Raw genomic sequence first — 60,948 nt, forward strand, 5'->3', positions numbered from 1 at the left:
AACAGCTGGATGTTTAAATTTCATCTCTAAATTTGCCTTTATGGGTCCAGAATCTCAAGTTTGTTTAGTTGGTTGTAAAGTCGGAGTGGTCGTGACTTTATAACATCGCACCAATGTGCAGGACATCCATAGTTTTGGGCTGGAGTGTTTGTTTATGTACGTGTGTGCGTACATGTGTGTACGGATGACCCTACAATAGGATCTCATGCCTTCGGATTTTTGGGAACTCGGATTTTTCACGCTGGTATTGTTTGCGAACGGTCTGTGCCATGCGAGCCCTAGAACTGGCTGTGACCTCGGCTGTGGGAAGTCCACTTAAATAGCTACTATAACAATATGTGCATGTGTGCACAGTCTCTACTGCAGCTCTCTACCTGAATAATCCACATGAACAATTTCATGCACATCATCGTCATCGTCATCTTCATTGTCTTTCATTATGACAGCGTTGCTTGTGAAGCCCACATGTATTTGCTCTCTGAGTCATTCCTTCTTGCTGCAGTACTTCTTACTATTTCCTTAGAGATGAGTGGGAAAGGGATCATGATTGCCAGAAGCCACTGTTTTCTCGAACGTGGCATGGAGAATGTGTGTGTGTGTGTGTGTGTGTGTGTGTGTGTGTGTGTGTGTGTGTGTGTGTGTGTGTGTGTGTGTGTGTGTGTGTGTGTGTGTGTGTGTGTGTGTGTGTGTGTGTGTGTGTGATAAATGAATCACTCCCTAAGGCAGTCCTCCTGACAACTCTGACCTCAGAAGCATTTTTCTCTTATCCCTTAAAAAATGCTCTTGAAAGGAGAAAATCACACAGTGACACATCAGCACACACCCACCTTAAATCACATCACATCACATCCCCCTCACTCTCACCTGCTCATCACACTGCCAGGCTCTTCCCGCCTGCCACAGAATGTTCCGGAACAAGCCACTGTCGCTGGCAGACTCCTGGCTCCTGAGTGGACTTAGATGAAACAGTCAGGCTTCTCTGCAATGTCACTTAAGTGTCTTTGGCTAACTTTTATTAGTCAGGAGAGGGTAGCCATTCTTACGTATTCCCATTTTCCTCTTTATTAAAAAAGATTTTTAAAAGTCAAATTAAACTGCAGGCCAAGGTTGCAGAAATTTTGCTTTTTACCCCATTTGTAGAGGTTTCTGAGCTGATTACTGGTGTAACAGAGAGAATTTGAGTTTTACATGGAGATGACAAAACAGATGCCTTGACAGGTGCCTGAACTTGGTGCCTCCAATGTATCAAATCGAGCTGCTGCATTCTGGAATCTCCCACCTGCTTAGCATCATAGCATGTTAAAGAGTTGTGTGTGTGTGTGTGTGTGTGTGTGTGTGTGTGTGTGTGTGTGTGTGTGTGTGTGTGTGTGTGTGTGTGTGTGTGTGTGTGTGTGTGTGTGTGTGTGTGTGTGTGTGTGTGTGTGTGTGTGTGTGTGTGTGTGTGCTTGCGTACTTGCGTGCTTGCTTGCTTAAGAGAGTTTATATGTTCTCAATAGCCTTTGTACCATTTCCAGGGCACTGTTTTCTGCCTTCAGGCCATTTCCCAAGCCAAGCATAAGCAAAAAAACATGAATAACACCAAAATACTTCCACCAATGACAATACGAACCATGTACTTCTACAGCAAAAGGAAAATATTTGCAGTTATACACTGAGTAACAGGAAATGCTTTAAGCAGAATACAATTGAATAAGACTCCGTCATGCCTGCTGCACATTTCTGGGTTACAGAGTGACAGGGATTTTGACACTGAATTGTGTCATGGAAGTTCATAGCAACAGGCAATGAAGGGACTGACCTACCATGCCAAATGCTACAGCGTTAGGAGTTTTGTCTCTTGAGTTTTGGCCGACTTGAGCAGGCTTGCATGTGTGTGTGTGTGTGTGTGTGTGTGTGTGTGTGTTGGGGTTGGGGTTGGGGAGGTAGTGTTGGGTTTACTGCCATTATGAAAGAAACTGTTGCCCATCCCTGCAGACACTCTGGCTGGCCATCTTATCGCTGTCAGACTGCTTTCCATCTGTGTTACTGCACACACACACACAGATCATAATAAAAGTGTTTGATTGCAGTGTGCTTAATGCTGCTCTGCACTCATAATTTTTACTACCCTCTGTTATCCCAGCCAACACACACGCAGAGGTATTTCATCCATTGCACAATCCTGGGTGTCATCCCAGCAACAGATTATTTGCCATGTCTCTACTTACCAGATACGGAAATAGCAGTAGTTGGACCATCAGAGTGTTGAGCTGTCTTGAAGCTTACCTTCAGCTGTATCACCTAAGTGACTGGTCATCACTATGGACACAACATCGGCCATGGTAGACACGGTGATCACATACATTTAATGGAAACTGGAGATGGGTTTTCTCCCTTTGCATGAGGATTCCTCTGACAGCCTTTCTTGGTGGACATGCCCTTCTATTAATGTAAAACGTTTTGTGTTCTGAGTCACTAGTGTTTATGGACTGCACCAACTGCTGTTGCATAAAAACACAAACTCGGTAACGATGTCCTAAGGAGAAAGACTGTATTGGCAGTCTTGTTTAGGGGAGCATTTGTAGATCTATGCCATCCAAAGCTCTTTCATTAGAAACTTTTAGTTCTCTCTCTGGCTGAAGATTTAATGTACAAACTTGATTTTGATACCTGTTTGCAAGATGTAAGATGAATGCTCATATAAGCCTCTGAATCTTGCACGGCACCTGGTTTCCGTCTCTACGTCGCTGAGACAGCGTATCCACCCAACTGCTGCGATATACGTATGACTCACTTGGTGCTAGCTGGCATGGGTGAGGTTTTATGTGTGGATTTCCCTGCGAGCTTCTTCTCGGAGTTACGGGACAACCGAGGACTCATTAGTTGCAATTTGATAAGATAAGCAGCACACCCAATACAGCAGTATTATCAAACATGCCTGTAGTGCCAGGGCGCAGGGGATCTCTCCAGATAGAGACGTTTACACACACCTACACAGTAGATTGTCGTTCTGTTTAACTACGTGCTATTAGCGTCCATATTGACAAATTATGATTCACTACGAGGCCCAGAGATTAAAATCACTTGCACGTCCTGCTTGCTAAAGAAATGGCCATTCTTCTTTTTTTTTCAATTTCCAAGTTGCGTTTAAATGCACTTAGTTTGAAGCTGTTGCTTCTGGAATGTTACAGATGTTTTAGACTAAAAAAAGGAAGACAGGTGTGTGGCAGACAGTTTACTGACGAAAGCTGTTGGCTGTTCACAGAACTCTTCCCCTTTTCTCTGTTCTTGGTGTTGTATTGTTTGGATCGATATTGCAGAAATTGGCCCAGGCTGTAGAAGAATTTCCTAACATTAAATGAAATAGCTGAAATGTTTTAGGAAATGTAAACAGTACGGATAGAAAGGCGAGTCTGCCTCCTCCTCGTCACGGCTCCACACAGCTGAATCCCCCATGTTCTAGTCAGAGAGTCCTTTTAACATGGATAGGGTAGCACTTCCCTCTTCTTGGTAGTGTGTGTGTGTGTGTGTGTGTGTGTGTGAGTGTGTGTGTGTGTGTGTGTGTGTGTGTGTGTGTGTGTGAGTGTGTGTGTGTGTGAGTGTGTGTGTGTGTGTGTGTGTGAGTGTGTGTGTGTGTGTGTGTGTGTGTGTGTGTGTGAGTGTGTGTGTGTGTGTGTGAGTGTGTGTGTGTGTGTGTGTGTATGTGTGTGAGTGTGTGTGTGTGTGTGTGAGTGTGTGTGTGTGAGTGTGTGTGTGTGAGTGTGTGTGTGTGTGTGTGTGTGAGTGTGTGAGTGTGTGTGAGTGTGTGTGTGTGTTTGTGTGTGTGTGTGTTTGTGTGTGTGAGTGTGTGTGTGTGTGTGTGTGTGTGTGTGTGTGTGTGAGTGTGTGTGTGTGTGTGTGAGTGTGTGTGTGTGTGTGTGTGTGTATGTGTGTGAGTGTGTGTGTGTGTGTGTGTGTGAGTGCGCTCCATTACACCACAGAAAACTTTGTTTTAGAAACGACAGTTTACTCATGTTTGTCTATTGCAAATCGATGTTAAGGAATTTCTGAGGTGTTTTTCACACATGTTTACAGAGGCTTGTTCGCCCACACATCTCTGGATCTCTAGTGTTACTCACCTCGGAGGTGGGTGTGTCTGATGGACTGATGTGTGGAATATTTTTGCAATGTCACTCCACAGCATAGACAAGTGTGTGTGCGTGTGTGTGTGTGCGCGCGCGCGCGTGTGTGTGTGTGTGTGTGTGTGTGTGTGTGTGTGTTTAATAATTAATAATCTAGTGTGTTTGTGTTTGTGAATAATTTATTTCTTTTCCATGCACAGGTACAGATTTATGCAGTGTTTGTGAAAGTACAAAGAAAGGGTTTGTGTGTGATTGTGTTACACATCTCCCCATCAGAAAGAGACAAATAATATATCCATCACACACCTTCTTAAGCCTCTCAGATTTGATCTACTCATTTGATTCAAAACAAACCAGGATTATTCATTTACTACTGTACCTCCTGCCAGGTCCACAGGTAGCCCCGCTCTTCGAGCTGTAAGCCCCTAGTTAAGGACACCTCCTTCCTCCTCAGCTTCAGGAGCATTCCCGGAGCTCAGCCGTCCCATTGCATCCCAGCAGCATTCCCACTCACCCTCCAGGTTTACAGGAGGACGAGAAGGCCCCTGTAAAACTTTTACTGCAGTTCGAAACAGAGACAGTGTTTTGTATGTGCGTGCGTGTGTGAGGCCATCCTTTGTAATTATTTACCATTTAGCAGTGGAATCAGCTCAGACTGGCTGTCATAAAATAAGACAGAGAAGTGATCTGTGATGTGGGCTGGCGTAGTAAAGTTTAAAGCGGGTTAAACCGAGCAATGTTAGTGGAAGTCCTGGGGTCTTGGGTCACCTGGCCTCAGGGAAAGATCCTGGGAGTTATATTGCTGTTGCTGTGTTGTTTAGGGTCCATGGAAGGTTTATATAGGCCATAGGTGTCTTTTCTGTTGCATAGTCCACTTGATAATGTTGCATGTGGTGCACTTTTGTTCTATAGGAGCGAAAGAGAGGGCGAGAGCATATGATATATGTTAAGCCAAACAGAAGATTAGCCATTACATGAGCTTTGTTAATTGACAGCAGTGGTGATAACAATGGCAATTTGCTAAGCTCAGATATGCCAACACATGCCTGTGTACATGTTTTATACGTGTGAGTGCGTGCGTGCCGTTTCACACCTGTGTTGGGCCAGTCCAACCTGTCAAACACAGCCCATTTGTGGTGAATGGCTGATTGAAATCCATAAGAGTGGAGTGTTTGTTCTTGTTATCGTAATCACCAACAGTGCCACGCTCACACAGAGAGCAAAGAATAGATGGCACTGGGAGACAAAGGTGTGTGTTTGTCCTCTGCCCAGCGTTTATGGGCCACACGCTGGCTGTGGGTGGGTAAGCTGCAGCCCCGGTGGTGTCACAAGGTCTGCCTGGGTCACCCCAGCCGGGCCGGACCCACGGAGATCAGAGTCCACACCACTGCACCACTTTCAGGTGCTCTGAGTCACCCTTCCGGCATGGATAGCGTGCAGACATGGGCCAACATCCGCCCAGGGCATGGATACGCGCCACCCTGGTCAGAGCGGGTCGCGGGTCAGCGCTGGTCCCGGCTGTCTGTTGCAGGAGACTGGACGCGTGCATCGCTGCTGATCTTTGGACACACTTTAGGTTGGTGTGGGCATAGTGCTCTGTTTGATAGACACACAGCAAAAACAAAAAAAAGGACTGACATGTACACACGCCTTGGCCTCGGAGGGCAATGCCTGAGAACTTTGCACCTATTGCCACTCCTTAACACGAAACACAAGTAAAACGAACTCAAACTTCAGACGCACAAGAAAGCATTCCCATCCCTGCTCGTGCAGTCATAAGGAACTAATGACTTCCCTTTACATGCTACTGAAAGCACCACCTGGTATAGCCACTTCAGTTAATCCTCTCACAGTACTTATTTTCCCTGCATCTCTCTCTCTCTCTCTCTCTCTCTCTCTCTCTCTCTCTCTCTCTCTCTCTATCGCTTTGTGTCTCTGTTTCTCTCTGTCTCTCTCTCTCGCTATCTCTCTCCAGGCCGTCCTCTCTGGCATGGCCTCCAGGCACAGACGGGTGTCCTGGGGCACTGCTCTGTGTCCGGAGCCCAGCTCGGAGCACTCCTGCTGGGCTGGGGGCCCGGGACAATGGACCCTGCTCCACCTGGGCCACCAGTGGCAGAAGGAGGCAGGGTCTGAATGAGGAGAAGGTGCGTGTGAAAACAGCCAGACTGAGTCGAGCTCTCTTTACACCCCACACTGGCCCACACCCCCAGGGGGAAGTCCTTATGCACAAAAGAACGACAACACAGAAAACAATAGGGAGGACTCTCTCTCTCTCTCTCTCTCTCTATCCCCCTCATCTCGGATCACACTGCAGGACTGTCTGTCTGTCTCTCTCTTTGTCAAGGAGAGAATGAGGCACCGTTCTCTCTCTCTCTCACCCCCTCCGATACATCATCTCATTGTGCCCTGTTAGACTCATTTTCTCCATCTATTACAGGCCTACACTTTATGCAGCAGTTGCCATTCAGCAGATGTTAAGGTACTGGTTACACAGATTATTGCCTTGCAGAGGTTGATTATAGTCATATGGCTGGAGAGATACATATTAAGGGTTGTTTGGGGGGGGGGGGGGGTGTTTAGGGTTGCGTAGTGTTACTGTAACAACAGGAGTTATACATCTGGCCAGGTCCAGCCAATCTCGCGTCCACAGTGGGCGACAAACCTTCGCCCCCTGACAGCCTTGGTGGCCTCCCACCTTCACTCGCTCCCATGTGGTTAAACATCACACAGGTCTAATGTTTTCCGTCAGGTTTAGACTTACAGGGTTGTTTCGTATCATGGGGGAGTGAGGAGAGAGAGAGAGAGAGAGAGAGAGAGAGAGAGAGAGAGAGACTTAATGCACACTGCTGCCAAAAGCAGTCAACTCTCCCACACGGCTGGGAATTAAACATCGGAAGACCTTTATACCTGCCAAAGAAGGGAGTGAGTAAAATTCCTATGCAAGGAAATAAAGACTCGACTTCCTTAAAAAAATTACACTCTATATCCCATTTTATACATTTATATAACTATTATTACAAGTACATTCATTATTGTAAGAGTTAATTTAAAAGATTTTTTATTAACAAAGATTCAGTTCAGTAACATGAAATAGCAGCCAGAGCCCAAATGCTCAATTTTGCCAAGTCCTGTAAATCTCCGAGCTAAATTTCTTTCTGTAGTCGTGCAGTTCTTATTCATCAAGATACTGCAGGTGGAAACGATACAAAATAAACAGCGGGTCTGTATTTTTCAAACAAAATGACAACTTATGATGTTTGGAATGCGATGTCTTTGGAATCAAGTAGACAGGTTGTGATTTAGTGATCAAATCATTCTGTCTGTTTTACGCTATTTTTCCAAGGAATTCAGAGTCTGGTCCACCCCAATCTGGGTCGTTTTAGGCACTATAATATGCCGCCGTAGGTAGAGAAGAGAAATCTCCGTCTGTCCGGCAACATGCAGAATCACGAGTGTGAAGGAGCGTGGTGGCTGCAACGCTTGCGCGTGCGTGTCATCAGCGAGTGTTCCAAGGAACTGGATGTCCTTTTACATCAGAGGAAAAGCTAGTGGGCTATATGATAGGCGATAAAAGGAGACCACAAGCCCCAAGAGCAATGCTGCTCTCCTGCTTTCCCGTGCTGTGTGTATTTAAAGACCACGCCACCTAGTCACGCTCACTGCTTTATGCTTCCTGGGAATTCCAGCTCAGAACGACATCAGTTGGAAAGAGAAGAGGCAAAAGAATTCCGTTTTCTATATAGGATCAAGCAATGAATAAATGTAAAAAAAATAACATGACATTTACTAAAGGGCTTTCTTTTAAACACAGATTATATCTGGTGTATGTAACAGTTTTATCACCAGGAAAAACTAGCTAAGATAGATTAGGTTCCCCAGTTGTTAAATTAGGACGTGATCAGTGTCAAGCCTTCTTCTTCCAAGTGGTGTTGTCTGTCGTGCTGAAGCATCACAAAGGAGCCGGTCGAAGGGTTCCGTGTTTGTTACGTCTCGAGGCTCCCCAAGCAGTGGCCCTACCCGTGAAATGCGCGGCAAACATGTGCTTCTAGCCTTGACTTGCGCAGCGTCTGCTAGCCGTGTTCCCGCTGAAGCGATCCTGAGAGGACCCAGTGTTTCTCCTCACCGTGGGATTACGCCAGCCCACGCAAAAGGCAGTGTTTAAGCCATGGACGGCACGTGAGGGGCAGATATCCACTGCTCCCATTATCACCAGACTGCATAGAAGCAGGAGATGAGAAAACAATAGAGGTTCTGCATTGTGTTGCATGGGAACGAGGACAGATGGAAATCTATCCTGTACCGAAAGTGCATGCACGTAGACACACGCATACGCGCACACACAAACAGCTGTTTGCCTCATGCTTACGGGAGACAGCTTTTGTTAGGAGAGCGTTGAGCTAAGAACTCGCCCATTAAGCCAGGAAGCCAATTCCGTGCTACCTAATTGATCACAAAAGGCCGAAAGCGTTGACGTCAAAGGTGGGAGACCTCCTGTGTGTTAGGTTCTCCCCCTCAGCTTTCACTCTTTTTACACTTAGAACTTTAGAACAACAGCCTATTCAGAAAGATCTGTAGCATAATCCTCTTATGAAACACAATGCTATAATGTAAGAATGAAGCTGTTATGAGCACGTTATATGCATGCATGACCCAGACATGCCGCAAACTAGTAAATAAACACGTGGTGTTTTGCAGTGTCCGCTGGGGAAGGCTAAGACCCTAATGGGCATCTCAAAGTTGGCCTCTTTGTAGTTATTTCCTATCAGCTGTGAAGTAAATACTTAGTGAATGACTGGCATTCTTTCATTAACAACATTAAACAAACCCAACCGTACCCGACCACAGTAGGCAACTGAACAAAAAAAGACGATGTCAAGCCGCCTACAGGCATTTCTGACGGTTTGAGACCGTCAAGAGTTCAGAGAAGCGCTCTGAGATCATTCCACAAGGGATTAGCAACTGACCTCACAAGCATCTTTTAAAAAAAGTGTTAACATAAACTCCAGCGTCGACATTCTACGAACACCCGTAACAACCCGAACTGTGGAATGCTGGGGAGAAGGTGCGCACTATTTGACTGGTTCACGCCTACATCTGCTTAAAACCTGTTTCCATCTTGTTCGACCTATAACAGAGCCGCTAACCAAGCCCCTAGATGCACCTGGAAACATCGGAGCGCGCTCGTGACAAGCACTCCCTCCATGAGGGTGTAGAGAGACGATGCTTTTAAAAGCATGTTGAGACTGAACACATTTACACCAATAACCCAAACCGGGTAGATACGTGTATTGTTTGAAGTACTATTTCATGAGCTTCTTGGCATGCACAAAAGATGAGACTTCAGGTCATGAGTACACAAGAGCTGACACCTTACGCACCGGGTGAGAACTGTTACTGGTAAAATGATAGCAGTGTGCTTGTAGCGCTCAGGGCAGTGTGTGTTGGAAAAAGCATAAAGCCTTAAAGATCACCATTCTGATCTCACAAAAGCTTATGAATAAATAATGGAAAAGGTGATTTCACTGAATCTCTTGCACACACACACAGAGAGAGAGAGAGAGAGAGAGAGAGAGAGAGAGAGAGAGAGAGAGAGAGAGAGAGAGAGAGAGAGAGAGAGAGAGAGAGAGAAAACAGCTAAGGCAGCTAACCATAGCCTTAACCCTAACCATAGCCATTTACCCCCAGGCCTAACCCTAAGCACTGGAGGTTGTTTCCTGCTACAGTTTGCAATTGCCACGTTTCACTGGTTTTACTGGTATTTGGATGGTGTCATTGGGTTCGTATTGACACCTATTGACATACGCGGTGCCGACCTGCCGGTTTGATCACACACACCATGACGTGACCAAGGCTGGGGTGACCACTGCAGACTGATCTCCTGCTCTGGCCAGTGCTCCAAGGCCCAGAAAGCTCTGTGATCATGAGATGGAACATGAAAACTGTGAGGTGAGGCCTAAAAAGGGTGACTCGGGTGATTAGTGTCCTCTGTGCGTGTGTGTGTGTGTGTGTGTGTGTGTGTGTGTGTGTGTGTGTGTGTGTGTGTGTGTGTGTGTGTGTGTGTGTTGCGCTTGTGCAGGTTAGATGTTATCCAGTCAGTTGGCATTTAGCTGCAAGTACTGTTTGGATGTGATTGAAGCATTATTCTCTTTCTTTTTCTCTCATTACACACATGCACACACAGACTACATGAACACTCTTTCATGTAATGTGTTAAATTTCAGCTTGCTTGCCTCTAAATAATAGGGTTTGCAAAAAAATGTTTTAAAATCCCAGAACCAACCCTGCCCCCAGCCTCACATGTACAGTTCAGGTTATTTGTGTTAATGTGTCTGTATATTATTAAGGCAGGTACAGTATTTTAATGCCGGGTGTTGCCATTCGCCTGGGGCTTGTACATTGTGTAAAATGGACTGCATGTTTATTATGATACATTTATTTCACCTCAAGCGACTTTCCAAGGAAGAGTGGCTGGCACGCATGTGCTCTTCCTTGCGATCTCATCATGTTCGGGAGGAAAATGAGAAAAAGGGGAGTTGTGGGTTCAGCGAGAGAAGGGATCACCCTTCCACTTTCTCCACAAACCTGCATCGACCAGAGCCAAAGATATCTGGAAGTAAAACTGTTTAAATAAAAATGTGGTTGTGTTTAAATAAAAATCACAAATACAATAAAAACAGCTGCGTGCAAGATCCTTCTTCCTTGTTCTCACTTACAGAAGCCTAAGAAGTTGCCGGTTACTAAGAGCTGTGCGTAAATCTAGGGTTAGGGTCTGGGTCAGGTTGCCTTAAGAGTAGGTTAACGCACAAGGTTAATAAGTGTAAGGGCTGAATACTTGGTTGCATCAGTACTGTGTGTGTAATTGTGTGTGTGTGTGTGTGTGTGTGTGTGTGTGTGTGTGTGTGTGTGTGTGTGTGTGTGTAAATATAAAAGTGTTGATGTCTTTCCAGCTTGTTCCCTGCACTCATACTGTAAAGCGCAGTCATGACGCACTCAGTGGTTAACAGTTCTCTGCACCTCCTCATTAAACAACACTCCTTCATTAAAAAAAACTGCACTTGCATTTTCTTTCTTTCCCCCACCCTCTCTCTCTCTCTTCCTCCCTCTCTCTCTCTTATCCCTCTCTCCTGCATTCTCTGTCGAACACTCAAGCGCTTCCTTTAACTTGTACAGTAAGCATTTATTAGGTCTGATCATATAGTAAACTGCACTTATTGGGTCTGATCATACAGTAAGCTGCATTTATTAGGTCTGATCATATAGTAAACTGCACTTATTGGGTCTGATCATACAGTAAGCTGCATTTATTAGGTCTGATCATATAGTAAGCTGCACTTATTAAGTCTGATCATACAGTAAGCTGCACTTATTAGATCTGATCATACAGTAAGCTGCACTTATTAGGTCTGATCATACAGTAAGCTGCATTTATTAAGTCTGATCATACAGTAAGCTGCACTTATTAGGTCTGATCATACAGTAAACTGCATTTATTAAGTCTGATCATACAGTAAGTTGCATTTATTAGATCTGAATGTCCACTCCATTTCCTAGCTTCGAGCTTTTACCAGAAACAATCACATTTAAAACTGACAGGACATTTTTCAGTTCTCTTCCTTCTCACTCACTCACTCACTCACACACTGTCTCTCTCTCTCTCTCTCTCTCTCTCTCTCTCTTTCTCTCTCTCTCTTTCGCTAATTTCTCAGACATACACAGAGAGCAGAGTCGATAAGACAATGTGTTTTTAATCAGATTCTGTGGTTTGGGTTCACATACCCTTGGCCAAAACCAGCTGTGACAATACAACAAGCTGAGGGTTGTTTTTCAGAAGAGTTAATTGCATGTTTAGTTATTTCAGACAGCCCACTTTATACTCCATAAATGCACAAAACCAGGGTGTACAATAAAAGCTTGTGTCGTGACGTGAAAGCAACTTTCAGTGTCTTTGAACTTCGAAATGTGGGATCATGGCATTGCCTGTCAGGTGCTCCTGTAACTTGCTAGTGTGTGTGTGTGTTGTCGGTCAAGCTTAGCTCTCTGTAACACTGGCCTGTCATTAACTTATTTATTTCTCTATATAACTTCATTCAGTGTTATAATGTTAAAAGCACATTTAACTCATTGCACCTGTATCTGTACGAGCATTTCGTGGGTGTCACTTTGAGTGCGTGTGCACTTCCTTTTAGTCTGTGTGCTATGCACGTGTGTTTGAAATGTATTAGTTTTCTGTACACCTGAATTTAGGTGCACTTTGTGAATCTAGAGAGATCATATATACCAAGCATATATATAAAAATGGTCATGATAGCTGTTGCATGTCAGTGGTATAGTAGAGAATGGAGATCACACACTGCACATGCATCATTTTTAAGCAGCTTCACGTGAATCCTGCACACCTAACATGTGCTTAGTACCTTGTTGGGCCTTTGGTAAATATAGCCATATCCAAAACAATGGCTCCTTTATAGAGCTGGTCTGCAGCTCTGATTGTGTGCGTGTGTGTGTTTCCACACACGTGCATGTGTGTGTGTGTTTGTGTGTGTGTGTGGGCACGTGCGCATGTGTGTACATCTGCGCGCGTGTGTGTGTGTGTGTGTGTGTGTCTACACACGTGAGCAAGAGAATGAGTAAGAGAAGCACTGCATGCCCGAACAGGTTCTTCTGTCTAGTACCAGAGCTTAAAATCTCACCATGGTAGAGCCGTCTCGTTCTCTCTCACCTAACTCTTACAGTCTGATAAAAAATGGTTTAAAACTAAAGCTAAAGCTCTTTTTTTTTAACTGATTTTTTTCCAAGATCAATAACCAATGGGCCTAAAAACTGTAGTATTTTCATTCTGTGACTTTCAGACTCATCAAAAACATTTAGATGGCATATCCTATATACTAAATCTGGATACTATGAGTATTAACAATAGAACTGAAATTAAAACATAAAAAAGTAAACTAAAAGCAGATATTTCAAACAAAATTATTTCTGAACTAGCTGGGGAATTAAAGGGCACCTGAATGGGGAAATCAGTTCTTGTTGATATCACGGCCACCTGTGACTATGAGCCTAAAACATTCTGAGTAGCACTGAACAGCTTATTTCTTCTCTGTCTGTCATTCAGAGTGATTCAGAGTGATGCTAGCCAATTGTGAGATTCTGTTAGGTCCCGCCTACAGAACTGAACAGCTCACGCTCTCGTCTGTGAGTGGCAGTTGTAAAAGTGCTGATGGGTGTCCTGGAGGACACGTGTATGTGCTTATGTTCCAAAAAAACCTACATTAAAATTATAGAACCATTCTAACCTAGGCACACACACACACACACACTCTCTCTCACACACACACACACACAGAGTGTACATCTCTGTCTGTGTTTGCATTTCAAGGGGATGACTCAAGTGCATTTTGATCTGAAGGAATCATCTGTCATATGCTAGGCAGAGACAGTGTAAACAACCTACTTCTAACAGGCTTATACACTCACCAGCCACTTTGTTAGAAGCTTATATTTATTGTTGGCATTTTACTGTTACTATGCACAATTTCTGTTAGCTATCCTCCCCTAGTATGCACATCTAAAGCTCAAATCCAGGTTCTAGTTCTAGATATTGTAATCATGGGTCATTCATGAAATATTTTCATTTAACTAACTGCAGTACCTGCAGCTCCATGGCTAGAAATGAATACCTGTGTTGTATGACAAACTAACTAAAATGATTACTTTAAATCAGCCCTCCCGTCCAGTCAGAACAGCTGAAACTGCAGTCCTGGGACACTCATACATGCTCTCCAAATGCGCACAGGCGAAACCCAAACGTTTACAAAATTGAAAAATAAATGCTTTCTGCAGATTGTATAATTACATGGCACAGAACGAAGATACGAATGAGTGGTGTAATGTGATGCTTTGTTTCTGAATGTGTGTGTGTGTGTGTGTGTGTGTGTGTGAATGCGCTGTGTGTGTGCGTGCACTGTGTGTGTGCGTGCACTGTGTGTGTGTGTGCGTGTCCGTGCGCTGTGTGTGTGTGTGTGTGTGCGTGTGTGCGTGCGCTGTGTGTGTGTGTGTGTGTGTGTGTGCGTGTGCGTGCGCTGTGTGTGTGTGTGTGTGTGTGTGCGTGCGCTGTATGTGCGCGTGTGTGTGTGTGTGTGTCCGTGCGCTGTGTGTGTGTGTGTGTGTGTGTGTGTGTGTGCGTGTGTGTGTGCGCTGTGTGTGTGTGTGTGTGTGTGTGTGTGTGCGTGTGCGTGCGCTGTGTGTGTGTGTGTGTGTGTGCGTGCGCTGTGTGTGTTAGTGCGCTGTGTGTGCGTGTGTGTGTGTGTGTGCGTGTGCGTGTGCCTGTGTGTGTGTGTGTGTGTGTGTGTGTGTGTGTGTGTGCGTGTGTGTGTGTGCCTGTGTGTGTGTTTGCGGAGGGTAGAGGTTATGGAGAGGGGAGGGGCTCCTCGGCCCTGCGGCGTGGTTTTTTAGAATTAAAACAGTCTGCCCGCTGCACTTGTTATTGTAGATGCAAACTGAAAGTTAAAGCATTTAAAGGAAGAGAGGAAAATAAACATTTGATCATAAGACTTGGAGAGAAAACCTTCCTTCACACGCTTTTTTTATACATAAGGTTTTTTTTATCTGTAAATAAGAGCAATAGTGTGAACTGGGTGTTGGTTTAAACTCTGTTTCTCAAACTTATTTCTCAGATGTGGTTTGCAATGTTCAGGGCATCCACAATTTCAAACACTTTGTAATCTTAAAATACACCCTAGATTTGTTTTGACTAAGAAAGTGGCAATAGCAGTTTATTATTTAGTTGGTTCATTCATTCATTTATTTAAACTATAGTTCAGTTGGACTAAACTGAATCCTTACTGAAGAAAGGATTCAGTGAGATCCGACTCTGGCCATCAATAAAAGCACAAGGAGCACAGAAACTTGAATTACTCTCCAGTTTGTAGAGGTCTCGCTCACTATAAATCGAGACTTAGTCGAGTTCTCCTGTTTTGCTTCTGCTCTTTTGAATGTCCACTTCCTATGCTCCAAGGAGAACATGGATTCGGCATTTCAGTTATAGCATTTCTAAACGTTATAAGAATCTGTAAGAACTGACTTATGATGTCGGAAAGGTGTATCTGTAAAACGTGTTTCTAAAGATCAAATTTAAGACTATATACAGAACTAGAAATAAAATATTATTTGTGGAGGTATACGACGGAGTAAAAAATGTCCAAAAAAATGTAGCCCTTAATATGGGTTTAAATAAATGTTACCTTAGGCTGTGTGTGTGCGTGTGCGTGTGTAAGCGGTTTCAAGGAAAAGGTTGAGACCCCCTCAGAGACTTTGCTCTGTCATTAACCAAGTTATTTTATTGAAGTGGTGGTGTGTCTGACGCTAAATGAAAGTGGCCGAGGGAGCAGGAGCGTAAAAAGCGCTCATTGAGAGCCCGCGTTTGTTCCTCCGGGCAAATGGTGACGCTGGAACCCCTCTAATCCCGTTTAGGAGTTCCGGCCTTCCGTTTATCTTCGCCCTTATTCGCGCTAGAAGAAATCACTTATGACACGAATCCAGGCTGTCAGATTGGTTTCGGAGCGCTCGAGATGGAGGTTAACGAGGAACGTGTCGTATGTGTGTTCTTCTTTTATTTCAGTTTTCTTTCTGATATGACTAAACGCCTGCGTATAAGACATTTTGGCTGTAACTGTATGTGAAAAGGCCCTAAACATGCTCACCCCGCACAGAAAGCTATCGCAGGGAGGTTCAGCTCTCATCCTCTGAGATAATTCGAGCCCCGAAAGGTTTGCCTGGTTCCGGATGTTTTTGTTTTTTTTTCTGGATCTGATCAAGAGTTCAGTGAAAGGTTAGTTGGGGATTTAATTTTTATGGGCGGTAATTAGGTTTAACACAGTTTTTATTTTATTTTATTTTTTTAAATAGCGGACATCAGAAAGCAGAGAAAGGTCGCAAAATTGCTGGGCGATAAACAAATAAGCTTAATTTCATACAGAAAATTAGAAGAGGTGACTGAGTCATTTTATTGAGTTAAATATAAAATCTGACTGTGCAGAGAGGACAGTTTTGTTTAGACAACAGATAAACCTACAACTAGCGGATCTGATATGTTGGTTGTCGTTATTTCTTCGTTTTCTGGTCAGGACAGGTTGCTGACTAGAAATTAATGATTTTAATCACGAATAAAACCCACAACAATGGAATATGGCTACACGGCACAAATGTTTCAGTATGTTGAAGACCTTTAAAAGTTGTGTCGTCCTGTGGTGAAAGTAAATTCTGAATTTGTAGCATTGTTTACTTAAATGAAGAATATATTAATACAAAGGAACAGTTGTTGTGTCTTAGACATTACTCTCGTGAAGAGTAGGACACTTGAATTGATTCCCTATATTTCTAAGTGCAAGAGTAGAGAGTCAGTGTAGTTTTTGTAGAGAATGAATGTAGTATTAAATGTAAGCCTTAACCACCAGATACTACACACAGATAAACTGAACGAACAGTGGAGTGAGAATACAGTAATGCCTCAATCGATCACATGATCAGGCAATACGACATGCTATAAAACAAGACTTGATGTAGGTCGATGAAGGTCTTAAACTGTGGTCTCAAAACGAAACGAACATGTTGCATCCAAATTCGAAAACACACAAAAAAAGGTCCGCCTGTGGAGGAAAACTTTGGCCCTTCTTACGAGTACTCAGTGTGTCCTTAGACACCGATGCTTTGAAATCCTAGAAACGCTCCAGGCTGTATATTCAAACCAAAAACAGATTCAAAGTAAATGGGCTGTATATCTCATAGCGATGTCTACAGGTGACAGTATGCGTCCGTCAAAGCAAAACAAATGTCTCGTGTTGTTTGTTTGTTTGTTTTTTCTCTGCTAAGAGGATTCCCATTGTGGAAAGGCGTGCCAGGCGTTCCGAACATTCCAGCGCTTTGTGCGTCGTTCCAGCGCAAACCTTTCCTTGTTCTATTCGGCGGTTCCCACGCGTGGGTCGCAAGCTCGGATAGCTACAGGTATGCCGTTTATTTTGGCAGGTGTCACTGGGCGTGACTATCGTGATGAGCCGGCGAGAAACACACCTGTCAACAGCCCAACGCGCCGTAATTCATTCTGGCGCAGCATACAGCCTTTCACGCGCGCATTCCTACACTCACGCAGTTCGTCCTCGAGCCACCTCTCGAGGTGTTCAGCAACATGCGCAACACGCGAGGCCAGCGTGACGCAAGCCTGCCACCCCAGCCAGTTAGGCTTCACGCTCCTGGTCCGATTGTACACGATGGACCCTAAAAATAGACCAGTGGAGACTCATCTGCGGGTACCTTTCTCATTCCGTTCTCAAGCCACCACAGCAAGGCTGCTGTCAGGGTTGATTTTGCCATTACACCCGAGGCTCTGCAACGACGGCTGGCCAAAATAACTCACGAGCACTTAAGATGTTATTCACGCAGGCCAGTTTCTTGAAAAGCCATCAGACAGACTTTCAGTCATGTTTATTCCATTTGCTCTGTGGGTGTACGCTGGAAAACAGAATCAAGTACCAGCCTTTAGTGGGTATAGGGGAGCAATGTTAGCTTGATGTTTCACCATGGGCCGTTTGAACCCAAGAAAAGGATACGATACAACCTGCCTCTGCAAGTAAAATAACTACAGGCATGATTTTATAATGAATGAGATCTTTATTAGTCTTCCAAGGCAATGTCCATACACCCACAAGCCTCTCAATTAAATAGTTTTAAACCTGGGTCACTTTACTAGGTACATGTACATATATATATATATATATATATATATATATATATATATATATATATATATATATATATATATATATATATATATATATATATATATATATATATAGAGAGAGAGAGAGAGAGAGAGAGAGAGAGAGAGAGAGAGAGAGAGAGAGAGAGAGAGAGAGAAAGAGAGAGAGAGAGAGAGAGTAAAATTGCTGTAAAGTACCAAAGGTTTCCAGAGAAACCAGAATCTCTACACATCTTTTACTGCAGTACGCTGCATTATTCAGATATACGTATACAGATAAAATATATCAAAGCCATAAGATGGGTGTAACTAAAAAAATCTTATAGTCATTCCGTCAAAGCAGTACGTGTGACTATGGTTTGAAAATATCAGGCGTGTCCACGTCTCTGATGGGTTGCGAGTAGCCTGAAATGATGCAGCCAGCAATGGTTCTGTCAGAAACAGTTAGAGATTTACCTTTGATGAATGTTTGGACACAGATTTTACGTGATAACAGATGGCCCGTAGTCTTTAACTATACATCTGCAAGATGTTTCTAATAAATAAGTGTTTTGAATAAGGGGAGTGTATATATGGCCGTCAGTGGGAAATGCAGGGGTAACATTCCCGTGTACGCATGTAACGCTGAAATCTTGATTCTGTTCCCCCAAGTCTGTCATATCCAAACGTTGCAATATGCTCTTCTTAGGACTCAGTTGCCTAAAAATGTTTTTTCATGCCTTTGTAATTCAGCATAATAGCTTTCACTCTGGTCATGTACTCTTTGTGATGTTTTGGCCCTGAATGTTATCCTAATTTGCAAACATGCCAATTTGTTCAAGTCTGCTTTTACTGACCAAAATAGTGCACAACACCCTTTGCAGATGGGCAGTTTATACTGGAATACAGCTGCCTTGTTCAAGAAAAGTTAAAATGTAGGCTGAAGACTAAATGTAAGTGCAAATTAGAGCATCTAACCACTGTAGGTGTGTTGTTAGGTGTTTAGATCTTACTGCGGTTGGGGTTTTCTATGAGTCATTCTGAAGGCTTATTAGGCGGTTCCACCACAAAATTTTGACAAAAACATTTTGTGTTTTATAGTCACAAGCCTTACACTGTAAAGTTAGACCTATTTACGCATCAGTCTTGAAACCGGATCAAATACTATAGTGTAAACAAGTCTGTTGTGAATGCCACGTAACAGACTTTTCACTCATTGTCTTAAGCTTGCGGCTTCACTTTGTTCCACATCTTGGTTAAACTTTAGAAACCTAAACCTTGTCGCAGCACATAGTCTCTTGTTGATAACAGACCATCTCTAGAGCTTTCCGCTCCAACCCTGGCCCCTCCTCCAGGTCCACAGTCTTCACAGCGGGTTTTGCTCGCCATTGTTTAGAATGTCCATCAATGTCTAAATCATGTTAATTGTAGGGAGGGGTGGGTCTGCACACTATAATTTAAAAGGAAAATGCGCCATATTTAGACAGAATGGTGGTTAGGGGGCAAATGTACAGGAAAGGCAGAAATTCGAATGCTGATTGGCTGCATTTGTGCGAAGAGCCGGGGCCTTTTCACTGGTTGTGACCGTGGCGTGTGATGTGGCACACCGCGCGAGGCCGATGTGGGCCTGATGACGGGTTCTGATGTGTTCTCTGACCCAGACCATAATGCACGACTTTTGCCCGCCGGAAGAAAATTACAGCCTTCTCCGGAATGTTGCAGTTGTCATTATTTTTCCGTCTTATAAAACAGGGGAGAGATGTCCCTGCAACCCTGGAAAACACGATAGCATTTCAGAGAGTGTCCGTGGGGAATGTTCTCTTGGGAAATGCTGAGGGCATCAAAAAGGCAAACCAGGATGGGCTGGTTTCATCCAGACCGTCTTTAGACGGACTGGCTCCAATTCAGCTGCTACGATTCTTTCGAACGTCCGAAAACATCCAAACCGTGGTCCTGTGACTTACATCATAACTACACATAACAGGCCCAGATTCCACCTGGTCCAACAATGGAGTTCAGATCCTGTGCTGGAGGGCCACAGGTTGTAAAATTCCAGCACACCCGATTTAACTCATGTCAGGGTTGAAAAGATTCGAAATGTTAAACTGCAGTGCTGTGACTCCACAGGGTTGGATTTAGGCAATCCTACTTAAAGGATTTTCAGTTGGGAATTCCCATTGACAGTGTAATTTAGTCCAAAACCAGGCTCAATTTGGTCTGGAAAAGCGTTCAAAGTGTCAAAGGAAATTATCTGAATATTGAATGGCGGTTTGCAGAGAAGAGCCCGAGGATCCCACGGGCATCGCAGAGTAAGGATCAGACAGTCTGTTAGAGGTGGTGCTCAGAGGTAATTTGCTTATGACGATCTTTGCATTACAATAGTGTGGGGAAGCTAGCCAAGACTGGTATCACCTTCAGTTCCAAACCATTCTAACATCAAAGGCAAAGAAGCTGCCACTAAATACCACTGTTAACCTGCTTATCATGAGTTTAAAGGGGAGGAACGTTTGAGCGGTATTTAGTGTGTCGAGGAGTCCATCTTCATGGATTGGCTTTAAAACTGTAGAGGAACTTGCTTTTCGCAGTAGCTTTGATGGGTATTGCGTTCTTAAATAGAGAAAAGGGTGAACAAAACATTGCTGGTCTTCTACAAAGATATACACAAAGTAATCCAAATCCGTTAGGATGACTTCATAAAACCTCTGTATATAATGTCAAACTGCTTGATATTTCTGGACTGGGGAGCTGAGATAAATAAATTTAATAGAGGCCACACCACATGAGCTAAATGTTCTGACCATGAAGGTCGACAGCGAGAGTGAATCTGGTTTGGCTGAGTGAAGCCTCACATCTGGTGAATAACTAAGACCTTACACCATCTCTCTCTCTTTCTCTCTCTCTCTCTCTCTCTCTTTCTCTCTCTCTCTCTCTCTCTCTCTCTCTCTCTCTCTCTCTCTCTCTCTCTCTCTCTCGCTCTCTGTGTGTGTCTCTCTCTGTGGCAGGTGCCTTTGACTAGTTCTCTGGTTCAGTCCAAAGCCGCAGGATCTTGGATCAAGGGAACACCGCAACTCAGATGGTGCATTAGGCGCAGTGTCACTCTGGCCCAGACAGCCACCATGGCCACCAGGAGGCTGTCTGTGGTCTTCCCAGGCTTTAAGGCCCTGATGAGAGATAATGATCAGAGATCTCCTCTGGCTGTCATTGTGTCAGTGCTGGAGGAGGCTTAAGAGGCTGTGAAGTGAAGCCACTGATAGCATCTGATTTACAGGATCAAAGCTGGACCTACAGCCCAGGGGCATGCTGATGACACATCACGCACACACATACACATGAGCACACACACACACACACACAGATGAAAATCTTAAAGGGGTGTTAATGATGTCTGTCAAAGGTCTGCCAAATTCAAGAAAAACAATGGACTTGTGGTGCAGCGTCACTGTAATTACAAAATAATACTATTTGATTAATATTTCATTAACTGATTAGAAAATAATACTGCAATGATTAGATTAGTTCTATGAGATCTTTTATAATCAATGGGTCATTAATTTAGGAGAGACTCAATGTCCTTTTATAGCTACTTCTGTTTTGAAAAGACGTGGGCCTACATATTGGCTAATAATTAAATGGCTATTTAAATGTACTTTGACAGAAAAAAAGTGAAGTAACAGCAGATGTGCATGCAGTTTTGTAACGGTTTATGACAATACAAGTTTTCAATTATTCTTTCTTTTTTTTTTGATGCACTTTCAAGCCATTAGAGAAATCATCACTAACATAATTAACTGTGTGATATAAGGTATTCCATGGAATAAGGTCTGTAGACTGGTAGGTTAAGCCACTGGTGAGCTTGCTTATTGCACAGAAGGATTAACACATTATACACTTTAATTTGCTGATAAGACATAAGCAAAGCACAAGGCATGGCTGCTATATGTAAGCAAATAGCAAATACTCATGTAAATCATTTCAGAGATAATTGTGCAGTTTTAGTATCTCTGGGTAACTTTAGCTTTAACTGTTTTTTTCCCAAACAGAATTAAATGCACTGCTCATCCAATCGGTTGCTACATCAAAACTTTTGCAGTGTTTCGAGAACGATCATGTCATAATTAGCTTCAGCTCTACAAAAAAATTTAAATCAGATAAATAAATAATAATGAGAATAACGTGAATTCAGATTTTACTGGATGTTATTTGTTTGCTACAATGTAATGTTTACAGTCTTTAACCTGGACAAACATGGTCCAGTTTTGACCAACAGCAGGAATTGAAGGCTCGTGTATAGAAGAGGGAACCTGGCCAGCTCCGTGTGTGCTGATTAATAGTGGATCAATATTGACTCTCGCTCTGAGTGAAGGCATCCGCGACTGAGCCTGGCACGCAGGCTCTCTGGCACTTGGTGGAGTACAGCCCACGTTGCACTTACGCAAGCATCCTGTTGCCTGGTATTACCCTTTTCTGTCCCAGCAAGCTCCTCCTGCTGCGCCGCTGGTATAATCTGCCTCATTACCCATCCTCTAAAATGGGGGGGCAGTTTTTCCGAATGTTGACAGCCTTGGCAGTTTTCCAGATATTTAACCAGAACCTTGGCCCATTTCATTTCCATTATAACATGAAGAGGTCAGCATGTAGCGATGCCAAAGGAAAAGTCTGGGAGTTACTCCCAACCCCCTCGTCCGCATATGGCCGCCGTGGCAACCAAGTTGATCAAACACTTACTCAGACTTTAATATCCCACTGTAATGACCAATCTTCTTAGTGCCCCATTTTATTACCCTGGCTATCCACTTCAACTCAAGCAGTCAATTCATCACCCTTAGGCAACAAGTCCTGCCACCTGATTTGCCCCTAAATGGATCTGAATTGTCATTGATGCATCAGACATCTCTGCAGTGAGACAAAATGATCTGTGCATTACGACCACTTATAAGACTTCAAAGGAATAGCTTATCACTGGTTGGAACACCTGTGTGTTCCAGGTGTGTGTGTGTGTGTGTGTGTGTGTGTGTGTGTGTGTGTGTGTGTGTGTGTGTGTATGAGAGAGAGAGAGAGAGAGAGAGAGAGAGAGAGAGAGAGGGAGAGAGGGAGAGAGAGAGAGAGAGAGAGAGAGGGAGAGAGAGAGAGAGAGAGAGAGAGAGAGAGGGAGAGAGGGAGAGAGAGAGAGAGAGAGAGGGAGAGAGAGAGAGAGAGAGAGAGAGAGAGAGAGAGAACAAGTTTGACCCATATTGGAATGGTCACCACCTTTACTCATCAGGTGTCTTTATTATTGTGTGTTTGCTTTACCTTTGCTTCATTTACCTTACACACTAAAATTCTCTTGATCCCAACATTTTAAGCAGTTTCCAGGAATATGGACACAGGGAGCTTCATCACTACCAGTAAAATTCCTTAATTCCCTTTAATCACCTAAGGAGGGAATACGGGTTATGAAATGCTTAAACTGGAAAGAAGGAAATATATAAATAGCGATAAGAGGCAAAGCAATCATTTATGACTTATCACCTTAATCACCTTCATCTTTTATACTAAGCAGAGTCATATGGTTCTTGTTGCGGGCGTTGCTCTTGGTCTACAGGAAATTCTCTGGAACCTGCATGGAGGTTAACACCTTGTGAGATCGGGGACGGGAGAGGCTGTATACTAGTGTCTTTTATCTGGTCTTTTTGATTTGGTTATTAAAACATTCATTCAGGGTTTGATTTTATGTTGAGGAGCGCTGTCCACTTCACCTTCACAATTGGGCATGGGGCGCAATCGCACGGGACTGGGATTTTGGATCTCTGCATTCAGCAGGCGCATCGGAGTAAGAACAGATAAAGAACAGAACATTTATTCTATGAGTAAATGACAAAGCGCTTTTGTAAGTCACTCTGGATAAGAGCGTCTGCTTAATGCCGTAAATGTAAATGTAAATGTAAACAGGATTATCTCTCCTTGTTACCAAAGTGATTAAAAGCAACTGACAGATGAGCCATGCAAATTAGGGTCTCTGGTTTGAATCCCAGGACTGACCAGGTGTCCAAGTTGCTAGGCATGCCCAGCCTGCGGTTACCTGCTTGGGTAAGGCCCCTAGCCCGAGTGCCTTATCCCAGGTGACTGCTCCTGGCATCAGCAGCACTGTGACCAATTCTTTTGATAAAGTAAATCGAGGCAGGGATAATGTAGAACTTGAATTGTGTATTGTGTATTTTTTTTGGCTTTTATGTTCATACAATACAAGTCTGTGATGCAGGATAAGTAAGGTCCTCTGTGCCCGAATTTTCACGCCAAACAGGATTATCCAGGAAATACTTTGGAAAGTCTGTATGATGGAAGAAGAGTTCCATGCAGGGTATTCTTTAAGCACTATACCCTTCCCTCATAAAAGACCATTTTTTCTGCCATGTCGGTAAACCCCAAGATTAGGGTGCCTGATTATAAATAGCCTTTTTGCGGCTCCGTTTGAGGAGATCTTCCTGATGTGGCTTGGATTTTTCTATTTTCGCTTTACCCTTGAATTTTCCCTGACCAGAGAAATATCTGTTACCCCTCCAGCAAGCCTCTCAAACGTAATTACCCCATCCCATGCGAGTCATCTATAGATTGCTACTTTCTTTGTGTATTATCATAACAGTGCCGAATGAGTCGGTAGCATGGGGTGGGGGCATTGGTGGTGTCGGGAGCGATGCCCTTGTTCCTGCCAAAACCCCATCAAACAAGAACCATGTGTCTCGGGGGGTTATTTCTGCCGGGGTTCGGGGGCTCGGTGCACACGGACAGCACGCGGCCACAGAAGCGAGCGGGGGAGGGGGGGCGGCTCTAGTTATGGTGGCAGTACACATGTCGCTCATGAAGTTAACTCCACCGTGCGCTGGGCTCGGGGGAAGACTTCTAAAGGAAAGAGATGGGGAGAGGGGTTGGCGAGGGAGAGAGAGAGAGAGAAAAAACATGCAGGGATACAGACAGAAAAGAGGATTGATAGACATACAGATAGATAGATAGATAGATAGATAGATAGATAGATAGATAGATAGATAGATAGATAGATAGATAGATAGATAGATAGATAGATAGATAGATAGATAGATAGATAGATAGATAGATAGATAGATAGATGAAGATGAAGGCAAAGAAAAATGGAATTAAATTAAAATAGTGTAAGGCTGTAGAGTGTAAGGGTGACTGAAAAATACTGTAAGGGTGAGTGAATTTCAAAAACGTGGTATAAAGAAGGATTGCTTAGTTTTTTGTAGACGCTGCTGTTTTGACCTTTCTCCTAGTGGGTAGCTGAACCATTCTGAAGTATTTTTTAAAACAGGACAGTGCCATTCTGCAATGGTCATTATTCATGCAAGAGTTGATTTAAATCTGTAATTTCGTCATGGTTGGGCTGCTCAGTGCCATTGTCTGAGAAACCAGGTTGGCTTGCTTTATGTGAACTGTAGTGGGCGACATACAACTAGTGGGCTGGCAATCAATTTACATGTGATTTAGTTTTTTTAAAAATCCCAAATGATTGTATATTTAAAATACCAAAGTGTATCAGCAAGGGAAAACACGGTGCGTGTATACAGGCATGGCTAGGCAATGACAAAGTGCAAAGCAATGACTCACACAAGAGAATACATAATACATAAAATACATCAGCAGTATTAAGAGTGTGTCGTGATTTCCCACTAAAAGTTCAAATACAGTCCTGAGAAAGTATTATACTATAAAGTAATAATACTATCCCACAAAAAGTCTAACACGTGGAGTTTGGCTCAGTTACTGGAGCTTCCTACAAAATACTCACGTTTCAGTACAATACATCACTTTTCACCACAGAGGCTTAACAATAGACTTTTTCACGTACTTTCCATCTCACCGATACGCTCCACCTAACTTACTGCAGTTAATTCGGTCAGCTAAACTATCGAATGCCTATTAGATGCAGGAATTTGTTCTGATCGCTGACCTTGGTGTCACTCACACTCTGGGGATGCAGAACCCCCTTGACAACTAATTAGAAAGAGGACAGCACTGTCCGCGTGGGATGCCGAGGTCTTAGGGCCTGCCCGTAGCTAGCGTCCCTGATGTCAAACACATGTGCAGAAACAAACAGGCCTATTTTGAGGCCTGGTTAGTGCGCTGCGTCTCCACACCGCCTGTTTGCAATCTTCCAGCCACAGCGGCTTTCTGCGCCGTCAGTAATTCACGAACGTGGTCAGGCCAGGAATTCAGCCTCTGTGCACCCGTTTTGCTGTTGCTATGCACGTGTGCTAAAATATCACAAAAGCTTGACTTTTTCTTCTTTTCAATTTTTTTTTTTTTTTTTTTTTGTGAAAGGAGACAGAAAAATGAAACAAGATCTGCCATAGAAATCCTGCATCAAGGAAGTGAGCCGAAAGTATTCCAAAAGTATTCAGAAACTATGCCGGAAAGTATCCAAAGTTGATCAGATTTCCCCAGCCCACCCAAAAAAAGGCAGGGAATGGACCCCCCCCCCCCACTACCACTACCACCAAAAAAAAAGATTTTCTGGCCCACTGGAGACGGAATTAGGGGTTTTGACAAGTGACTCCCACAAGCTCAGATGTGGAAGTGCTCAAGGATTCCGGCTAAAGACAGAATCGCTTCTGGATGACCTGAGTGGAAATCGGGGGTGGATGTGTCGCACTCTCTGTTAGCTACTCACACACAAACACAAACAGGCCTTGTCTAGATCATTCCTACCCAGAGTTAAACGTGGGAGATGAGATCTGACATGGTCACGTGACTCTGAAAGGGATCCACCTGTGGAAGAATAAACCAAGACCAGGTGTACAAGGCAAATGCAGTTACAGTTATTTACAGAACACAATAACCTTTAAATCCTAGAGTGTGGTGTGTGTCCATGCTCTGTGTAATGGTGAGAAACCCTGGATTTATCAATAGTGTAACAGAAACCCGTGTCAGGTCATCTTTGGATTAACGACCTGGATTCTGTTTAAGTCCAGGTCAAAGGTCAAGTACTCGGGGAAGCATACAGTGTCTTGTAGACTGTGTCTTTATGTCATTTCATCCATTTGCCATGGGAGCATGTCAAACATTAGCCAAGCACTGATGTGTCCATTACATAACAGTCATAATAGAATCATTATTTTTTCCACAACATTCACACACGGAATGCGTGCAAACATACACAGTGCGTGTTGTAGCACAGCTCACCTAAGAGGCATTTACGTGCATAGAGTACATTTATATGAAAACCTGCCTGACAGCAGTCCAGTCTGAGTCATGCGGCTAGATCTATTAATTATCCAACCTGTTTGGTTACACAGTACATCTGTATTTTCTCAGCGCGTACTGTAAGTATGTCTGTCTGGCATTTCGCCTCTGGCCTGACATTCCTTCTGGTTTACTGCAGTTTTGTTATTGTTTTTTGGTTAGTTTTTTTAAATGAAGAAACCAATGCTGTTTGCATATTAGGCGCACCATTATGCAGCAGGTGGAGAAGAGGAATGCGCTGATGTGAGGACAGCCCTGCACCGGACGCTCCACACGCAGGTGAGGCCCATGCCACACCCCTCCAGGGCCAACATCACACATACCCATAGCCCCTCCTAGCCAGCTGTTGCCATGGCAGTAGCTTGTGAAAACACAAACAGAATGCCTGAATGGTGTACCTGTGTCACAGGTGAACCTCCTACACAGACGCAGTAAATGTGGCAGTTTGTCATTGTGTGCCAACGTGAAGCTGTGTGAAAGGTGTGTGACATGTGGCTCATGCTACTCTGCCTTTGGAACAAGACAGGGCAAAGACTGCAAACAAGGAAAATACATTGTTATATTTATTGATCAAGGATTTCCAAACCATATGGAGCATGTTCATGCTATAGCAGATACACCACTGCATATTATCCTATAGATGTGTCACCGTGCTTAAATAAATACATGTTTCAAAATGATGATTGCTTCAGAGCTTTTACAGGCAGAAAGAAAGAGAATTTGTAAACGTGTAATAAGGATAGAAAAACACCAGCACCTGTATTTCACAACTATTACCCATGTTCTATACAATGAGGTTTATTTTTCCACGCGATATCTCCTAGTGAGACACTTTGAGGACTGTGCACCCATTGTCAGCAGAAACGCTCAACTTTACACCGCAATGCTAGTTGCTCAGATAACATTTTTTCTACATTGCCAGCCTGCTTTCGAAATGACTCATCCACTGTCCATCCTATTCTGCAAACGCAGGTGAAAGAATTCCCTTGGCCCCTGCCACGCTGAGCAAGGGCGCGCCCGGCTCTTGACGTCATCACGCAGCTCACGCTGCTCTCTAGGCCGTCGCGCGACAGGGCTTCCCTCTACGGTTGCTAGGCTCCAGGCATCCAAACAAAAACAGTTGGAGGGGTTTTGCAGCGACGCGGTGGAGCGCCACGTTGGCCAAATATAACGCAGCAGCGTTAATCGGTGTGAGTTTCACAACGTCTGTAATCGGTCAGTAAAACAAGCTCGCACAGCCGCTCGTTACTCTAGGCTTATCGGATGCTTACTGACAAGGCGTATCTGGCAAACATTTTACTACCATACTTAACACAGAGCAAGTGCACACTGAAGGAAATCAAAGCAAACGAAAAGAAAAGGCTACCATAAATGACCGTGTTCCATTGACAAGTGATTTAATACACGCGGGTTTCGACATTTCGTTCGGGTTTCTTGTTTTGTTTTGTTTTGTTTTTTTGTGCTGGTCCTCAAGGCAGACGTTACAAACGGAGTGACCTTTCCCTCTCAGCACGTGCCAAATTCTGCACTTTGCCAAGCATCACAAAAAGCTTTGCCAAGGAAAGTTCCGGTCAGAGCTCCGGTCAGAGCTCCAGTCAGCCCCTATTGCGGGTTACACCAAGCGGTTCAGACAGCAAGGGCTGCATTCTTGCGGTTTTCACTCTCTCTCTTTGTGTGTGTTGGCGGGTATGTGGAGGACGTAGCGAAAGTAATCGTGCTGTACCTAACGTCAGGTTACCTGTGAAACCCAGGTAGTTATCCTTATCTTTCCTTGTCATTTTTCTCACCCACACACTGCCCGCGACGATAATGGGACGAGGCACGGTTTCAGCTGGTTTTCATCACATAACCATAGCAATAAGATGCACTTCATGAATCCTGATTTTAAAAAAATCTGGAGAAATGTATTTCAGGGAAATTCTAGTGGAATCTTTCCCAACCTGCTGTGCCTACCCAGAGTCCTCCTATTTGGTCCACAACAGTAAAAACACATTACTTCTTGGCATTCAGTACCAAAAATACCTCCCAGTTTCATCAGTAAACTGTTAGGATTGTATGACTACATGTTCGACAGGCTGTTAGATATTCTAAGATGTAGGGCCAAAGTTGCTCTATCTGAATGCTAGCATCCTGTACAGCTGTGTTCATCTTTAAAATAACTAGCTACAAAATGCATCATAGTATTTTTTAAATGCTAACTATGTAAACAAACTGAGTAGCAAAAATGGAGAGCCATCTTAAGCTGCGGGATCTAAATACCCTGCAGGACAGTCAAGAACTGCTGTGGCCACCTGTGGCAAAGCGAGATGACTATAAGAGAATGTGTCGGCCTAATTATCCTGTGCATTTTAGTTGTTGTGCTGTACTTGAAGGCTCCTGTTGTCATGGTAATAACCGCTGCCATGCCAGTGGTAGCGACCCCTGACATCACATATGTTCTATCCCTTTTATGGTTTTACTTTCTGAGTAGTATTGTGATTAAACTTTGTGGGATCATGATGGTTATTGGAGCTTACCGTATGAATATGCAAGAGATGTAATTACTCAGTCACTTATGTGGCAAAGGACCCTTCTCTCCTCCCCTAGAAGGATAAAGCGGTAAAAATGGCACAACTGTGATGTGATCTCCTCAAACCTCATGGTCTCCAGGCCAAGAGCAAGGCCTCAATCTAGGAACCTGGAAGGGTGTCACTGGCAAAAAGAGAAAAGGGCAAAATATGGAGTCGAAAGGATAAACGTGACTGGATCCTTCTGCGAGTGGCATGAGTGGCACGTTAATTCATGAGTGACTTGGTTTGGACAGACCCGGATTTGGAAAACCCCAGCCTTCTCTTCCACACTCTCAAGGAGGGTGTCACCACAATTGAGGCTTTAACAGACAAGACAGCACAGGTGTGGGAGAGAGCAGAGAAAAGACCTGGCTTGACTTTTGTTTTATGGTGTCAAAACAAGAGACAGTCCACTATTTGTGGACTGATCAGTTTTTTCTGACACTTGGGATCATGAATGACTGTATTTTTCTTCTTTTTTTCATTTTCTTCATTTAATCACTTTTTGATGCCGGTCATTTAATTTGACTGCATTATAAATTCAGATATTTGTGGATTATTTTCTCTCAAAATAAATCTGACAGAGCTCATTTTTGTGCCTGGACTTATCTAATTTTTGATCCATCAATCTTGACATGGTGAGACAAAAATAACCATCAGACCTCTATAACCTGTCCAGAATGCAACAGCACGACTGGTCTTCAGCCTTCAAGGTTCATGCATCACACTGCTGCGCTCTCTTCATTGGCTACCAGTAGCAGCCCACATCAGATTTAAAACATTGATGCTTGCCTACAAAGCCAAAAATGGACCAGCCCCTTCATACATGATGTCAATGGACAAAACCAGATCCCAACCTCAAGTATGGCTCGGCTTGAAATACCATGCTTCAAGTCTCATGAAAAACAAACATCGAAACTATTCTCTGTCTTATATGGTGGAATGAACTTCCGCTTCCTGTCTGGACAGCAGTCCCTTGCCGTCTTCAAACACAGACTGAAGACCCATGTATTTGTAGAATATTTAAATGACCACTGACCCTGCTCCTAACTCTTGTACTTATTGTTTATAGCACTGATTGTTGTCTGAGATGGGAGTTTATATACTTTGTGCTTCTAGGAATCAGCATTGATCACTGTATTTCAACAGCATTCTAGTTCAATGGTATCTTGGACTCTAACCTACTGTACTAGGTTATTCTATGAGTAAATGACAAAGCACTTTTGCAAGTCACTCTGGATAAGAGCGCTTGCTAAATGCCTTAAATGTAACTTACAGTGGGTTCCAACTGTGAGAACAAAAACACACAATTTTTTTTTTAAATTTATATTAAGATACAGAAAAGCACATAATAGTGACCATTTTAAGAAATCAGGGGACACTGAAACAAATACAAATGAACTTCTGTTTCTTCAGTTTTATGAGAGTATTTCAAAATGCAGATTAAATGTTAGTCACTACCGGCCTCTGATTAGTTTGGTGTGACTACAAGATAAACACAGACAGGCCATTGGTTCCTGATGCCATAGTTAGGCCTACACCATTGTACAGGATGTCAAAAACCGGTCAGAACCTGTTCACTCTTTTAACACAGTATTAACCAGTCTCAGAATCTTTCAGGCTCCTAAAGATATTAGTTTTCTAGATACAAGTTTAGATATGTTTACATTGCTTGTATTTTGCAATGTATACAGGTTCCATCTATGAACATAATGTATGTGTGTGTTTGTATGCTGGCAGTATATTGACCTGACCTCACCTGACCTTACCTCAGGCTTTCAGCCAAAAGGTTTGTGGAAAACAGGTTTCCCTTATGGTACATTTTCACACAAGGCGAAACAATAAAATTTAATTTGCATAGTAGAAATGTAGTTCAGTTATTATCTAGAGCAAAACTGGCTCCCTCATGACAATGAATGCCACTCTAACAAGACAAATTAAGTCCTGTCAGTCACAGAAGATCTAGAATGGGCGTGAAAGCGTGGGCGTAGTAGGAGAGATGTAATTGGTCAGAGGATAATCTGACATCAGTCTAAAAAGACTAAACCCTTTTTGTATTATAACCTGGTTTGATTTAACAAGTCTTCTGCAGTTGTACTTTCTGCACATTACAAACCCAGGGGTCAAACAAAATACAGACACCTGAAAATAAAGTCTCAAGCTGCTCTTGTCCAGTGGCCTTGAAAGGTCCCTAAATGTGCCTTGATGACCTCATGGTAGACACAGGCCCAGCCACGCGTGAACAATTGCCACTCCACAGCAGCACCTAAGAGTTTGTAGCGTGCGTGTCACCCAAGACATTCTCTTAAACTTCCCTTGCCGTTTTACACACTGCACCTCTGAGAGAGGCCACAGGAAATGACATCACTGATCAAGTGTTCGGATAAAGCCAGACATTCCTGGACTCAGACACAACTGTGTCAAATTAAAAGATCCTTAAACATGAAAGTAGTTCCGACAGTCTGCAAATTTTTTTATGTGCAATTTGAGCCTGTAAACACACCAGGAACAAAAACAGATGTGGTCACTTGCAGACAGCGTGAAAAATGCACAGAACATCCACTTCACCGCCTGAGAGCGAAGGTGTGTTTTACATTCATCACTGTAACATTATCCGAATAAGAGCACCTGTGAGGCATGTATTAGGACAAGGGAGTCGCGTGTATTGTGAAAACAGGATCTTTATTTTGCTTTAAGTCTACAGACACCAGTTACAGAGAGACATGAGAAGTTCAGGCAAATGCGTTTATGCGTCCCATTTCAGTTTCACCGCTGAGCACAGAGGGCATGCGCGGTCTCAGTAGCTGTTAAACCGTTTTTCCCCTCATGGATCAGGGATGCTGGGGGCAACTCGAATTCTCAGCGCAGTTGTGCGTGACACCATGGAGACATATACATACATACATACATACATACATACATACATACAAGTCGTGCCAGTAGCCTGTAAGGGAGTGTGTGGGAAACGGCGCTTCGATGGCACTTTCCATCTGATGGGAACAGGCTCCCGTCGAACATTTGATGGCATCTTCGAGCTTAGCCAGAAACACAGCACATGAGAACATACACCAAAACCCTCAGGCCATTACTCCTTCAAGTAATACTGAAAACAAAACAAATACTTGAAAGAAAATTTTTAAAATACCTAATAAACACAGTAAAACCACCACAGACGTATGCAAATATACAATCAGAAAAAAAGAGGCTATTTGAAGATTGACCTGTTTGTGGGTTGGTTTTATTTTCTGTCGGTGTGCAAACAGCTGGCAAGCACATTAGCTGTAACTGGAGAAACCATGATGAATCTTACAACTCCTAAGGCTTAGTGGAGTAACATTACATTGACTTTTACAGGAAGTACTGGTCCTTTGGATTCGACGGCATCCTCGAGATAACACGAAGAGTTAAAATGTGTAGACAAGACAATCCAGGTTCACACTGAGTAGTGCCAAGCAGGTGGATACAAACATATACAGATGTGTACAAAAGCACTGTACACGTACACATGTAAACGAAATATGCAAACCACTTTGACGAGCCCTAACCACTCTTTAGGCTGGTAAGGAGAGTGCCGTGTCTTGTTTGTACTGTTTGTCAGCAACAGCACAGGGGACTGGCTAGAACCTCGCCGCGTCTCAGACAAGTTTGCGCTGAGGACGGCCTCTCTAGCGGTGAACGGAGACGCACGCGGTAACTGCTGACTGTCTCACGCACGCACACAGAGGAACTGACAGCTCTTGGAAAGACAGGCTGTGCCGGAGCAGGCGTGAGATGCTGCAGAGTTTGAGGTTTGAGGGACTTCTGGAAGTAGTTCAGGACTCACACGCACACAATGCATGACCATCACATCGGAGGGGAATGGAGATGAGATGTGTGGAAATCAGCTGCGTTTCCTTCTGCGATTTCAGCCATTTAGTTAGCGAACGCATAAATCTAGTGAGCACATACTTTAAAAGTCCCTTGTTGGACAAAGAGGATTAAAAATAACTAGTTGACTATGAATTTGGCACCTGAATGTGCAACCCCTCCACCTCCAAACACTGCAGAGAAATCACTAGTCCAGATCCAGAGAACAGCACAGAGAGAGAGAGAGAGAGAGAGAGAGAGAGAGAGAGATAGGAAGAGCAAGAGAAAGAGTGAGTGAGCGTGAGTGAGCAAAAAAAAAGACAGAGGGAGAGAGAAAGAGAAAAATGTGAGCGATCCAGGCCCACACCGAGGCCAGGTCGCACCACAGGAGACGGCTGAAGTTCTACTGAGTCCGGAGCTGATAGTCTGCAAAGAAACAAGGAAATGAGCTAGGGTTAATTAAACTGTTCCCAAGAGCAGGAAATTTGGGGGGGGGGTTGTTAGGGTGGGGAGTGGTTTAAAAAGTTAATTGCGACAGCTGAGCTTTCCGCCCCGGCCATCCAAGAACACAATGCAAAATAAGACTGGGTTTGGAGACGCGAGATAACCTGATGATAGTGGCTTAAATGCAGGATATGAGAAGTGTGGAACACAGATGACTTGGAGACAGGATGCATCTGCTCTACAACTATACTGCCAGAAGTCTCAGAAGATTATAAAGACTATAATACAATCTAATAAAAATAAAGGTTAATATACTTTATTATATATAATTCACTGCTAGAGGGTTCAGAATGTATTTTGATAATCCACATATCATTTATCAAATGTGAATAATTAATAATACAAGTCACTTAAAAAGTTGACCTGAGGAACATTATGCAAAAGTGTGGAGCAGGGAAAGTACAGAACGTGCAGTCTTACTCCACTTTCCTAAGGACTCCGGCCATGGCACCTCGACAAGAGGTCAGAATTAGAGCTCCCTCTAACATCCTCTTTCCACAGAAATATTTCATCTCAACTATCTCTCATTTGACTTTTACCAAATTGCTTAATCGTTGCCCAACACCTGCAACACTCTGAAAACAATGACAAATATAGAGGCAGAGAAAGTTGTGTGTGAGAAAACCCGGCATGTGCGGGGACAGGATGCGTGTGTGGGGCAACCCTCGTGCAATCCAGCAGCATGGTGGGCCGATTTACACACGATCTGCTACGTCATTCGAAATAATGTAGGCATGCAGAGGACGGAAGAGTTTGTCTTTGCAGCTGATCTGGCCACGCTTGCCTCTGCACGCCTGGGGGCCTCCGGCCCGTCTGGCATGTGAGGGAGGGCTGTGCTTACCTCCGTTCTGGGTGATGTAGCGCACCCATGGCAGCGCCTGGTACCCACTCTTCTCGATGATCTTTAGGTAGCGCACCTGTTGAGCACAGTAGGGAAACCAATTATGTGACGCGACGTTACACCGTTACGCCGCGGCATCCGTCCACTCCTCTTCACAGAGGAGACGAAGTCGCGCAGCCCGTTGTCAGACTGGTGGCAGCTGCTTGCAAATCAAAGTAATTTAGAAAAAAAAAAGACTTCACAGCCATTACTTGCATCATTGCAGCCTTCTGGGAAAAACAATTAATAAATTACAGTGGCTAAATTTCAGAAAGCAGAATGTTTTGAGTTGACAGACACCGATGGAGGCAGTAGCAGGGTGTGAGTGAGGGAGGGGGTGCTACAGACTCGCTGGCACCGGAGCCTGGGAAAACAGCCGAACGGAGGAAGCGTTTGAAGAAGTGAGAATGAGGAAATGGCACCTTTTTCTCCACAGCAAGTGATTGAGCCACACACCGTGCCCTCAGAGCCTGGCGTTGCATCACCGCTGCGCTTGCACAATCTCGCCCGGAAAAAACACGAGTGTCAGCCACACTGTGGAGCCGTGGGAGGGCCGAGGGAGAGAGAGCGGCCCCCGGGGGCTGGTGCCCCCCGGCGCGCATTTTTAGGGCATCTGGCACATTTGAGAGATGTTTTCAGCATCCTCCCAAAGTACAGGCACACGGACATTAAAAGGCCCCATCATCTGTAGGGCAGTCCGAGCCCTTTACAGACGGGCATAAACCTCCCAGTCCTACCAGCGTTGGAAATAGCTCCTGTGCAGACGAAATAGCAACAAAGCCCTTCTGAGAACAAGCTCCGCATTCTCGGTACGTGACGGAGTTTAAAAACAGCCCATCTCAGGACTGTTTCCAATCAAAAGTTGGGGGAGAATCCAGGGCCACCTCTGTGGAGGCGGCTGGCGCGTGTTCGGGTCGGCCCCGCGCGCACGGGCGCCCAAGTAGGTCGGGGCAGCACCACCCTTGGGTGCAGCGTGCTATTTAAAACATACCCCGCCTGCCCTCGGGACTATCCCGTCGGGCTGGGTCGTGGACTGGCAAGGCGATGAGACAAAGCTGGAAATATCTAAGTGCAGCTTTCTCTTCGAGGCCTTTTTTTGGGCCGGGCCGGCCAGGTCGTTGGCCCACTGGATTCGGGCCTGGCTCCCATGAGGTTAGGTAGGGGCAGGTCAGTGTGGGGATGATCAGGTACTGCAGAGCCGAGAGCTTCAGCTACATTCTCCTTGCTAGGACTCACCCCACAAGACAAACCCAGATCCCCTGTGTGTAGTGCTCAACATGTCTTTGGCTCGCTCCGAGTCTGTCTGTGTGTGTGTTTACTGTGCACAGGTCTCTCATTAGTGCGGTGTATGCTAGTAGACATTGTGGTCTACAGAGCATGCTCAGAGTCAGGAGACAGACCACTAGACTGTCACCGTCCCAAAAGTCACAGACATGCAGTCTAGTTGTGCGTGCGCGCACACACACACACACACACACACACACACACACACACACACACACACACACACACACACACACACACACACACACACGTTGCCAATAGCCCATGTTTTTAAACCTCCAGCTCACTGTCCCTCACATCAGTATAGATGCTGACTCAGCAATCTCTGTTCAGGCCTATTCAAACGACATGGCCTGTACATCAGTGTCTTAACAAGTACACAAGCTTTTATACAGCGAGTTTGCCAAAGCTAAAAATTAAAAACCTCAGCCTTCTGTTCACTTACATGAACAGATCTACAGTACATACAGAAGCAACTCCATTAATGTAGTAAGGAGATATTGGAACTGGTGCGGAACTGTCTTACGTTAGGCAAGGAGAACCATCATGTCTTAGAGATTCTGTTGTCAAGCTGGACAACAAAGCCCCCCCCTATTTTCTCTTTAAAAGACACCGTTTAATAATCATGTTTTAGTCACTGCAGGAAAGTTACAGGTCTCCACGGCAGGCCTCGTCTTTGGCCTTGAGAGCGATTAGCAGCTATGAGTGACATCTCAGCGTGTGAGAAACTGTCGTCGACCGCAGTGCAGGCCAGCGAGACCAATCAGTGGCTCGGCTTTTTGGGAGAAAGAACCGATGCCAATTTCTTAAAACGGCCTGGCGAATTCGAGAGCCAGGATGCCCTGCGTCCGCGTTATGGGCTTTGGAAAAAATGCCACCCGTCAAGCTCTGAAGCTGGACTCCCACAGCCACAGAAACGCCACTAAATACAGCCAGCCTGGCGAACCGAAAAAACAAACATACCACGGCCATCCACAAGACACCACGCGAATGAGTGGGTGTGTGTGGGCGTGTGAGAGTGTCTGTCTATTCGTGGGCCAGACGAGAGCACCAGTAAACGGACAGGTCAGGCCCCAGCGCCAGCACGTCTCCCTCGGGCAGACCGAGCCGCCCGCCTGTGAGCCAGGCCTCGGGCGGGGCCCGCGGCAACTACAGGGACGCCCGCCATCGCCTGCCACTTCAAGGCCAAGAAGAGTGGGACCGAGAGGCAGGCCAGGGGGATGACACCTCCAGGACGAAAGAGAGAGAGAGAGAGAGAGAGAGAGAGAGGGAGAGGGAGAGAACCAGAGTTGGAAGGGTTATCAAAGCATCCCTGAGGGTTTTTTGTTTTTTTTTTTTTTTTCATCCCATTTCACTCTCACGGGAACACAACAACAGTCAGCAAGTTCACCCGGGAGACAGCTGCCACGGCGACCTTGCCGACCCTGCGCTGCTGTCAGAGCTGAGGCCTTTCAGAGCCGCGTGGGGGGAGGGGCCAGTAAACACCCCGCCCCCTAATAAAGGTGGTCTGTGGACAAGCCCACAGAACCCCTCCACAGGAGCCATTACGGTGCTGGTGTGAGGGAGGGTGGGCCAAGCTCTTACTGCCCCAGTGCTGTTGGTCGTTGAAACAAACAAAAAAAAGGTTAAAATGAAAATTTGATCATCGCAAAAAGCAGCTGTGAGGCTTTAGAGGGAAAAAACAGCAATAAATGGAAAATTGGAAAAATGGAAAAATTAGGAAGAGGAAATCTCACATAAGTTAGCTGCTTAATTAGATTTGACAAATGACTGAGTTTTTCCCTCATAATTCGTCTCATTGGGGTGTGTTGGGGTGGGGGAAGGGGTGAAATCGAGTTAAATGAGAGGTTTAGCCACTTTGAGTTCCGTGTGGGATGTTTAATACAAGTTCGTCCACAAAAGAGAGGAAATCTCCTGCACTTCCCCAATTCATTCACTCGCGTTCAAAATCATATCAAATCAGAACTAATCGTATTGTTGGAACAGCGCAGGCAGACTGGATGGTTACATTGCACCCATCCTACAGAACTGTTTGGAGCAAGTCAGGGCAAACAGAGTTCAGCCAGTTACAGCCCCACACGCACTCACACACACACAATCATACTTTTTTTTTTTATTGCAAGGATTTAAACGGAGGGATTTTAAGAAAATTATGCTTATGACCATGTCCTTCTACCCTCTATTCTCTACCACCAGCCCTTCTCTTACTATGTGGAGAGAGGAGTGGTGTGTGTGTGTGTGTGTGTGTGTGTGTGTGCGTACATATATATATATATATATATATATATATATATATATGTACATATATATATATGTACGCACACACACACACACACACACACACACACACACACACACACACACACACACACAGGTATGTATATACATATATGTATTTATATACATGTATGTGTGTATTTGTCCATCCAGACACTTGTGTGTGTGTCAGTAGCTGTAACCTGCCACTAAAAGCTGTATGATCACAGTACACTCACAACCACCTATCACTCAGCATCTCACCTCACGTGTTCACACGTGCGCTCACACATGCTCAAACACACTTACGCGCGCACACACTCGCACGCTCACACTCGCACATGCCTGTATGGTGATTACAAAAGACCTCAGCTGAAACCGTGCCATGCGTTACTCCTTCGCGGGTCTCCCGCCCATCCCCTCCCCACTCCTCGCTCTTCCTCCCAGGTGTGAGCGCTCCCCCTCAGAGCCTCTAGGGTCACACTGGTCAGGAGGCCGACCTCACACCTGCTCCTCTGGCTTTGTTGAGCAAGACAGTGACTTCACCTGGAAGCAGTGAACATGGATGTGGGAGGGCTTTGAGTCTGAGCACCTGTACGGACACTGCACCGCTAAGAGGTTTTCGAACGCGTGCACGCACTCTCTCTCTCTCTCTCTCTCTCTCAGAAGCCCCAGTACACTGCTGCAAGACCTCTGGGCCACAGTCTACGCCACAGACACAATAGACATGTCACCACAATGCACCATACACACAAATTAAACAGCACTAAACTAAAGTAAACAGTAAACTAAACAGTCATTCTTACGATTATGGCATATCTATGCTATAAATTATTTGATACATGGGCGGGCTACTCCTTTTTTTTATTATTAGATTTCAGTACGACTGTGCATGTCGAGTGACCGCTTAAGCAATTTTAAATGATGATGCTAGTATTTTCAGAACTGGCCATATAAATGCATCAGATTTGGACATTCAAGCCCACTCAGATCAGCCCACCCTAGTACAAAGGGTGTACCCTTAAGCAGCTGGTTTACACTGCCATCTAATGGCGGTAGATGGAACAGCTCATTTTTCAGGTGCTGGTTGAATGATTATTTATTTTCATTTAGAAATTATTATTTAGAAAGAAAAGAGCTGCACATTTAATTACATATTAACAACCACATTGCCAAGGTTCTTGATGAGAATAGTAATTAATAACAGAATGAAAGAAGCATATGTACACACTTGCATGCACAAGAATTCCTACATGCAGAAGCATGTACACACGCACACGCACCTGTATTCCAGAGGTGGTAAAGTAGGGGATCTCAAACTTAACACTGATTGGTGGTTTTCCCTCTTTATCTTCTGCTTCTACACTGGGCAGGCCAAAATGGGCTCTCATCAGATACTCCTTACCCCCCTGAGAGAGAAGGGGTGGGGGCGGAGACAAAGAGTGAGAGAAGGGGTGGGGGCGGAGACAAAGAGTGAGAGAAGGGGTGGGGGCGGAGACAAAGAGTGAGAGAAGCAATTCATTCAGAATTGCACCTGAATATGACCAACGGCTCTACAGTTCACACTAGATTCTCTCCATTACCCAACCCTCTCTGTGGGCATTGTATGTGAGGGGAGAGAGAGTGTGTGCACACACTCACTGGGAAAGACTTGATGGACCAGACGATCTCGCTGTTCTCGGGCACCCACTTGACGCTGCCCACGGTGGTCTTGAACTTGGGCGAGTCTGCGTCCGTGGGCACGGGGATGTGGATCTCCACGTTGTTGGCAGTGGAGCGCCGTTTGAATTGCGACTTGGCCTGAGAGCGGAAGAGAGGGGAGATTAGCGTACACCCGACACCCGCTTCCCTCTCAGTGAACCCAGGGGAGCGCCTCGGGCAGCCACAAGAAATGCCCGTTTCATTTTAAAATCAAGCTGAATGCATTTTGAAAGGCTGTTTATGCAGCACGACATAAAGGCACGGATAATGTCGAACTAGCATCAGACCGTGGACTGCAGCGCCAAGCGGCGAGGTATTTCTGAAAGGGGGCGCAGAGGTCGTCACCTTTATCATGTACTCAATTCTGCTGTGTGAATGCTTCTCAATCACAGACTCGATCCAGATCAGTGGCTTTACCTGCAAAGCACAGCAAACTTTAGCACTCTGTGTGTGTGTGTGTGTGTGTGTGTGTGTGTGTGTGTGTGTGTGTGTGTGTGTGTGTGTTGAGTAACATTGCTGCACAAGTGTATGCACAGAACAACACAAATAATAAGTATGTACTTATAAAGGACAGTGGCACTGTCATTGTTGTTGTTGGTGTGTGTGTGTGTGTGTGTGTGTGTGTGTGTGTGTGTCTAGTAAACAGCGATACACACGTGTGTGTTGAGGCGGTAAGACATGAGCTCAAACTCTCCGTCTGGTGGAATGAAGGAGATGGTGCGGTCATTCTCGAAGCGCGACAGACGTACACACTGGTGGAACTTCACATCCTCCAACTCCACAGACTTGCTCTTCCCTCCTGAGGACGAGCGACAAACACTCTACAGCTCGCACACAAACGTAACACGCAACCGACCACAAACACTCAACGGCTCGCACGCAACCGACCACAAACATTCAACGGCTCGCACGCAACCGACCACAAACACTCTACGGCTCGCACGCAACCGACCACAAACACTCAACGGCTCGCACGCAACCGACCACAAACACTCAACGGCTCGCACGCAACCGACCACAAACACTCAACGGCTCGCACGCAACCGACCACAAACACTCACCGGCTCGCACGCAACCGACCACAAACACTCACCGGCTCGCACGCAACCGACCACAAACACTCACCGGCTCGCACGCAACCGACCACAAACACTCACCGGCTCGCACGCAACCGACCACAAACACTCACCGGCTCGCACGCAACCGACCACAAACACTCAACCGACTACAAACACTCAACGGCTCACATGCAACTGACCACAAACACTCAACGGCTCGCATGCACACAACCAACCACAAACACTCAACGGCTCGCGCGCAACCGACCACAAACACTCAACGGCTCGCACGCTACCAACCACAAACACTCAACGGCTCGCACGCTACCGACCACAAACACTCAACGGCTCGCACGCAACTGACCACAAACACTCTACAGCTCACACAATCTCCACATACTTTATTAGCCTTTATTTTTCAAGGTTCTTCAGAGGGCAGTGCTGAGCTGAGCTGGCATCTAGTTGCTGTGTCTGTCTGGTTGGTTTTAAATCCAATTTCCAGAACACGGTGGAACTTTATGTGTGTTTATTGAAATAAAAATGAAAATGAAATTTAAACGTAATTTAAGTATAAATAAAAATCATAGCATATCTGATTCCAGATCAGCTCACTCATGTCCACACACACACACACACACACACACACACACACACACACACACACACACACACACACACACACACACACACACACACACACACACACACACACACACACACACACACACACACAGCTCTGGGCGAGCACCCAGGCAAACTCACGTCCGGTATTCTCAAACAGGACCTTGTCGTTGAGGCCAAGCCGGAGCTCGGGCATGCCTGACAGGAACACGCGCATCTTGATGGAGCCCACAATCTCACTGCGCAGGACGTTACCGTTGGCGCTCACCTGCAGAGGGCAGTGTGTGGACAGAACAGCGTTGAGCTCTCGGGCCGGGAGTAACACAACACACACAATGATCAGACATGCAATGTCTATGCTCACCAGACACTTTGATTACAAAGGCCATGCTGTACCTTCACTCACTGACCAGCTTTATTAGGTATGCTGAGCTTATAGCTACAATCTTCAGATAACAGATAATCAGCCACCCCCCCCACCCCCGTATCCAACTTCAGCACTGTACAGTTTCTGACCACATGACCAGATGTTATTTGGCTGGTGGTGATGCGTTGGCATGGTACAGTCTGGTAGTGAGTGTTGAACTGGCATGGCAGGTTTGTGCTAGTGGGTGTTGAGCTGATATGGTAGGGCCCTGGTACTGAGTGATGAGTTGGAATGGTAGAGCCCTGTTGGTGTATGGTGGGTTGGCATGATAGGGCCCTGTTAGTGTGTGATAAATTGGCATGGTAGAACCATGGAAGTGGGTGATGGGTTGATATGGTATAGCCTGGTGGTAGTGGGAGTTGAACTGGCATGGTACTGGTACTGTGGGATAAGCTGGTATGAGTTTCTCAGGTGCTGCTGCATTGCAAGAGGGGTGCAGGATGGCTAGAACAAACGGTGCATGGCAACAGATGAGCTACAATCTCTAACTCCCAATGGTTTTTATGAAACATAATTTCAGGTGAGGTGAGTGTAGACAGAAACGTGGACTTTCCCCTCAAATCTGGCCCCTGACATCACGACATAGTGCCAAAGTGAAACAAAGCCAATGACTGGAGTGAATCTACACTGATACAGTGCATTACATTCTGTTGGATTTTTATCTGCTAGAGGGAACCCCAGGATGAAAGCACAGAACGGTCACATTTAATGAAAATAACAAGAAAGTGCCGTCAGACTCCTCTGCTCTGTGGTTCAAAGCAGAAGGCAGCTGTGAGTGTAGGGAGTGTTCCACAGTAGCAAACACCTCCCCATCAAAACTTTTGTCTTTTGTTGGGGGCTCTTGTGAGGGATTTCTGGCTTTTTTTACACTGCATGTGGAAACAGAACAATAGACTAAATCGCTCTTACCAGGAGATTGACGGACTCGATGACGTCCAGGAAAACCTCGTTCTTCCTGTACTTAATGCCCTCTGACCTCCACGACACGGCATTGGTCACTGTGGCAGGAGGACGTGGAGCACCCGTATCCAACTTGTGTCCCTCTTGCGTGATATATCTGAACTCACACACACACACACACACACACACAGGCACGCACACACACACACACACGCACGCACGCACGCACAGACCACAAAATAGCTGCAAGGTTCAAAACTGTCTACACCCAAGTCAACTCACACTAAACTCGCTGACTTAGCAAAAGGTTAAAGGAAATAGTCATTAAGCAATCAGCAGGGCGTGTTAAAGAACACAGTGCTTAATACCCCAGCTAATTAACGATCACGCTCCGCAGAGACACAGAAAAACCGATACTCACTCCTGTAGGATCTTGCTGTCTGTTGTCTGTGGGTAGCCAAAGTCCATGAGTTCATCCAGCAGTTCATAGATGATGACAAAGTTATCTCTGATGCTCTCCTCCTCCAGCTCCTTAAAGTACTCCGAGAACACCTGTCAAAAAGGAGGACGACACGTCCACATTGGTAAATGCTTCGTGTTTATAACTAGCTAGCGCTCGAGCCGCCAGGAGACTCGCGAGCCTGGAGGTTGGTGAAGCGATGAATATTTAACAGAATCTGCTTTCACACGAAGGTGTCTGTTTTTGCGGCAACATACCTGCACAATTTTATACAGGAAGGAGAAAACCAAAGAGACGCAAGCATTTTTCTTAGACGTAGCAACAACTGGTGGCCAGGGTGTTAAGGGAATGACATGGCAGCCGCCGTGTGCACAATGGAAGCGCAAACACTCTGCGAGCGTCTTTAATGCTCCACCACAGATTTAAAGCAAGATCTGAAAACAATACAGCAAGACAACACAAACAGGGAGTCTATTTCTGCTGGTCACTCCTCACCACTAAAGAGAAAGTATAGTGTAGTGTACAGTTACATTATGAACACATTAGAGTCTAAGGACATGGTGCAGTTCTGAGATCATAAAGATACGAGGCATGGAGCAAAAAGGGCAGAAAACTGATCCTAGATCTGCTCTTACGTTCCAGCGCCGATGGCACAGAGAGGTTTAAGAGCGCAATACAGGGGCGGGAGAGCAGTGGTGGAGGGCGGAGCAGAAAGGATACGGTAAAGGTTGTTGTGCTTGATCCACATGAAGCGCACTGCTCCGTGGGCCAGGATGGGCGACAACGTGCCCTCCTCCTCCTTATCCATCAGCAGGGTCATGAAGTGCTCGATCTCGGACATGTCCACATCGCCGCGGTAGTTGCGGCAGATCAGGACCTGTCACGTACACGCACACAAACATGCACGCATGCGCGCACACACACATGCAGAGCATAAGGTAAACAGCATAAAAAGAAAGCCTGTGCATCTGCAGGAAGATTAAACCCTTATATCAAATAGTGAGAACAATCCTGAGCATAAATGCAATTACCAAAAAGGCTTTCAGGACCAGCAGTAGCTATCATGGGGTGCATACTTCTTTCTCAGTTATTACAGTTACAATTACAACAGTTTGAGCTGGAGCAACAATCCTGGCCTTGGACCTTTTGGGTTAGGAGAGCATGGTGCTTTATTTAAATCACACAGAGGAAACCACAGTGACCTATGACAGCGCAAACCACAAAGTGGAGTCTGATTAAAGTAGCTATATAAATATAGTTTAAACGCCATGTCTAATAAACCTGAAAAACTGAAGCAGTATCAAAATATTTAAAAGCTTTCTGTGGGAGGTTCTGAGATGAAAGAAAAATATAGAGATTAGGAAGTAAATATTGAGGGAAGGAGGGTTCAAACTAGAAAAAAGCAGAAGAGCATGACATTTCACGTCAGAAGTAGGCAGTGCAAGCAATTCAACAATGAAACAAAACACAGCTCAAGGCCAGGAGACATTACATCTGTTCTGTTTAAAAAGAGTAACGTTTTCTAGACAATGGTCAAAGAAAACTTAAAGAATACCATTTTCAACGGAGAAAACGCACTCTGAGGCTGTGATTCACTCAGGCTTAGTCTGTATCTGATAAACCACAGCAGTTTTCTACTCATGGAAAAAAAAACTTGGACAATACAACATTACAGTACCATGACTTGACTACATATGTCTCTGTGTTCCCTAATCTAGCACATCTCTTGATGCCATGTATTTCAAGACATCTAGTCCACAGAGTGAGCACTGTGTTAGGCAATTCTACTATAAATAATACAACCACTGCTGTTATTATATCTTACCAACCTTTATAGGTCATCTTTAATTAATTCATTACGTGAATTATTGGTCAGGCTGTATGCATATTTCAGGGAGTCAAATATTTGCTATCACCCAGTTTCTACCACCTGCCTGCCACAGAACACTTTGAAGCATTTCCACAAGGTAGTTAACCTTTATTTACATCTGAAACGCTGCTGACTTTTTGCGCCGCCCGTAACCAAAAAGCACTTCAAGCCAAGAAGACCCAGATTATAAACGGCGCGACATAATCGCTCATCGTTAATCATTCATTCGTGTACAGTGAATAATTTCACGGTTAGAGAGGGGGAAAATGAGCTGCTAAAGCGAGTGTAGTCAACAGTTTCGCTAGCAAGATAGCACAGCTAGCTACAGAACTGCGATGACTGGGCAGCGACGTTAGCTAAGATAGCGTTAGGTTAGCTAACTAAATATAGGCAGATTCGCCATTGCTGTTTTGTTTATCTGTGTAAGATAAAATTAATAAAAACAGTCTACTGGTCATGGAAAAAGCACAACAAGACAAAATACACGCAGAAACGGCTAACGCTAGGCTAGCTGGGAGGTGTAGCGGCCCCGGTAACTCCCGTTATCTTACCTTGCCTTTCAGATCTAAGACATAAACAGCGCTTGCAGACATTTCTGATGTTTCCGAGCGCTTCTGGGCGAAGCGACAGCTGTATATTTTAACTATCCAACTGTCACTTCTGCGTTATTCAAAACAAAGAAAAGAAAGAAAGAAATGCTAACGAACAAATAACATCGGTGGAGGATGTTGAGAAACCTCGAAAATAAGATATGTAGAGATTTTTGATCAACCGGTTTTCATGATGCTGGCAACAATTCTATAGCGCCACCTACGGGCCTGGAAGATGCACTTCATTAGAAATTACTTTTCCGTACGTTTGATCTTCGTGGTGTTGTAATTAAACTAGGCTACCATAATTCGTTAATACAATTTGGGGATTGTATGTATAAAGTCTGCATCAGGCTTTCAAATCTCTTCGGAATTAAAAAAGAATCATAATCAATAAAATAATAACTCTTCTGGAGTGCTGTCACTGATAGAATACTTTATGCCACTGTAGACGTTTGCAGTTATCATTCCTGGCACTAGATGTCACTTGATGTTTACCTTTGATTTATTTTCAGTAGTTAGCCTAGACAGTTTACAGTTGGGTTTAAAGACCAGGGAACATATTCAGTAATTATTTTAAAAATGCAACAGAAATATGATATAATTCCTCTAAAAAAACAAAAAAACAAAAAAAACAAATTGGTCCTAGCTGAAACCGTCTGGGCGTGAACGTAATATTCCAGCGAGCATGCTAGACTGACAGCCCACTGTTGCAGACTCATAGCCTGCTACGCCCATCCCGCAGAGCAGAATATAATGGTGGATGAAGAATCAGAGCAATGCAAGCACACCAGAGCAAATAACTCATTTATTGAGCCACCAGATAAAATTCATTTATTGGTGCTGAATGAGGTTTTTGTTCTTCTGTGAAAACGGAACTATTAGTTTACACTCAAATGTTTGGTAAAGGCCGTGGATTGTAAAAACTGAATAAACTTAGCAGCAACTGTTGAGTTTAGCATTTCTCAATAAACAATATTTACATTTTTATGATGTCTAGCTATCAATTGTGTATTCAAAGTTTGTTTTGCATGAACGCTGTAATAGTGTTATCTTGTTCTAAAAGTATATTGATGCACATGTGCAACCATTACAGTATACATTTCAGGTCAGCCCCACAGATAAGGGAACGCGCTCAGAAGAACCATTTATATGGATGCAATGCAAAATAAAGAGGCTGAGAAAGCAGCGACGCAGCGTGGGGGCGGGGCTTCAGCTTTCTGACTGTTAAGGGTAAAAACCTGTAAGCTTTACGCGACACGATAATTATCAGTTTTACATCGGACAGGGTGAATGTCTGGCTAAATAAATGTCAGTTTATAGGACACACTCTGTATATATACACAGAACAAGAGGAACCTAATTAGAAAAGAAAAGCCAGATTTGTGTTTCTTGGGCCATATATAATTACTAGCCTACCATCTCCGACCCTTGGAAGGTGGTATATTCACCACATAATCAGCAAAGGGACTAGGAGGCTTTGTCATGTTTTGGCTGACATTACATTTAGGCTTAAATTAACTTCTGTCTTTGTAATCCAACTTTGTCTCTGCTAACTTTGCTAATTAGAAACGGCCTCTAAGTCGCAGACATGTAGGTTTAAATGTATTTACACATGGACAGACAAACACATCTTGGGAAGCCAGTTAGGGTTACTCTCCTTCTGGCCCCGTGCAGAGACACGTGTACGGGCTCCTCTGGTTTCTGCGTGTTTGTGTCCATCTGGTCTGTGTGCCATCATTCAGCGCGAGTTACAGCTCGGCCGTCAGAGCCAGATTTTGGAGCACAAGCTTTACTGGGCTTTATTTTTACCTTGAAATGCCAATTAGCTTTCCTTGTTCGTCACTAAATTGACCAACAAACCATATTAGCTCACCCGGTCACAGCCCACAACAGAACAACATGCCTGATGTTAATGTGGAACTTTAGCTAGACTCAATCTCTTGATGGTTATAGATAGTCATGCCCTAAAATGTTGACACTATTGGCGTAAACCAGGCTTACTGAAATAGCTGCGTGGGTTGGAATTTCTCAATTGTCACAGTGCAGCAATCAGCAGAGTTTTTTTTTTTTTTCTTAAATTGTGTAACCAAAGGGACCAAATGTCAGGCACCTCATTCTTTTTCTATAGTCCCTACTCAGTCCTGGAAATGATCTCTACAATCTAAACGCAGTCTTTAAATAGAGAGGCTACACTGCAACGGCCTTCATTTGGCATACAATTATGATTTGGTTACATTATCACCACTGATATGTAAATACACAACATCATGTGAGATATTGGCCAGGTGGGTCCAAACAGAGTGCACTTGTGTTTCACACCTCAGGGGTTTTTCATGAAGAGGTGTATCTAAACTAGAACACAGGACTTTTGAGGTCAATTTTGAGCTGACACGCCCACTCCCCCACACACACACACACACACCCACACACACACCCCTCAACTGCCTCGTTCCCCATCTCCCTTTGATTGATCATCACGAGCACATGTTCCTCAGTTGACCTCTCGTCTTTTCTACCCTATTTACACCCAAAGGTACCTGCCGTCGAGCAGTGGATTGCCAGTTATCCTTCGCCTGGAGCTTGTCGTCTGTGCTTGCTTTCAAGCAGCTTCGTTCTGAGTTCTCTAAGCTGAGCTATTCTCTGAGCCATTACTGCTGCTTTGTCAGTTTTGCTTTACTCTAGAGTCGAGCAGTAATGAAGTCTCTCTCAACTTTCACTCACCTCTCGCTCCCTCTTTGCTGCCAATTGTGACTCTACTCTGAACAGCGGCATGCAGTGTATGTAGCCCCCCCCCCCCCCCCCCCCAACCCAAAAAAGATCAAAATTACGTGTGACCCTTAAATTATTGTTTGTATTCCATAATACAGGTCAACGGTCCTCAAACTGTGAACACAAAAGTGCGTATGCCGCAGTCTAGTTGTTAGGTGAGCAGTTAGACCGCTCTTGGATAATGATACAGAAACTACACACATAACGTTTTCATTTTTGGCTACGGTTTGTAGATGGCATTGGATGACTGCTGAACTTATTGTGAGATTTTTACTGAAGTATAGGCTTTATAACGCTTTTCAAGTAGGTACGCCACGTCTGTCTCGCTTGCAGTCACCACAGGAAGTTAGCTGGCTAACCATTTACAGACATTGACATTTCACTTCTTCACAAAGCTGAGAAGGGTCGGGCCACCTTCGGCCCGCCCCCTTAGACAAAATCAAAAAAAGATTTCTGGTCATGTTTCTAACAAACTCACATTCAGAACCCTTCAAAATGTCACTGGAAAGGAAGGAGCACGTAGGCACGTACACAATAACGAGTCCCTGCAGCTACTAATGAACAATTTAATTGGTTCCACTTGAAAAGAAACGTGTCCTATAGTAACCAAGAAAATGCACTGTAGTCTATATGATTACTGGTGGGTTTTTTTTCTTTCTTTCGTTATTTTTATTAATGAAGTATGTCTTATTTTATTGTGTCCACTTTTTCATAACTGCTTCTCCGAAGGGTTAGAATAGACTACTGAGTCTGAAGTTCATACCTAGTCAATTTTTTTACTTCTGTAGGTGTGGAAAAAACAATATATGGAAACAGTGTATACATAACGTACATTCTTTATATATAACAGGGTGGGAAACAAATTAAATGGTGAAAGCTATTTATTTTACGTAGTGGGTTTGCGAGTGAAAGCCAGTATTCCACAGAAACAGCTGCCAAATGTCATGTGGCTTATTTTGAAACTAAATCATAATATTTTCTGAACATTACATAACTCAGTAAAAATAACAAAATTAAAAACAGCAAGTCTACAGCATGTGGGTGTGTGTTCTATAGTTATCAGCCACACACTACACTGTGTGGGTGTGTGCTATCATCGTCGTCCACACACTACAAAGGTCCGCGTTCTCTGCTTCCCTCAGCTGTTCTGGACGCTGAGCTTGACGCCCACTGTTACTTACTTGCCGTGCAAAACCTATCCCATCGCTAAGAAACTAAAATGAACTGAGAACAATGTCTGCTAACTCATTCGCCATCGAGCTTGTCAAGTGTGACCTTTCTCAAGGCCAAAAAGCCATATAATCTCTCCCACCACCACCCTCTCTCGCTCTCTTGTTCTCTTTCTCCATTTCTCTCCCCCATTCTCTGTCTCTATCTCTCTCTCTATCTCTATCTCTCTCTCTATCTCTCTCTATCTGTCTCTAACCCCCCCCCCCCCCCCCCCCCCCCCCCCCCCCAACCTCTCCCCTTGTTTTGAGGCCCACGGTATGACTTTGGCAGTTCTCTCTGCATCTTTTTCCCCAGAGCATCAACTCAGTGGCCCCCGGGTCACCCGCACCCTCTGCAGAGGGCACACAAGTCCAAATAAAACCTTTTTTTTTTTTCACAGACGCACAGATAAATTCATTTATCTGAATTACAAGATTAGCAACCTACAGTGACTGACATCTTTTTACTTTTCTAACAGGGTACTAGCAGCTGTTTTGGTGGCCAGATTCCACAAGCCGTTGCCTCACAACCCATTACTGCATTGCGTTGTAGTCAGGGCATAATGAAATTCCTCTCAAACTCTGTCTCACACACACACACACACACACACACACACACACACACACACACACACACACACACACACAGGCAATATATTGTATAGTTTTTGAGAGATTTTGTTCTCTCTACCTTAGAATTGATTACCTTTTTGTGTGTGTGTGGGGGGGGGGGGGTCATTTTGGAATTGGGTAAGCCATCAAACTTTCATTTTGCTACTCATCATCTCATTTTCACACCAGTCAGCTTTCGCGCTTCTATTTAAAGAACCGACTATAACACAAGGAAGACGGGGCCTCTGGAACCCACAAAGTGCGCGGGGCGCTGCTTAGTGGAACAAGTGAGACTGACCTTCCTTTTCAACATAATTGATTATCATCCATCAATTTTATTATGGAGCTCATTGCAGCTGCCGGTGGCGCAACCTCGTCTACCCCTCACCGCCTTTCATAAGGCCCTGGCGGGTAACATCCAAGATAAGGGAAAGGGAAAGAGAGACGTGAACCACGTCTGATAACAGCAACACCCGACACCATGGTGCACTGGTGGAGCACCGCATGGTCACGTCATTGTTTGAGACAGGGGCGTCATGGAACTTGTGTTGTTCAGTTGCACCTTTCTTGGAGGAAACATCACCTGCAGGAATCTTAAACATTTATGTTATAATCATAAAATGTTTTTCCAAAAAAAAAAGTTAAATCAGCAGAATCCCAGGAGTTGAGATTTCAATGTAAAAGTGGAATTTTTTTAATTTTTTTTTTTTATTGAAAACTCAATTCATATTTGAAATACCCGAAACAGTCTGTGTCAAAAAATGACAAAAAGGGAGAGAAATATCTGAAATACAAAATGTCAAACCACAGAGAGTCACCTGGCAAAAGTCAGGAAACAGAAAATGTGCTGTGTTAGAAATACTCGACCAGAGTGAACGACAAGGCCTCACTGGGAATGATGGCATAAGGAAATTTATGGTGATTACCTTAATAGGAAAGCAGGTGTAAATGTGGGCAGAGCCCCTAATCAATGCGTAAAGGGAGGCTAAAGATGGCTGTAGCTGATGTGGGTTATTAATGGGCATTTAGAGTTTTCATAATTCTGATAACATTTGTAAACATGTATTTCTTTGCTGTAAAATTATGTTGGATTTGTATTGGTCAGAATTTTATTTGGCTACGGAATAATCATCCCAGAGTTTGTCAGAGCTATTTAAACAGGAAAGAACACAAGTTGTTCTAAGGAAAAGGGTCTGAGCCCCCCGACACTGGACTGCTCACCAGTCACGCTTCTTTGGGATGAACAAGGCTGCTCGGTGAGACAGGCTCACACCACCCGTCATAAACGGTGTTCTAGAAGAACAAATTTAAGCAAAAACAAATTATGAATCAGTCACAAAGCCTTTTTTTTCTGTGTTAATAAACATATAACTAAATGTTCATTCTCTCTTGAGAAAAATGTCATGTTGATTTTTGCAGTTAGTTTACTCAGAACTTTTGTCTTATAATGTTAGTATTGTGGGAATTGTATAATGACTCCATTATTGATCACAAATTGTTGGCTACAAATTATTGGCTAAGGTCCTTCACAGTCAGGAATAATGAATGAATGAATAAATAATTAATAAATAATCTGAACGGCGAGTATTTCCATACGCCCCTTACTTTCATGCCCCTCAGTACACCAGCATGGAAGACCACGCGTGGCCCACAGGCATCCACACTTACATTGTAGTCGCACCACAACAGACGGCTCTCCGACAGCCTCATGGCACGGCGGGGCAGCTCATGGCAGGCGGCACGGTTCTCTGGCTACGCTGGCTGTGGTGAACGTTGGAACAATTACACTGAGTCACTGCTCCTGGACCATCAGAAAGCACGGGGAGCCCAATATCACCAATCCAGCAGATCAATGGGTGTAGAAGCCCGTGAATGTTAGTGTTGGATATGAGTGTTAGGCTTCTCAATATGAAGTGTAGCCACACTATTTTTAACCACACACACACACACACACACAATTCTGGCACACTGGTACAGTTTGCGGTGATTGTGAACTCAATCAAGCCCACGAAGCGTTCTGCAAGATATGTTAGATATGTTAGGAGACAAAAAACATGGACAGATACAGTGGTGAACCTGTCGCGTGGTCGGGTGTGTGTTGATCAGGCATGAAGAAATGTGGGAACCCAAACCCAAAGAAATGTGAGAACCCCCAGCAGAATTCCAATTGCAAGATGGAGTTTTTTATTTCAGTAGTGTTAAACATTATACAAAACAGGTGCAAAAGTTTCTGTGGAAGTAGTTCAAAAGATCTGGCTAGGCATTGTCTCCTGCTGGTTTTCTCCACCAGCTTCAGTCAGCGAGAGTCCTTCCAGCCTAACTGGTTATACCCTTAGGCTCCTCCCTATAACTAATTGGAGTATACCACTCTAGGGTATGGGTAACAGACAATAGCATTTACTGTACTGTGGTACTATACAATAACAGTAATAGTTATATAACATCTCAGGTTTAGTTATGTCTATTATGTATTCTATTGCCAGCATAGACATGACCAGTTACTTGACATTATAACTCTCTGTTGTTACTGACTCACTCTGAATTCTCCCTCAGCCAGGTAGGCCATCGGTCCTCATCTCCAGAAGAGTTTCTCCCTCAAAGGTTGCATCTCACTCTATATGAATCCCCACAGGTACGTGCATTAGACTTTATGACACTGGTGAGTTGTAAGGATTGGTGCTAAGGGGAACTTTACCTCAACACAGAACCCTTTAGAAGTTTCTATGTTTCTGCATAAATTTCACCTAAAACTTCATCAGGTCATCACATAAATCCTAAAAGTAATGTAGAAAACCAAATCAAACAAATGAGACAAAAATATTAGGCTGTCATTTATTCATTGAGGAAAATGATCCAATATTACATACTTTCTGTTAGTGGCAAAAGTATATGAAACTTTAGGATTAGCAGATCATTTGAAGATGAAATTTGAGTCAGGTGTTGTCAATCAATGATATGAAGATCAGGTGTGAGTGGGCACCCTGTTTTATTTAAAGGACAGGGAGCTAACAAAATCTGATCTCTACAACACATGTTTGTGGAAGTGCATCATGGCACAAACAGAGATCACAAACCTTCAAGCACCACTGTATTACGCAATACTTCAAGCTATTATTGCTATTGTATACAAGAGTAACAGAATCCTGTGGTAGTTACCAATGTTGATCTTGTTCATAGCCACTGCATTTTACCTCGGTTGTGGATGGTTGACAATTGTTAGTCACAATGTAATGATAAGCACTTTGAACTAGTAGTATGCGTTAAATGTTGAGCACAGATTATTAATTATACACATCCAGTCACTATTTATAATCACATATGATTTACTGACTCTTTGTGTACTTAAGGTCTGTCATCTTATGTTCAGATCACTTCCTTTGGCTGTGATGCCTTGTATGCATACAGCTAGAAGAGAAGGTCTGTACCAGAGCTGCAGAACACCTTAGGATACTCTCTCCACACTGGGAATCAAATTGAATAGCTGGGTTGAGAGTTGTGTGGCTGACGTAGTGTGGCTGCAGTCGGGTTATCTGGATTAGCGGGATTAGCTGGATTAGCGGGGTTAGCTGGACTATGCTTTAGCTGGTAGGGCCCTCTTTGGGCTCAGTCCTCACAAATGACTACTGCTTAGTTCTCTTTTTTTCTTGCTCCTATCTTTTTAATGACGTATACTTTAACTCTCAATTTATAATAATCCAAGTCCACTTTGAGAATGATTGCGTACGCCTACTGATTCAGTCTGATGACAGTCACTTGCTAAATACCATTGCTAGTAATTACTAAACTGCACATAAAATAAATGTTTTTGAATGAAATACAAACAAAACAATTACAACGTGACCAGTAAAGTGCCAGTTTAGTATACACTTCTGTTTTGTTCTTACTCTCCTGTGTTTTTAGTATACTTTAATCTTTTGTCACCTCTCTTTTTCCATTACTATCGCCTTTAAAAATCAAACTCTTTGTGAAACGTTATACTGGTGTGCCAAATGTATGTTTTCAAGGAACAATGCACACATACATGAATTGCTCCACAAACTTCCCTTCATCTTGTGCCGTGTCTATTGCATTCATTCTTGCCAAATTTGGACCCAGTGGGTTTGCTTCTTTTGCAGAGATCAGCCCAAATGCTCTATTTTTGATTTGATTCATAACCAAATAAAGAAGAGAATGTTTTCTACTTCCTTTTCGCTTTCCTTCCGTTGTCCTTTAGCTTCAGATTTTTCAGCAAAACCCGAATGTAATTACACACAGCACGAGATGCCAAAGCCATTCGATTTCATGCAGCGTCCAGCCCACTCACGTCATTCTTAATAAACCTCTAAGAAACCACCATCTCAGAAATGTGTCCGATGTCAATACCTGGAAAGGCAGGTACACACACACACACACACACGTTATATAAATTATATAATAAATAATAAATCAAATACAAAATAGTCCAAATTAAAAAAAATTGTGTTTTATACACACGTGTTTGTAGATGTGTGTTGATCTGGTCTATTAGATCACAGCATTTTTTGCTTCACTTGCTGCAGGGGATGCTGTTATTGGCTGAGTCATATTGGGCCAGCAGTACAATGTCCAGTAATGTTTAAATATTTGCTCACTAAACTTGTTCACCTACAGAAAACCCAGTTAAAGATTGTCCACAGAAGCCATGCACAGAAATGGGCAGGGGGGTCACTGGGGCTTCTCCCTGATGGTGGTAACGAGCAGGAACTTTGCATTTCTATTTTACTTCTGTCATCGTCACTCACGGTGCTGTTTCTATAGAATAACGTTTTCACATTCTGCTGGGTTATATTTAGTCACATCACAAAGCTTGGAATACAGAAATTGAGAAGTAGACGTTCTTTAAATAAAACATTTTAAATGTATTGAAATACACTGTACATTTGCAGAAACGTGTTATTGAATATTATTATTCGTCAAGCTTTATATACAATTTAGATGAGCATAGAGTAAATGTATGTTAAATACATATCCAGCATTTTCCTTTAACAAAGTCATCACTAATGGTCACAGTTTTTAAAAAAAATTGCAGTAGCCTATGAATGTATTAAACAGTTTGAAAAAGGCTTCAGAAAGTTTAACTTTTTTAAAAACAAGATGGATACTCTCAAAGTGACCTGTGCTAAAACCCATTAACAGTACAAGCTATTGTAAGTACAAACGTCTTGTCTTGGCCTTGTTAATGCATGCAAGGACAAAGTTAAAAGTGCTTTACCTAATGATCCTAGAACTTCCAAGTATTTAACACATACTCAAAAATATACATCGAGGTCATTTGGACTACAAAAATACATTACACAATATAGATTACACACTCACACACACACACTCACAACTGATTTCATGCATGTCTTAAGTGGAAAATACAACAGCATTCTAGAAATTGCTGTAATTTGACATAAATTGTTAAATTGTTAAATGTTAAATGTAAAATTCTTGGCATCTTAGTGTAAACTATTAAGCAGAGGTAGTTGGAATTTAATTATGGCAAACCAAGTTATATATCACACTAACAGGATAAAAAGAGAAAATTTCAGTTGTGTATTAATGTACGTATAATGCATTTGTCATAAGTAAATTTGATAGTATGTTTTCTGATGTTTGATGTTTAAATAATATTTAAAATCTGCAGTGTAACATTGATAAATATTTAGCACAGTACATACTATATCAGACCTGAATTTCACACTATTTCTAAATGTCATACATATAATCCTAATAAAGCACATCAAGAATTAATCTGTTTCTAATTCCACATTCATAATCAACAGACTCATCTTCAGAAATGTGATTTCTGAGACACCTGCGAGATCATATCTCTGAAATTGCTAAGGCATTTCATTTTACTGCAAATACATTTGCATTAATAGTTTTCCAAAGCCTTCATATACTTTCAGGGAGTCATGATCGTCTGTGTAGCTGGCTCCACCCTTCACTCTTTAGACTTTTCTTCACTCTCTAGGCTCTCCCTTCACACCTGCTGTTTCATATCTTCCTTGAAATAGCTGCCATGCATTTTAAGCCTATGCCGCCTAAAGATGAAGAGAGAACATTAAGCAAAAAATGTTTTTTTACCTAAACTGTCTGGCTCATTCCGGATTTAAACAGTCTATGGACTTACTTTGCTTCTCTCCTGCTGTGGGGGTTCTCATCAGACTTCACAAAGATCACAGAGTCGCCACCCTGAGTGAGGACTCCAAAGTCCTCATGTTTTGGTCGGAACATCAACCTGGAATTTAAAACCCAAAACCCTAAACATATGGCAACGCAGGGTGCAGCAGGTTCTTTAGATTATTATTATTGTACGTGTCAAGAGCTGAAACATGGCACCATGACTGCAGGGAGTAGCTTCCCAAAAAGTGGCTTAAGTCTACTAGATGACTAGCTTCCCAAACATGGCTTAAGACTACTAGATGACTAGCTTCCCAAAAAGTGGCTTAAGTCTACTAGATGACTAGCTTCCCAAACATGGCTTAAGTCTACTAGATGACTAGCTTCCCAAAAAGTGGCTTAAGTCTTCTGTTTGGCTGCTTGGCTTAAATCTGCTATACGAAAACATGGCTCAAGTCCACATTATTTCTTCCCTTGAAATATCATTGCTGATAAGAAGAAATGCGCAGAGTAAAGAGGTAAAAAAAATCTAGCTGAATTCAAAACTCACTTGGCTTGCGTCTCTCCAGACTTAACCCTCATCCTGCGGATCCTGAACTGGCCGGTACTGAAGAAGCCGGAGAGGAAGGAGTCCTTCTCCCACTGCACGCTGAGCATGAGGAGCTCCCCTATGTCCGTGTCACATGTCACCAGGAAAGAGACGGTCGTGTTGGTGATCATCCTGGACCTGCAGGAAAACAGGGAGTCACAGGGAAGTGGTTAGTTGGGAAATACCCAGAATCCCCCTTACAGAGAACTGGGCACTGGGTTGAATCACGTGCAGGGCAGAGACTGGTGATTCAGTAATGGATAACGCTCCTTGGTGTCGTGTCATTGTTCATGGTATTGCTTAATTGAAAATTTGAGTAGGGGTTACTGTTGGGAGCAAAGTGTAAGGGGGAAAAAAAGGCACTCACACAACTACAGGGATATTATCTCTCTCATCACGAATTCCAAAGAGAGATATTTTCAAGGGCTGGCTCTCTAGGGTCATATCTTTCTGGCTGAAGAGATGCACTTTAATCTGGTAATGGAAAACTGGAGGCAGAGGGACAGACGTGGTGTCACAACTGTGCTAGATGTTAGACAATTGTCTGGTTTATTCACTTCCTTTTAAAGCACATGGTCGAACCTTGCAAGGACTCACCTTTGTATGGCATGACATCACGCGTTTTGAGGTACATGCGAGCACTGCGGGTTGAGCGGACCTTGCTGACGTTGTAGCCCAGCCTGGTGCAGCGGTTCTTACGACAGCTCAGGCACAGACCCTTGGAGAAGGCTTCTTTGGAGCTGCAGCGGTAAGCCAGACTCTGCCGGTCCCAGTTCACCAGCGAGTCGATGAACAGGTGCACTGAGCGCTCATGGGAGCACTTCACAAGCTGGTCCACATCTGCGGAGGATGGGGTCAAAGGCATGCCATGTCAGAGCACGCTATGTCAGACTACCTTAAACCTATAATCTTTGAAATTCCAAAAAAATCTTTCTATTTCATGGCAAATAGCCAGCAACTGCCAGCCCTACCCCTGGAGATGTATCCTGCACACTTTAACCCCAACCCTCATCAAATACACCTGGCTCTAATCGCCATATCTTTTTTCATATAGTTGGTTAAGATTCAATCTAATGTCCACAGGATGTCGTTTTGACCTACATTGCTCCTGTTACACAGAGAGACAATCAGCAGCATTGTGACAGAATAAAGCTTCGGTTTGCACTGTCAGTTTAAACTGTCACTAAACAATCTCCGTGCTCATCAAACATGACCGCTGGGTACCAACATTGTCAGTGTGTGAGCCGAAGCACATACTGTACAGGCCGTAGGTAGTGATCATCCTCATGGCGTTCTGCAGGCTGCAGCCAGGCTGGAAGGTGCCCCCATTGGGGTAGATGTCCACGTGGCCCACGGGCCTCTGGATACCAATACTTAGGTCTGGCGTGCCTCTGGTGTTTGTGTGTAGGACATCCACAAATTCAGCGTCATCATCGGACAGCCGCTTCAGCCTATCGGCATGTTCGAAGGTCGGCCCGGCTGGGTCGAGACCTTCAGTTGAACCGTGGTGGAAAGTGTGATAAAAGACTTAATTAAGAACAAGAAATAGCAAACCACAAATAGCAGGTTTGTGTTTTTGTTTTGTTCTTTTCAAAACAGTTAGTGTGACACTGTTATAAAGTGACTAAAGTAACAGTGATGTTGAATATTTTTAGGTAGATGCTATTCTTTAGTCTTTTTGGCAGAGCCAAACCTGAGTGTCAAAATTCCTAAAACAAACTCAGTCAAGCAGCCAATAAAATTTTTACACAGAAAGTGGTGGACCGGTGGAGTGTGAGCTACAACTTAAGTTAACTGGATCTAACCTGTGATTCTGTTGACTTTGTTATTGGTGAGGTTCCCTGCAATTCCTGCCACATGTGCACCAAGACTGTAACCCAAGATGTGCAACTTCTCAAGGGGATAGCCTAGACTCTTCACACCAGAACAAGCCAAAGTCCAAAGCCAAACAAAACACAAGAATAATGAGACCTTTTCCCCCCCAAGTCCTGCTGTCAATGTGGAAACGAATGGCCTCTTAGTTACTCACCTCCAACCAGTTGATGAACTTGGCCACATCCATCCCCACCAGTCTGGTGTTCTCGGCAGAGGTGGGATAGTGATGGCTGGCCCTCTCCAGCCAGTCCACCACAATGACATTGGCATCGGGCTCACGCTCCAACAGTGCAGACACCAGCTTGGAAACCCAGCTCTCAAACAGTCCTGCAACCTGCAAGAGGTAACCGTGTCCACGTGTACCTTCGTCATGCACATGAGGTTTACCCGTCATACAGCAACCTCTCTAATATTGCTACCGAGTAGTCAGCAGTTGTCATTTTGGTTGAAAAGCCAGAATGTAAACCATTAACTCAGTTTAGGGTAGTAAGCCATTCCCAATGTTCTTTGGGAAGGCATTCCATCTATTAGAATTATTTTTTTTTTTTACACACTATACTTTATTTTTATTCCCTCCATATAGCGTAGTCTGTGACCAGGGTCCCCCGTCCAGAGAGCAGGTGCCTGGGTGGAACTCACCGACCACCCGTGGATGACCAGGAAGGTCTGAGCATCAGTCTTGAAGTTGCAGGCAGAGATGCTCTCTCTTCTTCCTGGGACAAGGTAGCACATGTCCTCATCCGGGAACTCTTCTGATCGCACTGAAAACTTGGACTCGATGTGACTGTGGTTCTCAATCCAGCGAGTGATACTTCCTGATAATTAAATATTATTTAAAAAGTCACACCTGATCTTGATTATAGAGAAATGTGAGTGACTGTATCACAATGCCATGACCAAACTGATCCACCACCAGACTGATCCACCATTTAGTACACCACCTAAATATTAAGTGAACCTAATAACACTTGGTCTAATATTACTGAGTTTTTGTGGTCAATGGAAAACATTAATTGGGGCACACTTTGGGGCAGATGTCAATGTTTAGTTGAAAAAAATCTAGTAGATTTGGTAAAATAATGGCAAATATCCAAAAGACTCCTACAGTGAATGTTACTTTTCTTGATTTAATTATAAACTCGCACTGCTTCTATTAAAACTACAGAAACTCGTGTAGAGTCTTGATAACCTTTGGTTTATATTTCAAAGTGGCATTTCCATTTTTAAATACCTACACAAAGATAATGATGACCAAATTTGAACCAGGAGTTAGCTCATAACTATCCTGGGGACATCTGTTTATAACAGATAAAACTATTATTTTGAAAAACCACCGGTTTTAATTCTGTCTTTGGGATATGCACAATTTAAGTAAGAATGAAAAACTTACTTGCAAAGGGTGTTTCAGTAGAATTAATGTGAGGATCGCACGAAATGAGAGAAAATCCAAAGACCAGCAACAAGACACTTTCTTTTCCCATAGTATCAGTGTGCAAATATTTTAATGTAACATGCGATCTAAAGAATCAGCGAAACCGCAAACAGATTAAATATTATCCTAACAGTTTAGGAACCTGCTGAGTCTTTTATACTACACCGGATCTTTTACGCTACACCAACCTCTCCGTTTTGATTGGTCCTAGTGAGTTTTGGGCGTGGCTAAGCAGCTCGCAGAAGAAAGAGCATCAACAAATCAAGCGCTCCAAATTTCAGCTAACCCTGCTGTCAGGGTTAAAAAGGCTAAAAGCTAAAAAGGT

General features: G+C 43.9%; 2 protein-coding genes across 4 annotated transcripts; both read right to left on the reverse strand.

The window, feature by feature from the left end:
* Positions 1-32,275: 32,275 nt before the first annotated feature.
* Positions 32,276-46,207, reverse strand: ap1m1 (adaptor related protein complex 1 subunit mu 1). The gene is made up of 12 exons (XM_027018895.2): positions 45,971-46,207; positions 44,270-44,426; positions 43,807-43,874; positions 43,511-43,641; positions 43,099-43,246; positions 41,904-42,030; positions 40,740-40,882; positions 40,429-40,500; positions 40,024-40,182; positions 39,666-39,791; positions 34,804-34,879; positions 32,276-33,884 (listed from the first exon to the last, which is right to left on the reverse strand). The coding sequence occupies exons 1-12, from the start codon at positions 46,010-46,012 to the stop codon at positions 33,862-33,864; spliced, it is 1,272 nt and encodes a 423-aa protein (XP_026874696.1). The 5' UTR covers positions 46,013-46,207; the 3' UTR covers positions 32,276-33,861.
* Positions 46,208-55,499: 9,292 nt separating this feature from the next.
* Positions 55,500-60,725, reverse strand: LOC113582888 (lipoprotein lipase). 3 transcript variants are annotated; one of them, XM_027018926.2, is made up of 10 exons: positions 60,582-60,725; positions 59,831-59,904; positions 59,346-59,525; positions 59,122-59,230; positions 58,574-58,807; positions 57,914-58,156; positions 57,684-57,804; positions 57,278-57,454; positions 56,738-56,845; positions 55,500-56,648 (listed from the first exon to the last, which is right to left on the reverse strand). In XM_027018926.2, exons 1-10 carry the CDS (start codon positions 60,670-60,672, stop codon positions 56,588-56,590), a joined length of 1,398 nt encoding a protein of 465 aa, XP_026874727.2. In that variant the 5' UTR covers positions 60,673-60,725; the 3' UTR covers positions 55,500-56,587. The 3 variants fall into 3 exon arrangements, with proteins under 3 accessions (XP_026874727.2, XP_026874726.2, XP_035384540.1); XM_027018925.2 differs by having other exon boundaries at positions 59,831-60,006; XM_035528647.1 differs by having other exon boundaries at positions 59,122-59,261; positions 59,831-60,006; positions 60,582-60,660.
* Between the last annotated feature and the right edge of the window lie 223 nt (positions 60,726-60,948).

This window comes from Electrophorus electricus, chromosome 7, assembly GCF_013358815.1.
Source record: "Electrophorus electricus isolate fEleEle1 chromosome 7, fEleEle1.pri, whole genome shotgun sequence".
NCBI lineage: Eukaryota > Metazoa > Chordata > Actinopteri > Gymnotiformes > Gymnotidae > Electrophorus > Electrophorus electricus.

Excerpts from the sequence above, each read along its gene's own strand:
- ap1m1 (XM_027018895.2), bottom strand. The coding sequence starts at position 46,012 with ATGTCTGCAAGCGCTGTTTATGTCTTAGATCTGAAAGGCAAG. Across the intron at positions 43,875-44,269 it reads CAAGCACAACAACCTTTACC|TTGTTGCTACGTCTAAGAAA; the intron begins GTATCCTTTCTG and ends CCTGGCCACCAG. Across the intron at positions 43,247-43,510 it reads GACAGCAAGATCCTACAGGA|ATATATCACGCAAGAGGGAC; the intron begins GTGAGTATCGGT and ends GTGTGAGTTCAG.
- LOC113582888 (XM_027018925.2), bottom strand. The coding sequence starts at position 60,672 with ATGGGAAAAGAAAGTGTCTTGTTGCTGGTCTTTGGATTTTCTCTCATT. Across the intron at positions 58,808-59,121 it reads CAAAGTCAACAGAATCACAG|GTCTCGACCCAGCCGGGCCG; the intron begins GTTAGATCCAGT and ends GTTCAACTGAAG. Across the intron at positions 58,157-58,573 it reads CACTACCTACGGCCTGTACA|ATGTGGACCAGCTTGTGAAG; the intron begins GTATGTGCTTCG and ends CATCCTCCGCAG.